This window comes from Rhineura floridana, chromosome 3, assembly GCF_030035675.1.
Source record: "Rhineura floridana isolate rRhiFlo1 chromosome 3, rRhiFlo1.hap2, whole genome shotgun sequence".
NCBI lineage: Eukaryota > Metazoa > Chordata > Lepidosauria > Squamata > Rhineuridae > Rhineura > Rhineura floridana.
Genome location: NC_084482.1, coordinates 53,881,775 through 53,952,121, shown reverse-complemented (window position 1 = coordinate 53,952,121; position 70,347 = coordinate 53,881,775). Strand labels below are relative to the sequence as shown.

General features: G+C 46.2%; 3 protein-coding genes across 7 annotated transcripts; 1 reads left to right on the top strand and 2 right to left on the bottom strand.

Moving 5' to 3' along the window:
- Positions 1 to 5,936: 5,936 nt before the first annotated feature.
- CBX8 (chromobox 8) lies at positions 5,937 to 10,402 on the bottom strand. The gene is made up of 5 exons (XM_061615820.1): positions 10,035 to 10,402; positions 9,455 to 9,498; positions 9,165 to 9,230; positions 8,971 to 9,037; positions 5,937 to 8,698 (listed from the first exon to the last, which is right to left on the bottom strand). Exons 1-5 carry the CDS (start codon positions 10,101 to 10,103, stop codon positions 7,847 to 7,849), a joined length of 1,098 nt encoding a protein of 365 aa, XP_061471804.1. The 5' UTR covers positions 10,104 to 10,402; the 3' UTR covers positions 5,937 to 7,846.
- Positions 10,403 to 35,254: 24,852 nt separating this feature from the next.
- Positions 35,255 to 44,320, top strand: LOC133379817 (uncharacterized). Of its 2 annotated transcripts, none has more exons than XM_061615808.1 (4): positions 35,255 to 35,949; positions 39,817 to 39,888; positions 42,324 to 42,386; positions 42,538 to 44,320. In XM_061615808.1, the coding sequence occupies exons 1-4, from the start codon at positions 35,907 to 35,909 to the stop codon at positions 43,380 to 43,382; spliced, it is 1,023 nt and encodes a 340-aa protein (XP_061471792.1). In that variant the 5' UTR covers positions 35,255 to 35,906; the 3' UTR covers positions 43,383 to 44,320. The 2 variants fall into 2 exon arrangements, with proteins under 2 accessions (XP_061471792.1, XP_061471791.1); XM_061615807.1 differs by having other exon boundaries at positions 42,321 to 42,386.
- Positions 44,321 to 44,448: 128 nt separating this feature from the next.
- On the bottom strand, positions 44,449 to 60,584 carry LOC133379818 (uncharacterized). 4 transcript variants are annotated; one of them, XR_009761277.1, is made up of 4 exons: positions 59,187 to 60,584; positions 54,252 to 54,428; positions 44,871 to 45,029; positions 44,449 to 44,708 (listed from the first exon to the last, which is right to left on the bottom strand). XR_009761277.1 is itself a non-coding variant. In XM_061615809.1 (4 exons), exons 1-4 carry the CDS (start codon positions 59,527 to 59,529, stop codon positions 44,554 to 44,556), a joined length of 696 nt encoding a protein of 231 aa, XP_061471793.1. In that variant the 5' UTR covers positions 59,530 to 60,584; the 3' UTR covers positions 44,449 to 44,553. The 4 variants fall into 4 exon arrangements, 1 of the variants encoding a protein (XP_061471793.1); XR_009761279.1 differs by having other exon boundaries at positions 54,350 to 54,428; XR_009761278.1 differs by having other exon boundaries at positions 59,191 to 60,584.
- Positions 60,585 to 70,347: the final 9,763 nt, after the last annotated feature.

Here is a 70,347-nt window from a genome sequence, read left to right as displayed (position 1 = left end):
CTTTGGTGCTCAAACTACTTGCTCTTGAGTAATTGGCTGAAGTCCACGCCTGTAGTGGAACATTTGCTCCTGAATTAAACGTGGTAGAAAGTCGTCTCCTCCTGCCTCCCTTTAGTTAAGTGAGCAAGTTTTTGCGTGGCCGCTGAGCCCTTTCGCTTGGAGAGGGAGGAGGGTTCGTTTGCTGCTCGGAAGAACCTCTGGGGGGCGCTGTTGTGGTCCACTCACCTCCACGGAAAGGACCGCGTGGATCCTCTACCATCACCTGGGACTGCTGTGTTCCGTCTCAGAAACGGCTGCATTCAGCCTGCGCTTCCGACCACCCGCGCACACTCCCTCCGGTCACTCCTTCCTCCTTTAATTCCCACCCCAAGACCTCCTTTTTCCTCTCCCTACAGGGACTCCGCGGTTCTTTGCAGTGGAGGCTGCTCCATTAGGGGCAAGTGAGGCACTGCCCTCCCCCCACCTCAGTCTGCCCTCAGCCAGCCCCATTTGCCTGCCTTCTTACACGACCAGCCCACGGGGTGGCCCTGCTTGCCATCTTCCTCCTCCTCGGTCTCAATGTTGCCCCTTGTAGAACTCAGCAGGGAGGAGAAGAAGGAGGGGCAAAACTAGCCGGAGTTGGCTCCGGCTCCGCCTACTGCGGGTCGCCCAGTCTTCCGCCCAGCCTCGTTCCAATGGCCTAGTTAGGTCTCGTGTAACTCCGACTGGAAGGGCGATTCTGCTCCTAGTCAACACAGAAAGAGGAAAGCGCCCGGAGCCCCCTGGGCACACACCTCTCGCTCCTGATTTTCTATGCGCAGATGGACATACAATAAAAGGGACTTCGTCCGATGCTGGTTTGTTTGCGCCTTTGACTCCGAGATAAAAGGGAGTCGCGGGGAGCGGTGTGTTGGATGGGGGGGGCGGGGGCGTGTTTATGAGAGCACAGATATGAAGAAAGGCAAGCCTTTTGTCTGGTTACAGGTGATTCCTGCTCGCCCACTGCTGGACTGAAAAGGTCAAAGGGGGGGGGAACCCTGCACGGCGGAGAGAATTATTGGTTACCGGTTCCTGCAGTGTTGGGGAAGTCCGAAACGAGAAAGCTTGAATAAAGAACCTGGGTTAGTTCACACGTTCATTCTTATCCCTCAGCCATTCATTTACTCATAGGACGCCACACGTGTGTTCGAAGCTGTTTACAAGGGATAAAAAAGTCCATTATATAAAATTAAATTAAAAGCTAAACAGCTCAGATCAAGGAAGAAAACAAATCAGCAGTTAAAAACACAGTTCATTACACGTTCTAAACAGAAAAGTCGTAAACCCAGTGAAATAACAAAAAACAAGTCTTGCTCCCCTTCTTAAAAACAGCCAGGGAGACGCCTCATTCCTTAGGTATTTTTAGGAAAGGCTGCGAGACCTCTAGTAACTGCATCCCACGTCGAAGGAACAGGAAGCAAGGTTTAAAGCTCAGCGCGCAACTGGTGCGGGGACCGACACTGGGAGAGGCGGCCCCCGAGGGGTGACGAGCGTTTGTGAGCGAACTGCATCAGAGGCAGGAGTTTGCCATCAGCTCGCGTCAACGCAAACCTCGGGACACCTGGTGCCAACATCAACTCAATGGAGACACTGACAAGCATTGGGTGGAAGTCCTGGGGAGACGAGAAAAGTGCCGTATATCACATGCGCTTACTGGAGGAAGAGCTTGTGTGCAGATCGCTCCGTGTGGAGAATGTTGTGACGCGGCTCTCCTCTTAAGTTCAAGATGACCCAGCGGCAACAGTCTGACATGCCTTAAATAGCGAAGGACGTCGCCCAACTCTTTGACACCACCCTTGGCTGTTCTGCGACCACCATCCCCGGATGATGCGGAATAAAAATACTCCTGGGCAAGAGGAGAGGGGCTTTAGGGTTGCTTCTTCCAAAGTCCTGAGTTGAGCTAGAAAGTGCCCGGCTCACCTTTTTAATCAATTTCAGGAGCTTCGCCACAGCAAGCGCTTACCTGGGAAATGGCTGGATTTGGGAGGATTGCTGCTAATGCCCCGGATCCTGTTTTCTGTGCCAAAGCTCAGCCATGAATGATATAAACTAACAGAAGAAAGGCTGGTGCCGCTTACCAAGAAGGACAGACTGCATTTTCCTCACCAACACGTCTGCTCACCCTCCACACTTTGGGATTCGGGGACCTTAAGGGGTTTTGTCTTAGGTTTTGGTCAGGGGTATAGCCATGTGGGGTCTCAGGGGTCTTAGACCCTTCACTTTTTTGGGAGCAGGGTCCCAGTGTCTCCAGCATCCTACAAGCCAATCAGCATGAAAGAGGAGTGTGTTAGCCACTGAGAAGAGTTTCCTAACATGCTTCCCTGTCCTTTCCTGTTGATGGGAGCCAATCAGAGTGAAAGGAGGTGAGTCAAACAATGAGAAGACTCTTTCTCAGGGCTAACACTCTCCTCTTTCCTGCTTATTGGTTCCTAGGCATTAACAAGGATCTCATTCTCAACTTCACAGCAAAAAAAACAAAAATGGGGAGGGGGCATGGTTGTGATTAACATGAGGGGACCCTGCACTTCTGAATTGGCCACTACACTACTGATTTGGGTTAAGGTTTGTTTGAGCTCCAGCACCTGTCTTCATAGAAATTACCCACGGAGGAGGCAAAGCTATGGCAGTAAGCAGCCTTGAACACAATGGGAACAGAGGATGCTGCCATTAGCCCATCTAGCTCAGTATTACCTACACCGACTGGCAGCAGCTCTCCAGGATTTCATACAGGGGACCTTCCCAGTCTCACCCGGACACGCCCGGGATTGCAGCTTGGCCCTTCGGTATGCAAGACAGATACTCTGTCCCTCAGCTACGGCCCTTACTCAGAAGTGTGACTTGCTTCTGAGTAAATCGAGTGCTCTACCAGTCTACCGCCTGGCTCTCCTTTTGGGCAAAGAGGGAAAACCTTTTTTTTTTCTTTTAAGGAATGCAGGACTAGTACCCCTTCTCAGTAAGTGCGCAGGTGTTTCCCTTCGCCCCTCACCCTCCTCGTATTCGCAGCGACCGATCCTTCCAGGAGCACGTAAGTCCAGAGAAGCCGCACGGAGGCTGGTCTTTCAGAGCGTGGGGCTGCTAGAAGCGGGGCAACCGCGTTCAATTCGCTATGCCCCTAGGGCCGGCCTCTCTCTCGGCATAACATCGTTGTTGTACGGCTGGCCACCCCGGCGCTTCCTTGGAGGAAGGAGTGGAGAAGAACGTGATGAATAAATACGGGTAAGAGCTGCGTCCCAATCGGGAACCTGCGAGGTGTGTGCTTGAGGAGACCTGGGATGCTTCCTTTGCAGCCCAGCCAGTGTTTCTGGACTTGCTAATTGCTGGGTTGATGAGACGCGGCGTAATGACAACACGCCATCACAAACAGTAATTAAAGGAGCGCAGCGTCTGGGAAAGGGAAAATGCGCCCAACCGAAACGCGGCTTCCCCCGAGAGGTTTAAGGCAGAAGTTGGTCCAAGATGGTTGGGACACAAGACTGGGTGGGGGGAAATCATAAACGCTTTGCTTCTCCAGGGAAATCCTGCCCTTCAGTGGGAAGGCCAGTTCACAGCCACACCGCCTCTGGGGTGGTCTCCTCTCGTCCTTGTAACGCAGGCGTTTCTTCATGAAACGCAACCGATGTTCCTACTGCGGATACAGAAGCCTATTTCTTTGCGAAGGCTGCTGCTGTTACTCGACCGTCCTGACGGCCGGCACTAAAGTAGCTGTAGTCGAATCTGCTCGTGAGAGGAAGGCAACTGGCTTCATGGACTTCGCCTCCAGTCGAAGGGTGTTGATTGGGATGGTGGCGATGCCTACTCTGAGAGGGGGTGGTGGTGGGTAGGGCCGTGTTTTAATAGGAAACCGCGGGAACGGTCGACGGCCTGGATTGTTCGCGGAAGTCGAGGCTGAGAGTATCCCACCCATGAAACTCACGGGGTGACCTTGGACCAGTGACTAACTTTCAGTCTATTCTGCCTCATAGGGCGAGTGGGAAAATATAGCAAGTCGGATTGGGGGACACACATGCAGTTCACTTTCCAGACCAAAGGTGGGGGGTTGTTTTTTCTTTAGGGAGGGCCGCCCTTTACTCTCCCTCCCCCCACCCGCAATGAGTGCAGCGCGTAGTTATATATCAACTGCCCCTCGATATTGCCTTTGGATTCTCCGTAGTCTTCACAGAACTCCTGTGCATCCCGCCGAAGGGGTACAGAGCAGATCATTATTGGCCCGGGCTGCGAGAAGTTTATGCTCCTAACCGTGTCAAGGCTAGAGATGGAGTATCTTGGAAGGCAAGGAGCACTCTAGCTTCGGAGAAATATAACACGTGTTAACTCGACCGCTAACCTTGGGCTTCTTACTACTAAGGCGTTTCTAATCCTTAACAAAAAGTAGCGTGATCACAGGGCCCATCCCGACAAGCCAAGCGTGTGCTGCTCTGTTTGCTGCGCTGAAATCTGAGTGCTTTTCCTTACTGTGGGACAGTACCTTCGCTCTATCAGAGCCTGTTTCTGACCAAGGCAACACTCCAAGCAAGTGTAAGATAGGGGCCTTCTTTCCCAGTATCTGTTGAGTTTAGAGTACCACTTCTTCCGGCTGTGATGCCAACCCAGCTCCATGAGCAAGAAGGACAGCTTTGCATACTGCACACATTTTATCCCATTGTGAGTTAGAACCATCCTGAGGACTATCTGCTTAAACCCTTGATTCAGTTGGCAGCTATGACAACCCTCCCTCCCCTCTGCCTCCACATAGAAATCCCTTAGAACCAATTAGCAATCTGGAGCGAAGACATCCAAGATTGATCCCTGCATTTCAATGTTCACTATAGGAAGCCTCCACTGACTGGTGCATATAATAAACTGACCATATAACCAAAAAGAGGATTTCACTGTCATTTTTAACCTCCAGTTTCTTCAGGCCTCTTTTGATCCTAGTGCCTTGTAAAGGGCAGGGGGTGGAAGAGAAGACTTGCACTGGAGATAATGTGGCAATAGGGAAAAACAGGCCAATATGGGTAGAGAGCCCAAAGCAAATAATTGGGAGAATCCCCCATTGCAGTTAGTTTCTAGTCGGGTACGACATTCTCTCATCTGACTACTCTACAGTCCAGTCTACCTATTGTGAACCTACATATGTCTCTTAAGGGGCTTACACAGGGGCATCTAAAGCAGTTACACTTTGAGAGACTTGCTCCAGCAAGCCAGTATCTCCCACAGGAAATGGTACCCAACACATACACACCCCATGGTTACTGCAGCAGCAGAACTGCTGAGTCAGCAAGAGTAGTGACCCCCCCCAACAAGCCTTTCTAGCAGGGAAATGCATGGTTACCCTCTGTATTGCAAACAGGGAGGAGCCTCTCTTGCACCTCACAGAGCAACAAACACAACAAAGCCAAGTCTCTATTTACAAAGTAGGATATATATTTCAATTCACATAAAAAGCAGGTATTGTATTAGACATTCAACACTGGCAGAAGACACCTACTTAAGCTTCACTTCTGAGACTGTTAGGCCAGATCAATGATTATATATATATATATATATATATTTTACAAATCTTAAAGAGAATTAAATAACTCACACTCACATACATTCAATATATGTAACTATGTACATACACTTATACACCCACATGTATGTTTAGTTTTTATATACCCATGTGTGTGTGTGTGTCTAGAAACACACATCATAGCTGGCATATACCACCCTTGACACCTGAGGAGGTAGGGGCAGCACTTATGATCTATTTATGTCAACCAAAGAGATATTCCTCCTGGCCACCCCCCTTTTCCCACCCCACCCCCCTCCAGCCTCTGTTAAAAGGACTACAGAACCCTTTTTGTCAACATACCAAAGCTGACATACATATCCCCCACGTACCCACTTAGGAGAACTGAAAGCATCTGCAGTTTGTTACATAAACTATTTGAACTGACTGAAGTTTACCATATTGGCTTTATTTTAAAAGGAGAGGGAGACCAGAAAACAAGAACCTGACTTATTTCCTCAGTACAGTGTAAACAAAATCCCCACATTTTATTTTGTTGGAGACACCCAAAATAATAAACAGAAGGTGGCTTAAGAAGCAAAACATTTCTAGTTGATCCCAGGAAAGGCAAAGACCCTCCTCCTGGTTCTTCCAACACCCACCTGCTTCCCTCCTCCTCCTCACATCTTATTATGCCACATGTGCTCTCATCCCCAGTGCAGTCCCCAAATTAGAACATGTTTTAAAAGGATCCAGCCAGCAGGCCAATTCAGAAAAAGATGGAGAAGGCTACTCGTCCCCCTGCCAGGTCCTTAGAGACCACTAGGCAGATTTGTGCTTTTTGAACCAAGAAGAGATGCTTAAATCAATATCTATTGGGACACCACAACACCTGCTAAACATAAGTGAAAACAACAGCAAGCCTCCCATTCTGCACATCCCTTCTTAATGCAGGAGGCTACAGCAGGGTTAGGAAACAAATTTGCATTCTCACAAAATGCAACAGAGTTGAACAACATGTTTTTAAAAAATCTTCAAATGTCAGGGTACATTATGCAAGGGAATAGGAAAAGGGTTTATATTCTGCCTAAAACTAGCAGGTGAAGAGAACTATTGGACTTTTAACCACAGACAGAATAATTTCATGTGGGATGAGGAGGGGAGAGAAAAAAACAAAAACATTTTTTTCAGAAAGTACAAGAGAAAGTCACATAAAAAAGCAGCTCGCTTTGTATTGTCCCACTAGTTAACTCTTTTGAAAGGGACTATAAGGGGAATCTTAACATTTCTGAGGAAGATGCAGATTTTATACAACACTTTTTAAAAACTCATCCAACCTGGAAAGAATCGCAGTCTGTCTATCTGTCTGGTTCACTTTCAACATAACAGCAAGAGCACCTAAGATATGAGCAGTGAGATACTTTCCTCCCCAACTTTTCTGGCATGTAAGGAATGTAAACAAATATTCTTTTTGGAGTGAGTAAATAAGGACTAAAGAAAGAAGAAACAGACAAAGTTAAACTAAACTATCAGCTCAGTTCCCTCTCCGCACCCCCAGCTCCTTTCTCCGCATGACAGTCATATTAAAGTGCATGACAGCAGCTTCACTTTTTCAGAATCTTAAAACATACAAACCCTCTTTTCCCTTGCAAGAAAACGTCATTCAAGTTAATACTTTTTTGCTAAAACACCTTTCAATTGTTTTTAATGGACGCTTTTTAAACCAACAAGTCTTTTTTAAAAACTGGAGCAAAACAAAAGACAGACAATACTGTAGAGTCAAGTGCTTACTTCAGCTGTCCAGACAGAACAGTTGTGTATATAGCACACTTGATTGTACAAAGCAACATCTTATAATATAACAATCAAGAAACTGGAGCCTTTTTTTGTCCCCAGATGAATATAATATCCCCTATTTGCTCTCAACGTCTTTGGGGGGAAAGGGGTGGGGGTACAACTGAAGAAAAAACCCAACAAAACACAAAATCAAAATGTTATAATTAGCTAATAGGATCATTTAGTATCTACACCTGCTCTTGCAACTGAGGCAAGAGATACATCAGTACTCTGTTTACTGTCCTTCTCCAAGAGCCTTAAATAAAAAACCAACAACTTAGAGTTGAAATATATATGTATATAGATATATATATGTATTTTTCTTTAAATAACATATTTACATCTAATAGAAAATATAACTCTAGAGATAATTTTTCCAACCAAAATTGAAATTGGTGGGGAGGGAAGAAAAGAATGAGTTAAGGACAGATTTTTCAATCCTGTCCAAGAAAACAAAAATCCAGAACTAGACAACAACCTCTACCCCAAACCCTCTAAATGCTTCCTCTTCTCCAGGGGAATTCATCGCTTTTCCTTAAAAAACCCTTGGTCTGTGCTGCTCTCCTTAATGGTAACTGTCAAGAAATTTGATGTCACATCAGTCACTACCACTTTCTCCAAGTTGTTGAGAGAGGGGCTCCAAGCTTCTTCTTCTGGGTCGCCAAGGATCCTGGAGACAGGGATGCGGGCAATGAGGGAAGGCCTGCCAGCCTGGGTCCCTATACCATCCCGGTATAAGCTGCCTTGGTTTGCAGAGCTGTGCAAGATCTTAGGGGCACCCAAGTCCAAACTACTTTGCCCTTTCGGATCCAGGAAATCTGCCCTGTGCTTAGTTAGCCTGGGAGGATAAGTCTCAGGTGCACACAGCTTAATGCCAGCTTCTGCTCTGGAGCTGGAAACAGCACTGGGTAACTCAGGCTCCCGTCTCCGGGCTAACTGGATCACACTGTGTCCTGAACTGAATTTGGCTGCACCTGGGTTAGCTGCCTCTTCCAGTTTTCTGGCTTTTAAGTAATCCACCACCATCTTGTCCCCTGGTTCCACTGGCTTCCGCTTAGAGACAACATCAGCAGTTTCAGGCAGGTCTTTGTAGAGCTCTTTCCTGGGCTTTGGGCCTCGCTTTTTAAAGGCTCCTTCAGATCGGTCTTCCTCTGTCCCAACCCTGTTTTCCTGGATCATCTCCACTCGGGAGGTGTTGGTAGTAGCAGCAGCAGTGGAGCTGCTTTGAGGAGGCAATGGAATTTGTCTCAGTCCTTCTCTAGCACGGGAAGTAGAGCCCAAGTCCTGAGGGGATCTTCCAGGGTATGGCACCCGGATTCCCCTAGCAGAGTCACTACGGAATTCATAGGTTTTAGCTTTGGCTTTTGCCTGGGCCTGCAAACACACACACACACACACACACACAGAGAGAGAGAGAGAGAGAGATAACAATAACTGGACTGATTTAATACCTTGCCCTGGCAGTTTCATAAATGCAGCTTACAAGGCAACCATCGTGTTTGTTTCTCTCTCACACACAGAGATATAAACACAGCAATAAAAGAATCCACCCTTAGCAATGCTCCCTTTTTGAAAGCAATTTCTGTTAAAAGTAGCAACATACCAGCAGCACAGAAGACATTCTCTCTCTCTCTCTCCCCTCTTACCTTTAGTAGAAATGTTTTGGGTTTGGGGCCTCGTTTCTTAGGACCATAAAGTTCCATTTCTCTTTCCCTAAGTGAGCATTTTTAAGGATAAAAAAAACCCACATTAAAAAACAGAAGAACATAGCATCAGTTTACCACTACTCTAAAACACTGTGATATGGCTAAAAAAATTGTATTTTCCCCAAACAGTGTACCTTTCCTCAAAAGCTGCAAGCAGACGGGCATCTAGAATGTTTTCTTCGGGTTCCCAGGTGCTGTATCTAGCAAAAGGCGGAGGAAGAAAACAAAACAAGAAGATATGAGCTTTTAAAAAAAACATATTTTTATTTTTCAGAATAGGATGAGTGCAAAGTAACTTAATAGATAATCTAGTCAGTCCCTCTTTTCAGGAAAGCACTATACCCAATTTTACTACTTAAAAAAACACCCCAAGACCAAAACGAGATACATACTAAGCTGCAAGTATTCTTTTACTGTTACTTACTTCTGAGACCAGCCCTTCCATTTCACAAGATATTCCATTCGACCCTGCAGATGTCAAGAAAAGACAAATTAGCATGCATTTCAGAAAAAAAAGAGGAGATTCAAGAAGAATGCAATAAAACAATATGCCAACTGAAACATGCTTGCAATAAAACCAAAGGTACACTCAAAAGCCATGTGTCAAAAAAGATATGCTACTGGCCAAAAGCGTGCCACAAAAATGCACATGCAAGCTGCAGGGCAGAAAAAAAATTCCATCCTTGAAAAAGGGGGCGTGCTGCAAAACGTGATAAAATATGCATGCACCAAATGCGTGCAGCAAATATACATGCAGCCCAAACGTGCATGCATTTAAAGAAGGTGGCGAAGAAGACGTTTTCGGTGGTGGCAATCTGTGCAGCGCAAGCAGCAGAAAGGGGGAGCGGCAGGGCTCCCGGAGTGTTGCTGCAGAAAGGGGGGAGCTAAACCAAAGCAGAAACGAAGCGCCGCTCGTCTGTCTGCGGCCTCGCGCGGGCCTGACGGCTCGAGGGCGGCATGCACAAAGCCGGAGCGGCGCTGCCAGGCAGGGCGAGGGCACCTACTTTTCGGATGCGTCTCTTGAGCAAGGCCTCGGCCGCGAACACCCTCTCTCCCACGGCGGAGAGCTCCATGTTTACTCGGCCGCTGGCAGCAGAAAAGCAGCGGCGGCGGCCAGCACAGCCCAGACCATAATACTCCGCTCGCTGACGTCAGCGCTCGCTCGCTCGTTAGCCCTCCCTCGCCTCGCCTGCCTCCGCACTTGTTGCTGGCTGAGCCTGCCTGCCTGTCCGTCCACCCGCTGGTTCGCTTGCTTTCTCGGAGTATCAGAGAGTGAGACGGAGAGAGGCCGCTAATGCCGAAGCTCTGGCTGGGCCCGGCTCTTCCCTCCAACTGCACCCGCCTCCCTGCGACGTGATCCGCGTTTCAATCACAAAGGGGTGGAGCCAATGAAGCAGGGAGACGGGAGTGGGGGCGGGAGGCTGCATCCCGAGGTGGAGAGCTGGGAGGGGGCTTCCTGCACGATTGGGGAGGGGGGTGTTCTCAGCTGTCTGGTTGTGGAGACGGACGGGGGGAGGGGTGCAAATCTCTGCAACCCTTCCCCCTTCGGATCCGCTACAGCCTTGATCACGGCAGCTCTCCAGTCCGTTCCGGCCACCTCGATCCCTCTACCGTCCACTGGGGAGGGGGGAGGAGAAATAAATTCGAAGGCATTTATAGACTCCTGCGATACTATAACGCTTTTATGTATTTGTTTTAAACATCTACTTCCTTACTCCCGCAAAATAAACCTCCTCAATAAACCTGCAAAGAAATCCCCCTCCGATGACGGGGAGGGCGGGGGTGGTGGAATAATCGGGGATTTGGAAGGGGAGGCGTCCACGCCCGAAGAAGGGAATGCCAAGTTTTCGCAGGCCTCTCAGAATGATGGCTTACATTATTTACAGGTTTGGAAAATTGATTATGTATCAGTTCTCTCGCAGGGACGGTTTTGTTGCAAGCTCGCATGTATAACAACAACAACAACAATAATAATAATAATATCCTATCCGTCCATACACCTTCGCCCCCCCTTTCGCCCATCGTTTAAAGTTTATTTTAGTAGCGATAGAAGGGGGACCAGAATGGGTTGGTGCCACCAAGCCGCCCCCGGGCTTCATGCACCCAGCTTAGGCAGACGCTGCATTTTCTGAAAAGCAGCAGCAACGTTTGTGCAGAGAAAGGGTTTTTTAAAAAAAAACAACCACGCACATGCACACAATGAGCAGAAAAAAAGTTGAATCGGCAACAGAGTCCCCCTGTCGTTCTCAGTGGCACCGGAGGACGAGGATTCCTCCTCGTCGTTCTCTTGGGACTGAACTGGATCCCATTTCCAAGATCCAGATGGAGCCGGACCACCTTTTAAAGCAGCCCCCGGTCGCCACAAACGCCCAAGGAAGAGCCGCATCTTAGCCTCGGCGAGTTTTTTTTCCTACCTCTGCTGAAAAGAGGGAGCTCCTGCGCTTTTTTAGCTAGGAAGGAGTTTGCCTTCATCTGGAGTTCTGTCTGGGTAGAAAAGTTAAAGCGCAGCAGCCGTTCCGTTTTATTACAACATATTGAGCAAAACTCGGTGAACTTTGACATAGGCATATTTTCTGCATGAGACACATACAGATAGATGCGGATATGTGGATTGTGTGCCTGTGTGAGAAAGATGCAGAAATATATAAGAACCATAAACGTACCATTTGGGGCGGGGGGGGGAGTCTCTGTTACTTATTACCGATCTTTATTGACCTTTCTGTCCTATATGGTAAGGTATCTGAGCAGCAATAAAGCTAGAAGATCCTAACTCTGAGGTCTACTTATTTGGGAGTAACTTTCAGGACATCGGTAATTTTCACATCAGGGTAAGCATGTGTGGGCTCGGATCGGGGAAACCTGTAAAGCTGCGATCTTAAGTACACTTTCTTGGAAGCAACCTTCTTTGAAATCAGTGGGATTTTCCAATGAAAAAGTGTCCTATGAAGCATGGAAATGCTAGCCGGGAAGGAAATTAGTTTTTTTTTAAAAAAAGAACAAAAATTAAAGTCACATGCCCAATCCAGAGTATGCCGGAGTATTTTGATTTGAACCCTAAATTAGTTTTAAAGAGAAAATATTTCTTATTCAACATTTTGAAGGTTGGAGCCAAAAATATCTCTTCACAGAGAGAGACAGCCTTACTGTTGGAGTATACAGATTTTCTCTTCCTGACGATTCGGTGCGCTTGTGGTGACAGGCTGGGACAAAGAGTTAATATAAACATTGGTGTTTAGATCAATAGAGTAGCCAGTGGGAGTTTTAGAAAGGTACCCTGATATTCCAACCACCTCCCCGATATACCTACCTTCCCGAGCATGGGGGCATTAGTAACATTAAATATGAATCCATGAAGAGTTATATTATGGGTTAATAAAGCGTATGAGGTTATTACACTTGTGGGGGGGGGTGAAGGGAAGACGACTACACGAGGTTGTTTACAGATTACGTAATCATGTCATCGGACAATAGCAGCCAAAACTTTCGTCCTTTTTAGAGAAGCCAGTCCTGGACTACAAAGTCTTTCTCCGCAGCAAGAAAGAGCGGTGCGAGCAATACAGCTGTTTCTGCTTAAGTTTAAATACTTTCCAACAGTTTGGGTAGTGAAAATAAAGCCGACCTCAAGAGCCTATAATGCGAGCTCTGGTTTCCTCACTTCGAGTACCCCCGAGTGTAGCTATTTGCAAGTTTGCTCAAGCAACAGAGAGAATTTTTTATATAAAAATGTGAGGATGGGGTGTTGGAAAGAGGAAAACGAGGGGCTGGTCACATCCCACAAGGGGCGACAAGTGCCTTGGGGGGTATAGCAAGACTGTCTGTAACCAAAGTACACCCTATGTGCGTGTGTGTGTGTGTGAAGCAATCAAGGAGTTTCCATTGAGAGATAATGACTTTCTCTCCCTCCCCCCCCTTGCATTTCGGGACCCGTTTTACTGAATCATCCCGCAAAATCCCCCTTAAACCGCTTCCCCCGCCAACCCCCTTAAATCACTAATGGCTCTTTAAGAGTCCAGTTATTTGCTTTGAGATAGTATTTCTCTGTATTTCATCCCCCAGTGACTTTACTGCCTCTTTACTCCAGTTAACTATGTTTACTTTTTAGACGCTTTGAAAGGACTCAGGAGTTCAGGCGCTGTGACAAGAGCGGAGGGAGATAAGCCCCCCCCGTTTCAGGAACGCGGGTGGAATCTCCTCTCTTTCTGGGTTCCGACATCATCTGAACAAAAAGAATGGGCTCCACGCGAGTGGTGGTATGACTCAGAACTAAGTTGCACCCTGGTGGGTTTTGCCACGGTCGAGGCTGCTGGGGGAGGGGAATTTGTTAAAAAAAGAGCAAAGAGCTTTGTGCAGCTCCTTCCAATACTAGCACAGTACTTGAGCTAAACAAATTAGATAGCGGAAACTTTGAGCGACCACTTTATTAGGTACCCCCGTGATATCAGTGCAAGAAGGGTGTCCTCTCTATTCAAGAAGAAACCCAACCGGGAAAAGGTCTTTAAACCATTGCTCTCCACGATCCTAAGTATTCACCTTTGCAGGTTCAGCAAAATAAATAAATGAGCAAATCTCTGCATCAGCAGTTCCACGGCCTGATGGTAAACTGCAGCAAAGGTAGAGACGTAGCAATATTTAAAGTGCCTCCAAACATTCTGGGGATGGGGGCAGTGTCTTACTGTATTTTCCCCAAAATGAAATATCAGCGTTAGAGTTGGTATCAGAATTATAGTACAAGAGCTTACAGAAGAGAGATTAGGGGCGTGTGTTATGTGTGACGTTTGCCTTGCATAACACTCTCTCCGATCCCTATTTTCTTTTACAACCATACAAGCAGGCCGCTTTTTTAGTAACCCCCAAGCCAATTCCATGCACCCCATTAATTCTCCATCATTTGTCCCCCACTCCTCCCCTCCCTTCCCCAAGCACAATATAGGCTAGAAAAGATTGTAGCCTCAGGTACAGAACATCTGTTCAATTTCCAGTCGCCTTGGGCAAAAAAAATGTTGCTGGAACAACTGAGCTTTAATGTTTATGCGCCTCCGCTCGGATAAATAAGGTAAAAGCTTTCTCTTCCACCTAGGTTGCCTCCATCTGGCTGCAATTTTGACTGTCTCGGAGTGAGTGCGTGCGCCTGTGCGAAAGTGGAAATAAAATGGTTTAGTATTGCGATTTTATGAAGAAAAAATGCCAGCAGTTCCATTTAGGATCGTTAGCAGCGTGATAAATTAGCTTCCTCCCCCGCTCGCCTTCACCCTCCCTCTCCACTCTCTCCCTCTCTTTGTGTGCGTGTGTTTATTTAATGAAATACGGGCTGCGAAACACCTGTTTCCTACCACCAGGACTCATGGCTTTTGTCTCTGCGGTCTTAGAGCTGGGATCATGGCCTGGGAGGGCCTTAATGCTTGCAGGGGGAGCCTGCGGCCTTGGCCTATGTTTTCCCCATTAGATCTTAGCGGTGCGAAGGAGGGAAGGAGCGGGAAGAGAATTGCCCAGGGATGCAAAGGAGGAAACCAGAGGAGGACCGGCTCTGCATTCCAAATGGGAATTTCCCCTTGGCTGCCGGCCCACTACCCTCCCTACCCAAAACCCCACCACCACCACGCCTGGGGATATATATCACACTATGGAATGCCGAGCCTGTATCGGAAACAGCCCCGAGGCGGGAGGTAGGGAGGAATCATCCAATCCCACGCTTGGAATGGAAGGGGGCGGAGTATTCATCCTCCTGAGAGGGTATTTGCAACCTCGCTTGCCTTTTGGATTCGGTGACGGGCGCTTCGCTCGTGCCTGCGGCGATCGGTTCGGTGCGCCTGCGCGGTGTTTGGAGGGAATGCAAGGCAGGTGGCTGGGCTGCCTTGTGCGTGTGTCCCAATGGACCGGGAGAGCCGGAAGGTGACTAGGAAGCGAGTATATTATTGGACGTCTCTGTGAGGCTGCCTGATTTATACCGGCCCATGTCCCCCAAGGAGCTCCCGGCAAGGAGCTGCCGGGTCGCGTGGAAGCTACAACACAAAACGCAGACACAACACTCATAGTGATGACGCTGTGCAACTTCCCAAACAGTTGATTAAAAAAAAACCTAACCCGAGGACGCGTGTAACTTCAGAGTTTACACACATACCCTCACAGCAGCAGGAGAAAAGATTAAAAAGTTGTTATTTTTTGAGCTTCTGGTTCTAACGATATCAGCATGGTACGTTGTTGCTTGCCACAAAATCAGGACTGGGATGGGCTTGAACGCCTTTCCGGCACAAGACATAGTTATCTCAGGCTCTTTCATCACTTGCTTCCATTTTTTAAAAAATGGTGAAGGACCATATCTCAGCGGAGAGCATCTGCTGAGAAAGGTCCCAGGTTCAATCCCCAATGGCATCTCCAGGTAGGGCTGGGAAAGACTCCCTGCATGAAACCCTAGAGAGCAGCTGCCAGTCAGTGCAGATAATACTGAGATAGATAGAGCAAGGGTCTGACTTGCTAGAAGACAGCTTCCTGTGCTCCTCATCCCTACAGCAACATCTTCCTTCTTTGTAGACGCTCCCCGTCCCCTCTGCATCTTTCCTATGCATTTGATGCATCTTCCTGGCTGGGAGTCCAGAGCCTGTGAGTTCAAATCCCCGCTCGTGTCTCCTAGGTGTCAAGGGCCAGCTAAAATTCACCCCCACAGTGAGTGGCTCAGGGGTTACGTGCCCTGCCACCTGTGCAGCCGTGGGCAAGCTGCATAGTCCCAAGGAGCCCAGTTGCCCCCCAACTGGCAGTTGTGGACAAGGAAGGGGCTGGCTTGTGCAGCTGTGGCAAGCTGAGCAGGCCCTAGCCAGCTAGGGAGGACTAACCTCAGAGGGAGGCAATGGTAAACCCCCTCTGAATAAGCTTACCATGAAATCCCTATTCATAGGGTCGCCATAAATCGGGATCGACTTGAAGGCAGTCTATTTCCATTTCCTGTTGTGCCAATAAAGGCAATCAGGTAGCTCGGAAAGACAACTGAAGCTCCGTGGTGAGCGGGTGTGGAAACGAAGGCGTGCAGATAGTGACGTCTGTCTGTGCCTCTGTGAATGAGTTTGAGGCAGGTAGGCGTCTAAATTACTCTGTCTCAAATAACTTGTGTGAGAGGCGCTTCTCCGTACAGGAGCATGCCTTTGTTATGCTTTGCAGCTATAGGAAGGCAAGCATGTTTAGAACGTGGTGTGTGTGTGTTGGTGTGTGTTTGTATAGGGCACGTGCCACTGTCCTCCAGCGTTGTTGCGTTTTTTAACAAGAGCACCAGGAGAATCCACTCATTCCAAAGAAACGGACTTCTAGGGTAAGTGGAGCCGGATCCTAAGGGTGCCAACTGGAAGTAAGTCTAAGTGAGTGCAAAGAGCATTTTTAATCCAAGTAAATGTGCACAAAATTGCAGCCTTAGGACCTCACCTGTGGCATGATGCTCAGCGTTCGCTGTGCAAGAGCCTATGGGCGCCTCCATGTGTTTAGCTAACTCTGCTTAATTTATTTCTGTTGTGTTTACTCATTCCTTTTGACCTTGAAGGTTAATTTGTGTAACGTCAGAATGGCCATATTGGTGAATGGGTGTGGGCGAGACGTGAGATGAATCCGTGCAGCACGATAAGACTGCCCACTGAAATCAGTTGGATCCCGATTTGTTACGGCAAACCCTCCTTTCCCGGGCGTCTTAAGGGCACTTCAGATGGTTCACCACCCCCTCTCACAGCGCCTGAGAATGGATCGAGGGAGATTAATCATGTTATTCATGTGAGTATGAGTCAGGGGTAGTAGTTATTGTTGGAATATGTGGTACACACACAAAGCTCACTCAGGTGCTTTTTGCTACTCTGTAATAGTTATTACTGATGGGAATTCACTAAAATATAGCATGACTTAATCTGTACCTTCCAAAAGAACAGAATCGTGGCATGGCAGTCTTGTTTGTAAGAGATGATGCTCGGTAAGTAGTAAGTATAGGGCAGGAGTAGTCAAGGTGGCGCCCTCCAAACGTTGAACTGCATGTCCCGTTGTCCATGACGATTGTTTATTTTGGCTGAGGCTTTTGGAAGTTTTAGTCCGACATGTTCTGGAGTGCACCACGTTGGTTACCTCTGGTGTGGAGGAGGGGCGGTGTATGTAAGAGGAGGTCGTGAGTGGGTGAGTGCTTTGGTATACAGCTTATGGGCTCAAAGGGCGCGACTAACCCAATAAATACGGTGAGTGTCTCTCCTCCTGTCAGCCGCTCTGTCTCTGCGAGTGCGGCGGGGAGGAGGGGGGAAAGGGGTGTTTTGCAAGTGACAGGGAGGCGACACGTGTACAAGGCAGCCGCGGCTTCCTGCCTGGAGCAAAGGTGCCCCGCACTGGTGTCACTTTAGCATGTGCCACCCCTCCGCCGCGATCAAAAGGCCCTGGGACCATGGGGAAAGAGCCCAATGCAAGGTGCTCTGTAGCTGGAGGAATCAACGCACTACCTAGTCAATGGCAGCCTCCGAGGCACACCTGACGCTCCATCAGATAATCTGTTGCTCATCCTAATAACAATAACAGTGGCTGTTTTTATATCCTGTGGAATTCGCTGCCTTAGGATGAAGAGATGGCCACCAACGGACGGCTTTAAAGGAGAAGGGTTAGTCAAATTCATGGAGCATAAGGCTATCAATGGCTACTAGCCACTTTGGTTACGTTGTGTCTCCACTGCTGGAGGCAAAACGCCTGGGGAACCACAGGGAGGTAGAGCTATTGTCCTCACAGGAATCTGGGTGGCCCCTGTGAGAACAGGTTGCTGAACTAGATGGACTTTTGGTCTGGGCTTTTTATGTTCTTCTGTATGGGCGTGCCAGGAAATATCTCCGGCCCTTAGGGATGGGGAGCCCGTGGTCTTCCAAATGTCCTTGGACTCCAATCCATCATCCCTGACCATTAGCCATGCTGGCTGGAACTGATGGGAGTTGGATTCCAGCAACATCTGGGGAGGGGGGGCACAGGCTTCCCACCCCAACTTTTAGGGGGAACCTCTCCAGCGCTGACCACTAATTACTTACCCATGGAGCTTAGGCAAAGCTGCATCCTGCTTATCTTTGCCCCAGTTTCCCGGACTGGATCTTTTTAGAGCAGCCGAAGGACATTTACTACCCCAGTTATGCGCCGTTCTCGATTTTTAAAATGTCTCAGCGCGGGGGGGGTGGGGGGAGGCGGAGAAGTCACTCTGAGCAAAGTACAAAACAAAGAGGGCGAAAATGCTGTTAGGAGTCAGAACAGCAGGGATCATAGCTGGGAAGGGAAGGCTCTGGGGATCAGCAAATTTCTCCCAGCGAAAGCAATAAAATATCCTCATGAAGCTTCCATTCGCCCCGCCTTTCGGTTTCTTAATCTGAGCCCGACTAGTAGTGGGGGTTTTTTCCCGCTAGCGGAAATTTTAGATTTATAAATCATTGCTTTTCTTGGAATGTTTGTTCTGTTGGACATATATGTATGTTCTGTTGGACATATATGTATGTTCTGTTGGACATATATGTATCCCATTTGTAACAACTATTTTTGTTAAAATATCAAATTCTAAAGCCCACCTAAACGTCTCAGTATCACCATTTTATTAAAATATCATTTTTAAAAGAAAAGTGTGTGACACACACTTTTCTTTGTATGTGGTATGTGTGTGTGTGTGTAATTTCTGATATACATAATTTCTGGAGTTGAAGACCAATATTGTTTTCCCCCTTCCCTTTTCACACCACTCTGGGACCTTTCGGTAGCAAATCAGCTCTCGGTCTTTCCCTGGAACTAGTTGTGCAATCCTAATTCCCTCTAGGTGGGGCACATCAGGATTGCGCCCTGCATTCTCTTAAATCGCCGCCTTGCGTCCAAGTGAAAGTGCTGGGACGTAAGGCAGCACAGCCCGCTTAAGTAACCCATTTGGTTGAAACACTGGATCGGAAAGGCCAAAACAGAGCCAAGGCCTGCGCCTTGAGTGTTTGGTCTTTAAGGGGAAGAAATATCATGACACTTCATAGGAAAATCCTAAACATCATGAACTCTCTCTTTCTCTCTCTTTCCCTCCCCCCTCAGGAATTAGAATCTTGTCAATTTCAAAGGACGTTTCTTCTCGGCAAGTGTGCTTAACTGAAGTCAGTGTTGACAGCAGACGGGAACGAAGAGGTCTGAAAGAAGTGCAGGCTAAAGATCCCTCCCCATCCCCCGTTCATCACTCATCCTTAGGGTTGTCCCGTGCTCTTTCCTTCATCTGTGCTGCGGATCGTAGCTTGAGCAGGGCAGTCAGCAGGCTTAGCAGGTGGTGTCCATGGCCAGCTGGAAGCGCTGCCGGTTCCGGGCAGACCAAATACAGGCCGGCCTGCCTCTGAGCTAGGGCTATCCTGTTGGAAGTGGGGCAAGAGCAACTCCTGTTTTGTTCTTTTGTTTATGTTCCAAAAGGGAGATAGAGCTAGAACCCTCCAGATGGATAGGCTTACCTTTACCTGTGATACTCTGACTGACTTCCTTCTGTCGCTAGACTGTTACGTCTTTAGGGAAGCTTACCTGCCCCTCCTCCTTCCACCCTTTCCACTCCTCCCTTCTCCGACTGTCCTAGCATGGGGCTAACTCCCGCACCTGGGTGTTACGCCTCCAACTTAGTTAGTTATTTAGAACTAGGTATGCCTTTCTATCTACTATGTATCTCTATAAATAAACTAGCTTTTCTTATTTTAGTAAATCTTCAGTCTCAGTGATGCTGATGCAGGGTAAAAGCCTTCTTTCTTAGGCAAATCCACACACACGCTGGCACACTCGCATTTCAACATCCGCTCTTACTCTCTGCTGCTGTTGTGTTGTTTTAAACTAAATTTAGCAACACAATTACACACAGCAACACATCCTCTGCTTTGCGGCAGTCCAGGCAAGAATCAGAGGGGGCCTGTTCAATCCCATCAGCGCGCTTGGCTGCCCCTGAGGGGGAAGAATGAAGCGGAAAGGAGGGAGACCCCAGCAGCAGGGACCTGGAAAGGGGAACTTGAGGGAGAGGTGACTGAGGTCAAGGAGGACTGACCCTCCGTTGGCTGCGGCCAATCAGGCCCTTCTCCGCATCTTTGGGGCAGTGGGATCCAACCCCACTGCGGAAACAGAGGCTGTCCCGCTGACCAGAGAATTTAGAAACTCGAGGCCAGCTACATGGAGATCACATTGACACAGTGTAGGAAGCTGAAGGGGTGCCGACTGTCAGAGAGTCCCAATGCTGGGAACGGAGAGTTCTGAGCAAGCTTATGTGTGTGTGTGTGAATCCTTGCTAAATATTATACCTTCCCTGCAAATTAGTGAGAGACTTTAAGCTTTAAAATAAGAAATAACTACTTTATTCTGGAAGTACATGCTTGACAGGAAAGAGTCCTATATCTAGCTAACTAGCTAAGTTGGAGACTCAAACACTGAGCCCAGTGCTTGCCCTCATGCTTGGAGGAGAGGGAGAGACAAAGGAATATGTCTGCGCTCCCTCATGAGAGAAAGAAGTAAGAAGGAGGGAAGGAACTGTGATCAACATCCTTTGCATATCAGTCTAGCAGGAAGGAAGAGACAGCAGGAGATCAAAGGACAGGTATAGCCTAGCAACCAAGAAGGTCTCCTCTCTAGCTACCCTTTTTAACCCCATGCAGCCTCAACCCACAAGTTGAACCACACATATTCCAACACCCCTTCTCAACGAGAACTTGGTTCATTCTACAAGGTGCATCTTGCCTCGTAGTTTCTGGTGTTGGACTTTGCCCAATGGTTTGGTCAAAGCATCAGCTGTCATTTCTTCTGTTGGACAGTAGGTCATCTCTAGAAGTCCTTTCTCCCTTATGTCCTTTAGGTAGTGGAACTTCACATCAATGTGATTCATGCGAGAACTTTGCCCTTCTGATTCTGCGAGTCTTATGCAAGCTTGATTGTCCTCAAGTATTCTGATAGGCTCTGGTTCAGATATGCCCAAGTCTCCTAGAAGCTTGCGTAGCCACAGCATTTCCTTGCATGCCTCATCAGCTGATATGTACTCTGCCTCAGTAGATGAATGTGCTACAGTCTTGCTTAAAACTTGTCCAGCAGATAAGTGACTGCCCATAGTAGAACAAGTTTCCACTGGTTGACTTGCGATCTTTGGTGTCTCCAGCCCAGTCAGCATCAGCATATCCTAGAAGTTTAGGATCTTGAGTAGCTGATAGCTTTAGTTTTAGGTTTGCAGTGCCTTTCAGATATCTTGCCACTCTCTTGACTGCTTCCCAGTCTTTCTTGTTTAGCAAGCTGGTTTTTCTGCAAAGGTATCCCACTGCTACTGCCACGTCTGGTCTGGTTATTGTTCTGATGTATAGGAGTTTTCCTATAGCTTGTCTGTGCCTTTTGTTGTCTTCCCAGGGTTGATTGTTCTGGTCTGGTTTCAAGTATCCTACTTCCATTGGTGTAGGTGCTGGATGTGCATCCTTCAGTCCTAGACTCTCAAGTAGGTCTTGAATCTTTTGTTTTTGATTCAGAAGACAGGATCCATCTTCCTCTCTTTCAATTTGTATTCCAAAGTAGTATGTGATGTTGCCTAGACATTTCACTTCAACTTCCTTGCTTAGATTATTTACTAACTCTTGCTTGTCTTGTGGATTCTCATAAGCCAGTAGTAAATCATCTACATAAATCAAAATATAAGTCCATTTGTTGTTCTTGAATCTGCTATACAGGCATTGGTCTGCTTCGCCTCTTTTATAGCCTTGTTTCAAGAGCATTTGGTTCAGTTTGTCATTCCATGCTCTTGCAGCTTGTTTCAGTCCATTGATGCTCTTTTGCAGTTTGCACTAGGGTTTCCTTTCCTTGTATTTCAAAGCCTGGTGGTTGTTGCATGTAGATTTCCTCTTCTATTTCCCCATGCAAGAACGCTGTTTTTATGTCCATGTGTTCCACCTGCATTTTCTTGTTAGCAGCAACACTTAGAAGAGTTCTGATTGTTGTATGTTTGACTACAGGAGCAAATGTTTCATAGTAGTCTTGTCCATACTTTTGAGAGTATCCTTTGGCCACTAGTCTTGCCTTGTATCTCTCAATGTTCCCTTCAGCATTTGGCTTTTTCTTGAATATCCACTTACAACCTATAGCTTTCCTATAGTTTTTAATAACTTTCGCCCAATTTCGAATTTACCATTCTTGGGCAAGGTCATTGAGCGAGTGGTGGCCAATCAGTTGTCAACACACTTGGATGAAATGGATTACTTAGATCCATACCAATCGGGCTTCAGGACTGGTCACGGAACTGAAACAGCCTTGGTCGCTCTGGTAGATGATATGAGGAGGGCATTAGATAGGGGAGAATTTACCTTCCTTGTCCTCCTCAATCTCTCAGCGGCTTTTGATACTGTCGACCACAGTATCCTTTTATATCACCTAGAGGGATTGGGAATAGGAGGCACTGTATTACGGTGGTTCCGCTCCTTTCTCTCTGATAGGTACCAACAGGTGGCATTGGGGGAGGAGGTTTCAGACCCTTGGCCTCTCAATTGTGGTGTGCCACAGGGCTCTATCCTCTCTCCCAAGCTATTTAACATCTATATGAAGCCGCTGGGGGCAATCATCAGGAGATTTGGGCTGCAGTGTCACCAATATGCGGATGACACTCAGCTCTATCTCTCATTTAAATCTTCACCAGAGTTGGCTGTGGAGACCTTCTGCAAGTGCCTGGAGTCCGTGAGTGGATGGATGGGAAGGAATAGGCTGAAACTGAACCCCAACAAGACCGAGGTACTGCTCGTGGGGGACAAGAGAAGGTTGGGAACCGTTGACCTGAAGTTCAATGGGGTGAGTTTACCCCTAAAGGACCAGGTCCGCAGCCTCGGGGTTGTACTTGATTCCAAACTGTCCATGGAGGCTCAGATTTCGCCTGTGAGCCGGGCAGCTTGGTACCAACTACACCTTATACGTAGGCTGCAACCCTACCTTCCTGTTCATCAGCTCCCACTGGTAGTACATGCCCTGGTCACCTCTCAATTAGATTACTGTAATGCGATCTACGTGGGGTTACCCTTGAAAACAGTCCGGAAACTACAACTTATTCAGAATGCGGCGGCTCGATTACTCACAAACAGTCGTCGCCGGGACCACATCACGCCAGTGTTGTTCGATCTACACTGGCTTCCAGTTGTTTTCCGGGCCCAATTCAAGGTGTTGGTATTAACCTTTAAATCCCTACACGGTCTCGGCCCAGTTTATCTAAAGGAGCGCCTACAACGCCACCAATCATGCCGCCTGACAAGATCGGCCACACAAGGCCTTCTCTCAGTCCCGCCAACCAAAGCAGCTAGGTTGGCAGGCACTAGAGAGAAGGCCTTTTCAGTGGCGGCCCCCACCCTCTGGAACTCCCTCCCACAAGATCTTCGGCACATCTCTTCCCTGAATATGTTCCGCAAGGCCTTAAAGACCTGGCTTTTTCAGCAGGCTTTCAGGACTTTTGGGGAGGCTTAATATCTTTCTGTTTTAAATGCCTCCTATTATGTATTGCTTGCTTTTATAATTTATATTATTTCACTGTATTTTGTACTGTATTCTGCTATATTTATTGTATGTACGTCGCCTAGAGTGGCCATTGGCCAGATAGGCGACACATAAATTAAATTTATTATTATTATTATTATTATTATTATTCCTTCCTTGAGGAAGCTCAGTAAGTTTCCAAGTTTTGTTCTTGTGTAGAGCTTCCAGCTCTTCCTTGGCTGCCTGCCTCCACCTCTCAGCTTCAGCTTTGGGTAAGGCCTCAATATCTTTCCAGGTCTCTGGCTCTGGAAGTTTGTCAGCTCTTGCCAGGTAGGACAGTCTCAGTGGAGGTACACCTCTGTTGGTGCAGTTAGAGTGTCTTGGTACAGGATTCTCTGCTGCCCCTTCTGGCTGTGCAGGTTCCCCTTCTTGCTCTGATTCCTCACTGTCCTCCAGTGCTGGCATGTTGCTGTAATCTGTAGTACTGTATGGTATTTCTACTTTATCTTCTTCACTGTTGTGGTCTTGGGATGGTGCCCCTTCTGGTTGGAATGCACCTTGACCTTCATCAAAGTAGACAGCTCTTTGGATTTCAATCTTTTCTGTTTTGGGATTTAGGATTCTGTATCCTTTTTGCTTTGTAGAATATCCAACAAAGATTCCTTCTTTTGTAGTGTTGTCCAATTTGGTTCTCTTCTGGTGTGGAATGTGACCATACACTTTTGATCCAAACACCTTTACATGAGCCAAACTGGGTATGCGTCCATACCATAATTCTAATGGAGTCTTGTTGCCATTCACCTTTGTTGGTAAACGATTCTGTAGATAGGTGGCAGTACACACTGCCTCTCCCCAATGTTTCTGTGGGAGATTGGCATCTTCTAGCATTGATCTCACCATCTCAATAAGGGTTCCGAATTTTCTCTCTGAGACTCCATTCTGTTCTGGGTTGTGGGGTACAGTGGTCTGATGCTCAATCCCATGTTCACGCAGAAACTGCTGGGTAGCATGAGACATGTATTCCTCTCCATTATCAGAAAGTAGAATTTGTGGCTTTCTCTGAAATTTAGTGGTCACCATTGCAACATATTCTTTAAGTTTCTGAAGCATTTCCCCCTTCTCCTTCAACATATAGATTATAGTGAATCTTGAATAGTCATCAATAAAACTAACAATGTATCTATTTCCACCATTTGAAGGAATTGGCATTTCACAAATGTCACTGTGAATCAACTCTAGGGGGCACTTAGTTTTCCTTTCACTCTGCTTAGGAAAACTGGGTCTTGTCCCTTTAGCCTTCACACAGCATGTACATCTCCCCTTTTCTTGGCAGGGTTCAATTTTCATGCCTCTTACTAAATTATTCCTTTGAAGGGTATTAATCTTTGCAATCTCTTTGTGCCCAAGCTTCTGTGCCATATGTGCAAACATGACTTGTTACAGCAGTCCTTCACAACATTAGCTTCTGGACTTTGCTGATCAGTTCCATACATTCCCTTTCTCTTAGTAGCTGTGCATATAATTACACCATCTTGAGAAATTGCGCAGGAATCTTGTTCAAATAGCAGTGAACATTCTTTATTGGTTGCCTCACTGACTGAGATCAAATTATTAGAAATTCCTGGGGTCCAGAGCGCATTCCTAAGGTAAATTTCTTTAATACCGCTTGGCGTCTGGCAGACCAGCTTTGCATCTCCTTCCCCCCTTATGGGCACTTCCAGTGAGTCAGCGACCTTGACAGATCCTCCACATGGGGTTAGAGTTTCAAACAGGGTCTTTGCATTTATCAGATGAGCACTTGCTCCTGAATCTACATAGACTGTATTATTATAACATTTTTCAACATGAGTTACTTGTACACTCTTGGCATCTTTCTTGTCTGTCTTTTTAAATCCTTTATTTTGTCCCTCAGGCTTCCCTTTCTGGTCGCACTGGCTTTTAAGGTGAGTTTTTGAACCATATATAAAGCAGCGTTTAGATCTAGCATCTCTTCATTGCCTTCTTTGTTCTCTAAATCTGCATGTGACTGGCAGTTGGCCAGAAGTTTGTTTACTTAGGAACGAGGAGATGCTGTCTCCTCCTGCATCAGTGTTTCTTTCGCTCTCCTGAAAGAACTGTTCCCTGACTTCTGATATAATTTCATTTAAAGTCTTTTTCTGTTGTTGCATTATGAGGCAAAACGTATCCATTGTTTTTGGGAGGGAATCGAGAAACAAAGCAATCTGTACGGGCTGGTCCAGCCTCATCCCGACTTCCTCTATTCCCTGGGTTAACACCATAAATTTAGTGAGGTGTTCTTCAAATGAATCATCCCTCATTTGCAAGTTAATAAGAATTTGTAACATTGAAATTAAATGCCCTTGGCCTTTTGGCTTGTAGTTAGATTCCAGTGCATTCCACATTTCTCTGGCATTCTTACAGTTAATGATCAAAGGGATTTGCGAGTTACTAACGCATTTGATAATGAGGTCCTGAGCTTTTTCATCTTTCTCCGTCCAAACTCTCTATTTCTTGAGAGGCATCTGGTCCTGGTTCCGCATCTCTGATCACTTCCATCAGATTCTGTTGCTTTAACTGACTTCTCATTCGAAATGACCATAACTTCCAGTTTCCAGGTGAGAGTTTGTCGAGGCTTAGCTGTTGTGCCATGGTAGCCATCCTTAAGAAAAAGGCTTAACTCTTCACTGACTAAACTCCGAAGGTCTCTACTAGCTTCTTTGATTCGCAACACAAAAGCTCCTTTAATTACTCAGATCTCCTTTTCGCATGCCTGGGCCCATAACCTGTCGGAGAGTTGTGATGCTGGGAACGGAGAGTTCTGAGCAAGCTTATGTGTGTGTGTGAATCCTTGCTAAAGATTATACCTTCCCTGCAAATTAGTCAGATAGAGACTTTAAGCTTTAAAATAAGAAACAACTACTTTATTCTGGAAGTACATGCTTGATAGGAAAGAGTCCTATATCTAGCTAACTAGCTAAGTTGGAGCTGCAAACACTGAGCCCAGTGCTTGCCCTCATGCTTGGTGGAGAGGGAGAGACAAAGGAATATGTCTGCTCTCCCTCATGAGAGAAAGAAGTAAGAAGGAGGGAAGGAACTGTGATCAACATCCTTTGCATATCAGTCTAGCAGGAAGGAAGAGACAGCAGGAGATCAAAGGACAGGTATAGCCTAGCAACCAAGAAGGTCTCCTCTCTAGCTACCCTTTTTAACCCCATGCAGCCTCAACCCACAAGTTGGAGTTCAACCACATATATTCCAACACCGACGGCCTTCAGTTGTGATTTGCTGTGGCTGTTGTTCAAGATAAATTAACACGGATTAGTTATCACTTAACTCAACATGGTTCTCTTCAGAGGTTTTGGATCACAATTCCCACCCTCCATCAAATCAATGACCATGCCGGCTGGGGCTGATGGGAATTGTAATCCAGGTTGGTGAAGGTTGATTTAACCTGTCATAGCACTCAGTATCAGGAGAGTTAAAGGAGTGGGGAGAAGGCTCTCTTCTTTCATTGTGCATGGTTATTGGTTATGGTTGAGATTCTAAACCCCGTTTGGAATGTTGTTGCTGGTGATAAATTTGTTAACCAGCACAGCAGAGAGTAACAGCAGTCTGAAATGCAAGTGTGCCAGTGTGTGCGTGCATTTACCTAAGAAAGCAGGCTTTTACCCTGCATCAGCATCACTGAGACTGGAGACTTAGTAAAATAAGAAAAGTTACTTTATTTATAGAAATACATAGTAGATAGAAAGGCATACCTAGTTCTAACTAACTAACTAAGTTGGAGGTGCAACGGCCAGGTGTGGGAGTTGACCTCATGGCTAGGAGAGAGAGAGAGAGCAGGAAAAAAGGGTGTCTCCTCTTTCCCGGACAGTCGGAGAAGAGAAGAAAGGGTGGAAGGAGGAGGAGCAGGTAAGCTTCCGTAAAGACATATCAGTCTAGTAGCCAGAAGGAAGTCAGTCAGAACATTACAGTAAAAGGTAAACAAGCCTATCCATCTGGAGGACCCTAGCTCTATCTCCTATCTGGAACATAAACATAAGAACAAAACAGGAGTTGCTCTTGCCCCACTTCCAACACCCCTTCTCAACGAGTGCTTGGTTCAGCCCATGAGGTTCATCTTGTCTGGCAGCTTGCAATGTTTGACTTTTCCCAAGGCCTTTGTGAGAGCGTCTGCAGTCATGTCTTCTGTTGAACAATACTCCATCTTGAGTAGTCCTCTGCGGTAGGTATCTCTAATGAAATGGTGCTTCACGTCTATGTGCTTGGTCCATGAACTCACCCCTTCTGACTCCATGAGTCTGATGCATCCTTGGTTGTCCTCATGCATCACAACAGGCCCAGGTATAGAGATGCCTAAATCTTTGAACAGTTCAAGCAGCCACATCAACTGTCTGCTTGCTTCAGAAGCTGACACATACTCTGCTTCTGTGGAAGAGAGTGCTACAGTCTCTTGTTTCTTGCTTGCCCAGCTAATCACTGAATTTCCATAGTAGAAGATGTTTCCACTTGTGGATTTTCGATCTGTAGTGTCTTGAGCCCAATCAGCATCTGCATATCTCACTAGTTTGGGATTTCAGGTAGCTGCTAACTTCAGTTTCATTGTTGCAGTGCCCTTTAGATATCTCGCCGCTCTCTTTTTTGCTTCCCAGTCCTTTTGGGTTGGTGAGCTGGTTTTTCTGCACAAGTATCCCATGGTTACTACCACATCTGGCCTGCTAACAGTGCTGATATACAGAAGTTTTCTGATGGCTTGCCTGTAGCTCTTGTCGGAGAGTTGCGATGCTGGGAATGGAGAGTTCTGAGCGAGCTTGTGTGTGTGTGTTTGAATCCTTGCTGAAGATTATACCTTCCCTGTAAATTAGTCAGACAGAGACTTTAAGCTTTAAAATAAGAAATAACTACTTTATTCTGGAAATACATACCTGATAGGAAAGAGTCCTATATCTAGCTAACTAGCTAAGTTGGAGATGCAAACACTGAGCCCAGTGCTTGCCCTCATGCTTGGAGGAGAGTGAGAGACAAAGGAATATGTCTGCTCTCCCTCAGAAGAGAAAGAAAAAAGAAGGAAGGAGGGAAGGAACTGTGATCAACATCCTATGCATATTGGTCTAGCACAGCCTTTCCCAACCAGTGTGCCTCCAGATGTTGTTGGACCACAACTCCCATCAGCTTCAGCCAGCATTGCCTAAGAAAGCAGGCTTTTACCCTGCATCAGGATCACTGAGACTTAAGACTTAGTAAAATAAGAAAAGCTACTTTATTTATAGAAATACATAGTAGATAGAAAGGCATACCTAGTTCTAACTAACTAGCTAAGTTGGAGGTGCAATGTCCAGGCGTGGGAGTTATCCTCATGACTCGGGGGGGGGGGGGAGAGAGAGAGAGAGCAGAGACAAAGGGTGTTTCCTGTCTCCTGGACCATCAGAGAAGAGAAGAAAGGGCGGAAGGAGGAGGGGCAGGTAAGCTTCCCTAAAGATTTATCAGTCTAGTAGCCAGAAGGAAGTCAGTCAGAGCATCACAGGAAAAGGTAAACAAACCTATCCATCTGGAGGACCCTAACTCTATCTCCCTTCTGGAACATAAACATAAGAACAAAACAGGAGTTGCTCTTGCCCCACTTCCAACAAATGGAAACAAGGGGTGGTAGTTATTCTGGAATGAGTCCAGGCCTAAAATGATGTCATTTTGAATCTGCTGCAAGTTGCAACCAGCCACACTTCCATTTCTTTGTTTCATGTGGGGCTTGAGCTTCTCTGTGCACTTTTCTAGGAGTTAGAAGACCTGTTGGATTCTCTGGGTTTGACTTCAGAATAAAGATGCACAGGGTCTTGCCACTTTCAAATGCAGCTGCTTAGGGCTGCAGCTGCAATCTTATACTAACTTAACCAGGATTAATTTCCATTGATCTCAATAGGGCTAACTTTTGAGAATAAGATTTCACTGTAAATCGATCATGCTTTTACAGCATGGATGGGGAACCTGTGGCCTTCCAGATGTTGTTTAATTACAAATCCCATCATCCCTAACCATTAGCCACATGGACTGGGGCTGATGGAAGTTGGAGTTCAATAAGATAGGTAAGGCCACAGGTTCCCTACTCCTGCTTACAGTTCAAATCATGAACATGGGGCTTCTCCTCCCCTCTCTGTCTGTCACACACTCACGCTTGAACTGGTTTTCTGTGAGATTAATCAGCAATGAGTCAAGCCATAAAGTGCCTGACATATTAAACAGTGTGAGTCAAATCGCTATCTCTCTGCCTCATATGTTAAATGGAAATATTAAAGTCAAATCACATCCATGGTATAGGAAGAACAGTATAAGAATTATAGAGAACAGAACAAACCAACAATAAAGGGGTAAATATGAGAGGGAGGGAGATTCACACGTGCATAACCTCTATTTCACCAGATGACTCTCACATGTGTGAACAGCTTCCATTTGAAAGCATTGTGATCAAACTGATGTGATGTGATAATGTGTGGTGGCTCAGTCATTGCATGATCTCGCAGTCACCCAAAGCTGAATGTGTATGTTGTGAATTCCCTTGAATCAGCCTTTTATACCACATCCTGAAAAAATGGAAATACTGCCTTCAAGTTGATCCTCAGAGGAGGTTTACCATTGCCTCCCTCTGAGAGGCAGTGACTGGCCCAAGGTCATCCAGTGAGCTTCATGGCTATGTGGGGATTTGAACCCTGGTCTCCCAGGTCATAGTCCAGCACCTTAACCACTACACCACACTGGCTCTCTACACCACATCCTAAACAGGCCAATTTCAGTGGACTTTACTTCCAAGCAAGCTGCTCGGGCTCTCATCTCAGCTCGGAAAGAAAGGTTTCCTGTCTGCAGCGATATGAACAATGCAATATACCTCCTTGGTCCTACAGATGCTGCTTGACTACAAATCGCACCATTCCTGACCATTGACTATACTGGTTGGGGCTTTGTTGAAATGTGTTTTATATATTATGCCTCCTCTTTTTTTGTTTTTATCATTTTGTAATCACTTAGGTACTTTTTTGTAGTAAGCGACAAATAAATAAATAAATAAATAAATAAATAAAGCTTTCTCAGAAGTAAGTTCCATTGAATTCAGTGAGGCTTATTCCCAAGAAAGCGAGATTGCAGCCTAGGCATACTTTCACACAGTTTTACATTCAAATTAATCCACTTTAGTCCAAGCAATTTAAGATTGGGGTGTCATAAATATTCAAGGAGAGAACAAAATTATTTTTCTTCTATTACATTTTGATCACACTGCCTCTCCAGGAAGTTCAGGGCCTGAACTCAGGATTCCTCCCCCCCTCCGCTGCCCATTTTAACGTAAAAACAAACCCTGTGAGGCAAATCAAGCTAAGAGATGGTAACAGAATGCCCCAACATCACAAGTATATTTAGCCGCTGAGCAGAGATTTGAAACACGAATGTCCCCAAATTCAAGCTCTAGACAGTGATGGTTGTCGGTAAAAAGTAAGTTTCCAACAAATCATTTGTAATTTACACCTCTTCACTTGTTGGGCAATTGATATTTAAAAGGCTTCATTTCTAAAAGACAGATACACCATCACTTAACCCCCACATCCTATTTTCAGTGCATGATGATGTTCAGTGTTCAGTGCATGATGATGACAACAGGGGGTCTTGTTAATCCTCAATTTTGCTCCGGATTAATTAATCTAGCATGCTTTGGGGGTGCTAACTGCATTAGACTCTTCACACTTCAACCTTCAGTCAAATGCAGGGGAGGGAACCTTTTCTGTAAAACTACCTGATTAGTGGGAAGGGCCATAGGGCTCAGCGGTAGGGTTCATGTGATGGCTTACATTCAAAAGGCCTGGGGTTCAATTCCCGGCATCTGCGCAATCATGAAACCTTGACTAGGGAAAGGCCCATATATCACTGGTACAGCATTTGCTTTCTATTCAAAGGGTCCCACCTTCAATCTCTGGTATCTCCAGGTACGGCTGGGTAGGACTTCTACCTGAAAACCTGGAGAGCCGCTGACAGTCAAGGCAGTACAATATTGAGTTAGACGAAGCCAGTGGCCTCACTCGTTGTGAGGCAGTGCCATGTCACCATATGCTGTGTGGACAAAAGCCAAAGCTATTATGTATGTGTGACTTGACACTGAATCCAAAAACAAGGCTCTCTGTAGCCCCAGTTTTTTCCCCCCCAAGAGAAACACAGTGAAAGTGTGTCTGCCTATCTCTCATAGGGATGGGGGGGATGGGGGCAAACCCCATGGAACTGAAAAAAATAGTGCATGGGGGCGGGGGTGGGGGCGGGAGAAGGAGAATCTAGTAATCAAACATCACCTCCCTACACACACACACACACACCTTTTTTTGATAAAGGAGAAACGTTCCTAGTCTCAAACAGGTTAAATCAGTCCATCCTCTCCCGCCCCTTTTTCCTTTTTGAGCACTTCTGTTCCATACTCAGAGGGTGTCAGAGAGTGGTGAAACTGGGAATGGAGAGACTGTGAGCCTTTACGTGTGTTTGAATCTTTGCTAAAGATTACACCTTCCCTGCAAATTAGTGAGACAGAGACTTTAAGCTTTAAGAAATAACTACTTTATTCTGGAAATACATACTTGATAGGAAAGAGTTCTACATCTAGCTAACTAGCTAAATTGGAGATGCAGACACTAAGCCTAGTGTTTGCCCTCATGCTTGGAGGAGAGGGAGAGACAAAGAGAAGATGTCTGCTCTCCCTCTCAAGAGAAAGAAGAAGAAGGAAGGAGGGAAGGAGATGTGGTCAACATCCTCTGCATATCAGTCTAGCAGGAAGGGAGAGACAGCAGGAGATCAAAGGATAGGTATTAGCCTAGCAATCAGGAGGTGTCCTCTCTAGCTACCCTTTTTAACCCCATGCAGCCTCAACCCACAAGTTGGAGTTGAACCACATATTCCAACAGTGGGAAGGGTCAGTTCTTGCAGCCTACAAGATCATTCTGTTCAGCACAATTGATGCAATGGCTTGTACCTGGCTGAGGAATCTGTTCGAACTGCTTCCTGTTTTAACTGCTGGGGTGTGGATTCAGTTAGTCTTTGAAGGAACTGCCCCCCAATGGCCAATCACGATTAACAAACAGGATTTTTTTGGGGGGGGGAGGGATATCTGGACAGCTTTTATTTCCGATTATAAATTAATCCATGCGTCCTTTCATGCTGCTATTGCCTTTGGGTTACCAATTTTATTTTAATTTATTTAAATGCGTGCAGTGTGTTAGATATGGACAATACGATGTGCACAATATATTCTGCGTATTATTTAGTGCCATATGTAAAAGCGAAGAAAAATCTCTTGGACAGCTTGGGGGAATGGCAGTTCTCAAACATGTTCTGCTTCCCGTGCCAGTATTAGAAGTTGCAAGCAATTCTACGTTTCCTCAAAACAAACGCCTAAAGGAGCCTTGCCCACAAAACCACCTATTCTTGGCCATTTTAATTCTCTTGATCTCAGAGCTCTAACATTTAAGTGCTTCATTTGAACTGCCTTTTGGACAGTAGTGTAGTGGCAAATTCAGAAATGCAGGGTCCCTTCATGACAGCACAGCTGCACCCCTCACAGCTATGCTCCCTTCACAACCATACCCCTTCTAAGATTGTAGAATAATCTGGCCAGGCTTGAATACAGCTTTCTACTTCTCTATCCATTGTTACGATTTGGCTGGTCTTTCTCTCTGTCAGATATATTGCTTGAATTACTGAATTCAGTGTCTACAGGTTTAGCTCCTACTGCTACCAAATTGCTTAATGATGTAGAGGGAATGCTATCATCAGGATTCATTGTCTCTTCTTCTGCAATTACAGAATTCTCTCTCTCTACAACTTGACTTTTTGAAGTTGGAACAAATAGGAATTCCTTTCACTCTGCTCCAATCAGTGACAAGGAAGCAAGTTATAAGACTCTTCTCAGTGGCGAATCATTCCCCTTTCATGCTGATTGGCTCATAGGAAACTGGAGGCATAAGGACCCTGCTGGGACTTGGCTTCCCAAAAAGTCTAACACCTCCAAGACCCTGAATGACTACATCCCTGCCCTACTTATGGATCCCAGTCTTGCCTGAACGTCTTGGACTGCCATTTGTTTTCCTCGTCTATAATATGTATGGAATCTGTGGTTTTCAGGTACTTCTCTGGATCTCCAATGACAAATAGTCCAGCTGCTGATGTATAGAAAGAAGGACAAGAGGGGAAAAGGGAGACAATGATTAAATCTGTTTCACTCTTCCCTCTGCCCTCTCCCACTTTTTCATATTCTGTCACTCTGCCTACGTGTCTGATTGGCAGAGACAGTGACATACAGTGCCATGCAAAAGTAATCAGACCCCTGACCAATACTCTCATATTACTGAATTACAAATGGTACATTGTAATTTTGTTCTGTATGATATTTTATTTTGAGACACTGAAACTCAAAATCAATTTTGTAAAGTGACATTGTTTTTATGTTGGGAAATGTTGGTAAGAAACATAAGAACAGAAACATGTTGCTTGCATAAGTATTCAACCCCCACACATTAATATTTGGTAGAGCCACCTTTCGCTGCAATAACAGCTTTAAGTCTTTGAGGATAGGTATGTACCAGCTTTGCACATAGTGTCAGAGGGATTTTGGCCCATTTTTCTTGGCAGATTCGCTCCAGGTCATTCAGGTTGGTTGGACATCGCTTGTGGACCACAATTTTCAAAGAGCACCACAGATTCTCAATGGGACTGAGATAGGGTTGCCAGGCTCAGGGCCTGAGACTGAACCTGTATCTTTAGGAGAAGAGAAAGACAGCCAAGTGCAGGTGTTCTTGCAACACTGTAATGGGAAAAAACACAAGGTGGAATTCTCCCTTCCCCCTGCACAGCTTTTAAAGATACAGAAGACCTCTTGGAGGCCAGGCCTGGCAACCAAGAGGTCTTCTGTGTCTTTAAAAGTTGTGCAGGGGTAAGGGAGAATTTCACCTTGTGGTTTTTCCCATTACAGTGTTGCAAGAAAACCTGCACTTGGTTGAAATTTTCTCTTCTCTTCAAGATACAGAATCATTCTCAGGCTCTTAGCCTGGCAACCCTAGTGGTGTGATGCAGCTTCCACTTCCTGATTATTGATCCAAGTGTGCTCATTGAGATATCCAAACACTTGGATATTAGTTTGTACCCTTCTCCCAATTAATATGTTTGTATTACATTATCTCTCACTTCCATAGAATGCTCTTTGGTCTTCATTTTCCTTCAGATCCACAGCCTGAGCAATGATCTTTCAACAGTAGGGTTTTTATCCTGACAAGGTGATAGCAACTTTAATGGTGCACAGGTGGAGGCCAATGGTAAGGTAACTGTCTCCTCGATAGGGCAATTTCTTTCATCTGTGTAAAGTGGGAGCTTCCACAGCACAGGGATTGAATACTTATGCAAGGAACATGTTTCAGTTTTTTATGTTTCCTACAAACATTTCTCAACATGAAACCAATGGCACCTTACAATAATTGATTTTGAGTTTCAGTGTTTCAAAATAAAATACCATACAGAACGCAATTACAATGTAACATTTGTAATTCAGTAATAAGAGAACATTGGTCAGGGGTCTGACTACTTTTACAAGGCATTGTATCTACAGGCATTAACAAGGCTGTGGGCTCTTACCCATGAAAGTTTTAAGACTGATACAGGACTCTTGTGTTTAGTTGATCTTTGGCCATTGTTAGTCCTATCAGCAATCTAATGAGCACAGCTGTAGCCGATTTCCTTCTCCCCCTTCCCAAGCTTTCTGAGATGTAGCCCAGAAACCCCCTTTGAGGTGTGCCCTTCCTTAAACCATTGTATCTGCTCCCTGGTTTTCTTTTTCTGTTAAAAAGGAAACCACCAACGGCTGTGGGGTTAGGGTTCCTTTCTTGCTTTGAAAGAGGAAGACAGGGGCGCAAGACATAGGAGGTGGGGAAGGGACACTCTGAAAGCACAAACTTAAAGCTACTTAATGTGGACTAGTTACTGCTGAACACCTTTTTAACACCCTACCCAAACCACAAATTAGGATGGTGGAAATTTCCTACAGATACAAGGCAAACTGATTATTTGCAGTTGGATTCTAATCCTCACTAGTGACTGTGAGAAGCAGGGTAACCATCATTATTCTGATTAACTGACAAAGAGTAGATCCTCTGTAGATCCTGTTAGAACAGCCCCAGTGACTTATCCCTAAAAAAGAAAGGTGCAGGGGCGCCAGCTGCCCTGGTAGTCAGGCCCTCTGCTCTGGTTCTGGTCCTCCCCACCCCCACCCCCACTACACACACACACACACCACATATAGAACTTAACCAGTGGCTGTGGCTGCCTGCACACTAATTCCTTCAAAAGCAGCAAGACCATTTTGTCTTGGTGTGGTTTGAAATAAATCTGTACCCAGGTGTACACATCTTTATTGTTTGATGGAAGCTGGTGCAGAATTCAGCTGCCAGATTATTGACCAAGGTAAGTCGGTCCACACATATAACACTAATTCTGGTATACCTGCACTGGCTACCAATTAGTTTCCAGGCTCAATTCAATGTGCTGGTTTTGATATATAAAGCCTTATACTGCTCAGGACCTCAGTATCTCAAGGACTGCCTCTCCCCATGTGAACTGCCCGGGACTCTGTGTTCATCATCAGAGGCCCTTCTTCATGTGCTCTTTCCACAGCAGGCTTGGAGGGTGGCAACACAAAAACAGGCCTTTTTGTGTGTGTATATACAGAGTGTACAGCATTCTGAGCTATGTGCCTGCCTGCATGTGTGCAGTTACCTGAAGAAGTAGGCTTTTACCCTATGCTTAAATCAGTGAGACATAAGCCTTTGTAAAAATAAGAACAGCTACTTTACTTATAGAAATGCATACTAGTTGGAAAGTACTCTAGTTCTAGCTAAGTTGGAGGCGCAATACCCAAGCTTGGACATTGCCCTCATGCTTCAAGAGAGAAAACAAAGACAAAGATGTCTTCTCTCTCCTTGGACAGTCAGAGAAAAAAGTGAACAAGAAGGAGGGTCAGAAGTGAGGTCAGCTTCTCTGAGAGTATATCAGTTAACACAGAAGGTAGAGAAGAGCTTAGGTAAAGATAGGCAATCCTAGCCAGCTGAAGGACCCTCTCTCTATCTCTCCTCAAGTATGTGAAGAGAACAAACATGAGTTGTTCTTGCCACACTTCCAACACTTTTCAGTAGCCTCCCAGCTGTGGAATGGTCTCCCCAGTGAAGGCATGCCTGTTGCCTTCTCTATCAGTCTTTAGGTGCCAGGCAAAGGCCTTCCTTTTCATTCAGGCCTTTGGGCCTTGATGTGTGCTGTCCTAGTTATTACTTTTTGTTATTTGATGGGTTTTAACTCTTTATTGATTATTATGTATGGTGTTTAATTGTGTGTGTTTTTTACTCTGTGGTTTTTGTTTTAAATTTGTGTTCATTTTTAAATCTGTTGTAAGTCGCCTCAAGACCATTTGGTATTAGAGATTAACAAATGAAAGAAAGAAAGAAAGAAAGAAAGAAAGAAACCACCACCACCACCACAACAGCAGGAATACACCCAGCCCTGTTGCTGATGTCAGATCTTTTAGAACTGCCCACAGCAAAGTGTTTCCATTGGACACACTTCAGAGTCAAAACAGGTTGATTGACAAACAGTTTTGAAGTTGGTATGAAGTTGGCTTGAAGTGAAAATGTATCCAATCTCAAAAATCCCATATTTGAGTAAAAAGGGGTGAAGTTTAACTGATGTTGTGTGTCCCTGGATTCACAACACAGAGGTGGAGATGCACTGAAACCAGTATAACTGCAAGTTTGTCCATAGCCTACCTCTGAATGCCTAGAAGCTTTCCTTGTTGAATATCTATGTCCCACAGCTATAAATTGGCATGGAAGACCTGTCAGGAGGGAAGAAATGGCAACCCTGACAAAATGGCTGCTTTTCTCACTTATCCCATATATGGGACTCTTTGTGAGTCTCCAGAGCCCCAGGAAAGGAACTTGGGACAGCTCATGGGAACTCAGTTCTCATGGGTGCCATTTAGACATGAGGCTAATTTGAGGGGATGGCTCAGCCATGCACACCAGGAGTGATCTCCCTCTCCACAGACTGTGTATGATTAGATGGTAGGAATTCCTCTATATTTGCATTGTACTGGTTCTGCATTAGGAAGGGCTAAATGTGCCCCTCCCTCTATGATTATTCTGTTAACTTCTGGTCTGAAGGCACATAAGGCCAGCTCCCTGCTGAAGCTAAGCAGGGTCAGGTCTGGTCAGTGCCTGGATGGGAGAGCACCTGGGAATCATATGTAAGCTGCCTTGGGTTTCTACCATGAGAAGAAAGGGGGGGTATAACTGTAATAGATAAATAAATAAACAAATAAATAATAAACTTCTAAATCCTGACACTGACAAGGTTTGAGGGCTTTGAGGAAGATCTGGAACAAAGGAATCCCTGTAGTTGCTCTGGGGGAGGGCCAATGGGAGACTGAGGCAGTGCACATTGTTCTCCACCCCAACAAACCTCTCAGTTCTCATAGGTTAAGCCCAGTTGCCCCACAGGTTACAGGCTTGGCTCCAACCATTGCGTTGCTTCATGTTTGCCTGCCATTAAACTGGTCCATGGGCTTTTTTTAAGAGACCAAGAGCTGTTAGTGTCACTGCTTCCAGGACCAAACTCTATTATACCTCCAGCCCTCTCTTACCTGTACCTCTTGGAAGGTACCCAAAATTTAATTAGGCTGGTCAATAGTTCCACTAGATTTGTGGGGGATGAATCCATGATGTCTCAGAGGAGGGAAGGGGCTGCTGCTAGAGCCTAATGCTTCAATAGATAGGTACTGGGGCTCACCTCTGCCAAAAACTCCTGCTTTCTGATCATGAAGCACTTTCTCCTAATCTCGGACATAGAAGTTAGTTCTGGTTAATCCAAAAAGGGGATCTGCATACCCTCTGCAAAGCCTCAGAGACACTCTGATTATATCCCCCCCATCTCTCCCCTCTGCAATATTTTTTCCAGAACCAAGTGGTGGCCTTGAATTGAGGCCTGGTTAACTAATATCCTATGTAGATCCCAAAAGACCTCCTGAATTTGAGAAGCGGCAGTTGGTCCTGGGGTCAGTACAGAAAATACAGTCATAGGTATGGGACAGGTTGGTAGGGAGGGGGAAATGTAAAAGATGCTACCATGTTATACTGCATCAACACAAGGCAAATTAGCTCAGCCCGACAGTGGTTTTTGTAGAGATCAGACATATCTCTAGGAGCTAACTTTTGGACAGGAAAAGCAAAGCTGCACTTACTTCCAAGAAAACAGGGCTATTGCTGTGTGGCAGGGTACATGTGTTTCATTCAAAGAGTCCCAGGTTCAATCCCTGGCATCTCCAAATAGGAATGGAAAAGACCTCTGTCTGAAACCTTTGAGAGCTGCTGCAGATCAGTATTGCAGACATTGGGAGGAACCTTTGACTCTTCAGACGTTGCTAAACAATAACTCGCATCAGCCCCAACAAACATAGCCATGGCTAGCCATGATGGGAATTGAACTTCAGCAACATCTGGATGGCCAAAAAGTTTCCTACACTTGTTATAGACAATATTGGAGTTATATGGACCAATGGTCTGTTAGCATTTGGAGTAGAATGCTGGCAGAAGGTGAACTGTAACAGGTTCTCTGTTGAAGGAGCACACATTATCCTGGGTATTATCACATGGAGATTGTGAGTACACTAGTTGCCTACAGCAAAGCATTTCTATTGGCCACACCTGGAGGGGCAACATGTTGATTGGCCAATCAGTTGCAAAATCTCTTTGAAGCTGAATTTTTTAAAAAAACGCACTTGAGATGCTCCCACCAGGTTTTACAGTAAAAAGGGATGGGTTTTGACTAGCTTTGTGTGCCCCCATTTTCAGAAAAGAGAGGTGGAGAAGCACTGGAACTAGCAGAGGGTGTAAGGGTGTCTCTCCCCTGAAACTCTGGGTTTAGGAAAACAACAAAGCTTACATTTATTATAGGAAATATAAACTGAATAAGAAAGATCCTAGTTCTAGCTAACTAAAGTTGGAGATGCAAAGAGCTGTGTGTGCTCTTTCACCTCTGCAGGAGAGAGAGAGAAGGATAGATGTTTCCCCTCCCAAGGTGGGATGAATGTTGTGGTGTAAATTTGTATATTTGTTAAGCGGAGAGTAACAGTGGTCTGAAATGTGTGTGTGCCAGTGTGTGCACGTTTACCTAAGAAAGTGGGCTTTTACCCGGCATTAGGATCATCACTGAGACTTAAGACTTTGAATGAATGTGGAAATAATATGCATGGTGACAGAAGTGGATATCACATTTGTCTTGCAGGGACAGAAACAGCAAGCAATGAAGACCCTGGATATGAGCCTAGACATGAAGACATGTGCGCTCAGCTGCAAGGTAATCCTAGTTTCATCTCATGTTTTGAAATAGTATTGGCTGGTCATTTACCTCCTCTGTGGCTGAGTGGCCTCGACTGGCAAAACGTGACACAGTCACCTTCATGTGAAGGTGCTTGTGTAACGCTGGCCACTAAACGTTTACACTGTACCACAATGCATCTTGTTTTTCACATGAATGCACAGAAATAAGCAAATGCAATGTCTTGCATGGCAGAGACTGGGGTAGTGGCTCTCCTCTATGTGTGTCCACTTTGGTTATCTTTCTTGTTTGCAGTGTAATTGGCGTGGAGCTCATTGGCATACAAATATGCAGTCCTCTGTGCTACGCATGCCTCTTCCACAATCACCACTATGTTTGCCCAGTTTTCAAAAGCTACTTTTAGAAACGCTACCCACATCAGCCCAGTGCATTCTTGGAGTTGTACTTCACAACCACAATTACCCATGCTCTGCCTGTTCTGAAAAATTCATAAAAGGGGGATGCCCATTTCTCCCTCATTGCAAGCATGTGTTGCCCAAATATTCGCCCTCTTGAAGTGCTACAACTTACAATTTCCCCAAACCATCCTGTCCTCTGAATCATTTCTTGGCGAAGCAGTGTATACCAGAGAGCACCCATACAGCATCAACAACTGTCAATCACAAGGCTGCCTCTTGGCCCCGCTTCTCTTTAATCTCTATCTAAATGAGATAGTCCCAGAACTAGCGGGCCCAGAGTTTCCCCCCCCTTCCTTGGGGAATAGGAAAGTATCGATGCTGCTTTACGCGGACAATATGATCCTATTATCCATCACACGAAAGGGCCTAAGGAGACTGTTGGCGAGTTTAAGTACTTACTGTCTAAAAGAAAAACTTCAGATAAATTACAACAAAACTAAGGTTATGGTCTTTGGGGAAAAGTCCCTCAACCTCAAATGGTCTATTGATGGACATCCAATTGAACAGTGCCGTTTGTTTAAATACCTGGGCATTTATTTCCAGGACACTCTTTCCTGGAAAAGGCAGTTTGAGCACATCAAATCTGTTGAGCTGAGATGCACTGGGGCTATCCTCAGATTCTATAGGACAGTGGGCAGCAACCTCGTTGCCCCGGCATTGAAAGTCTTCATAAATAAAGCTCATTCTCAGATCTTATATAGGGCAGCTGTTTGGGGCTGGGAGGATTCCTACCTTGCCAATCTTGAAATTATTCCAAACAACTTTTTGAAAAAGTTGCTGCGACTCCCCATCGGCACACCTGCGGCGCTGCTTCGTGCTGAGGTAGGTCTTCCCCCAGTTAGGGCCCGGGGCCATTGTGCCCTACTTACATTCTGGGAAACTATAACAAAGTCTCCAACAAAAGTAGTTGTGCAAGCCTGCTACCACTCGGCCGCTGTTGATAAGAACTGGGTTTCCAGACTTACAAACATCTACCGGCAGTACCATATATCACCCCAGAGCCTGACCCCATTTAACAGAATTAAGCTATGGGAAGCAATCTATGGACATTGTTCATGGATGGATAGACTTGTAATCACTAATACAAAATTCTCCAAGTGGTATGGTATATTCAAACACAATCATAAATGGGCGAAATACCTGACTTACCCTATACCAGCCCAGTTGAGACAAGCTTTCACCGCACTCAGATTTCAGTCGATGCTGAGTGCGGTCCTGCTAGGTCTCTACCGCCAGACACCCTGGGAGCAACGACTGTGTATCTGTGGATCACCAGTGGTGGAAGATCTACCTCACTACCTGCTGGAATGCCCTCTATATTTACATCCCAGGACCAAATTCTTAAGTGAACTGGTAATTCATCAGGGATATTTTCAACAAATACACCTCATCCTGTTTCTTTTATCAGACAATGATTTTAGGGTTACCTATAGGGTTGCCCAGTTTGCCCTAGCGGCACAAAAACTCCGAGCCAAACTCATTGCTGAATTGGAGCTCAACAAGGGGTGACAGTATACATATAAATCACTACTTAGTTACTGGATTTTATTGAATGTAGTGCAAGGCCTGTTGCCCTCGCACACGACAATCACTTACGTGTGCCGACTATTTTATTGTTTTAATGATGGCTCTTTTTAAAGATGTGTGATGTTTTTCTTTTTTCTTTTTCTCTTCTTTTGTCATTTTATGTTGCGATGGCTTATGGCTATGCAAATAAATTTCTGCTACTACTACTACTACTGTCAATCGCCCTCCAGTGACACCAACAGTGCTCTTCTAACTATGGGCATAAGCATGTTCCAAGGTGCTGCCAGTGTCATGGAGACCCAATATTCCTCTAACGAAACCACTATTCCTGTGGCAGACTGCCAATAGGTACTCATTTGTAAACCACCTGGACCACAAAAGCTGTGTGTACCCAATCACTTATGTTAGCACAGACTGCATTTTTCATTTAACTATTTTTGCCTTCTTGTCTCTCCGTGTCTCCAGAAGGTTTTGAAGCGGCTGCGGATATACCGGAACATGAGGAAACAGAACACAAGCGTGCAAATGTTGGTACGTTGTCTTGTGGGGATGGTTATAACTGTCAACTAGTGTTAGTCCTCCTATGTGAGAGAAATTATGTACCCTCTTGCTTCTGTCATTGAACAATGCTTGCTATCATTGCCGACAACACCACTAACATGTACCGTTCGTCAATTCACAGACCCAGCCATACACAACCAAACAGCGACACTGTCTCCAGCAGTGCGTCTTGCGGAACTACGACGTAAGAAGCTGAAAGGAAGCAGAACCAACATGCTACTCATGTCAATACTGGAAGAGGCCAAAGAGGACACCACTCGGAGAGAGAGAGCGGCAGCAAGTGAACATGCCAACTTCATGATGCTAATGAGGGAAAGCAACAACCTATCGCGTCAACGACTTTCCAAGATGGACGAGAGAGCTGCACAGAGCATGCTGGACAGAGACATGTACTTGGAGAGAATGGATGGCATCGTCTCGACAGTAAGTGTCCTTGCGTCCAGTCTGCAAACACTGACCCACAGTTACCTGGAACAACACAATGCTTCTGCAAGCGGTGTCAGTGTAGGTGGGAATGGTGGGAGACACACAACAGAAACCAGTAGTGTGCCACTGCAGCATCATACAGACCCGTCCTCTGCCCATAACACCAATGCTAGTGGGAAGAGGAAAAGACCAAGCAAGGCCACTGGGAAGGAAAACAAGGGGCACCCCTTAAGTCCAACAAGACCTTCTGCCCAGGCAAACACCACAAGGCAACAGTGTTTTCATTTGCCACCTTCTCCTGACAACCGCATGTATTCCAGTGCCTTGTCTGACGACGAGACAGTGATTGATGCGGAGAAATTGTCTTCAGTGTCGCAAATCAGGCAATCTCCAAGTCCCGTCAGTGGCAGTGTCAACAAACATTGCACTGAAGTGTGTGCATCGCAGTTGGTGGCCCCATCAATCGCACCACTTATGTTGACCCCACACTTTTCGCGCAGCGCAAGACGTGTAAGAAAGCCAAAGCCATACAGCCCCTAGTTTTCCTTTTTCTTAAAATGCTTGGCGACAGGAAAAGCAATGTTTTGCGGGTTTGAATTGCTGGCAGCCTCTGATCGATTGATGCAATGGTAATGGTCTTGGTTTTCTTCACGAGCTGCTCAGGACAGTTGAGGCGAATTTCCATCCAGTCAATGAAGTTCACAACACTATGGGGATATGGTGTAGTAACCTTCACTTGGTTTCTGTCAAGGGGAGCCTGGTCCATGGCCACAGACTGCTCCTGTATCTGAAGGAGATGAGAAACTCATGAAAGTGCTGGTGTTGATGAAAGATTGCATAGGGAAAGTCCAAGCGGTGTCGTTCTGACTTCCCCCTGCTGAACTTGAACAGAAACTGAAGACCTGTTCTTTGGCCTACAAGAGGTCTTTGGTATCTTTCAAGGTTGGGCAGGGGGAAGATGAAATTCCACCGTCTGGTTTCTCTGTATGCACTCTTGACAGAACACCTGCACTTGCCCAACTTTATCTTTATGTTCTCCTTCAGATACAGGATCAGTCTCAGGCCATGGAGCAGGCCACCCCACTTGTCTTACAGTTAGTCATATAACATGTGATGTGGTTCTGTAAGTGCATCATTTTCTCAGGGGAGCATTCACCCACAATATAAGCAGAACTACACCCGGCAAAGCGTTACATGTGCCACCACAGCACAATTAATACAATGATGCAATGGGCATTTTCGATGATTGGTGTATAGGGTTGGATGGTTGGTGTATTGGATGGTTGGTGTATAGTTTTTTGCACATAATAAAGGGAGTGTTCCTTTTTTCAAATGCAGTATTACTTTCACTGATTGGAATAACAGAGCACCTCAAATCACAACATTTGGGGCAGTATAATAAACAAAGGCAACATAGATGCTCTAATGAACCTTACTCGTGTTTTGGACTGATAGATACACAACATGAACTACCTGGAATGGGCATTGTGAGAGGGGTGCCAATTGGGAGTCACACCTTATCTGTTATGCGAACAGGAAAGAATGTGAGCTGGCAGGGCACAAACACCAGAAATGTAAACAACACAAAATTTCTTTATGCACAGCTGCACAGACAGAACCAGTGCAACACAAAGTTGCATGCTAACATTAACACAGAGAATACCCCCTTGAATTAAAGCAACTAAAAGTGCCCTTCCTTAACTTCAACGTTTTAACGGTGAACAGGAGCCATCCCTGCAAGTGCTTGTGCACCTTGAACTAAGTCCTCAATGGCTTTCAACCGCTGGTCCATTGCAGCAATGAAAATGTTGCGCATTTCTTTCATGAGGTCCTCCATGGCATTCAATCTGTTCTCCAAGTGCTGTGCTGTTAAAGCAATGGAAACATTAGATGTTGAAGGTATAGTAATGCAAAATGCAAACAGTTTCCCTTCATAGGGACTTTATGGAGTAGCAGTGCTTGTCCACTGTGTGAATGTTAGGAAAAGTTTGTGTAATGCACACCTTTGGTAATATAAATAAAACTCACCTTTACTGAAAAATTTGAATTCCATAACTTGGATTCTGGACATGACATCGTTAATTCCTGTGGTCTTAGACGATGTCACCTGCTCAGTTTGTGTAAACATGTCAACAAAGGTCACTGGTTGCTTCTTCGAATGGATCTGGCCTTGTGGTGGGAATTCTCCTGCAATGTAAGTAATACAGAGAGCATCATTTAATGTTCCACTCAAGCACAATCGATTCCATGCAATGCATTTTGTATTCTATGGTTTGTGGCTAGATATCCTTCACGATGATAGCAAGGTATGTCAAACCATATTTATTTTGGGTATGCATGCAATCCCAAGGTTTGTAGGGGAAGCTTAATTCTGTTTAGGTTTCACATTTCAGGGCAGTGCATCAAGTCCTCAGCCGCTTGCTATGGCCTTTAACGACTCCCACAGTTCCAAAATGTGTAGTATCCTTGTGCAGCACTGTTATTTCTGGGACAACAGTGCTCCTTCGGTCTATGCACATCTCCCCTGGACAAACTTGTGGCACGCCATATCCCCACAGATTAAAAAATTGTTTTGGGTGGGGTTTGCGTGGGCCGTGCAACCCTGCTGACTTCCACAGCCATTGAAAGCCAGTACTATAGGAGCAGTTCACCATTGCACTGTTTGGTGTATGCAATGTTTGTGTACTATAACCCCTCATTTTTTGGGATGCCATACTTTCTGAACACCCTCAGTGGTTCAATGTTTAGACATCATGACGTAAATGAAATGGCCTACCTGAAGAAGTCTCCCCCTGATGTGCATCCTGTGTTTCTTCCACCTCCTCCTCTCCCGATTGTTGGAAGTGGGGCAAGAGCAACTCCTGTTTTGTTCTTTTGTTTGTGCTCCAGAAGGGAGATAGAGCTAGGGTCCTCCAGATGGATAGGCTTGTTTACCTTTACCTGTGATGCTCTGACTGACTTCCTTCTGTCGCTAGACTGTGACGCCTTTAGGGAAGCTTACCTGCCCCTCCTCCTTCCGTCCTTTCCATTCCTTTCTTCTCTGGCTGTCCGTGAGAGAGGAGACTCCCTTTGTCTCTCTCTCTCCGAGCATGGGGCTGACTCCTACACCTGGGTGTTATGCCCCCAACTTAGCTAGTTAGTTAGAACTAGGGATGCCTTTTCTATCTACTATGTATTTCTCTAAATAAAGTAGCTTTTCTTATTTTACTAAGTCTCCAGTCTCAGTGATGCTGATGCAGGGTAAAAGCTTGCTTTCTTAGGCAAACGCATGCACACGCTGGCACACTCGCATTTCAACATCTGCTGTTACTCTTGTGGTGGATGCACTGTGGGTTGACAAGGCAATTGTTAATACACAGAAGAATAAACTCTGTCATTACATTACATACAGTGGAAGGTATATCTGCTTGTGCTTGGCATAGCAGCAGGTAACAAACCCCCAGATAAATACCTATTGCCATGGTAACAAAATCATTCACTGTGTTCCCACATATAGTTATTTGTTATTAATTGTACTTCTCACCGCATGAACATGTCAACAAACATCCAAACCAGCACAGGGATCATTATTGCAGAGTGGAACAGAAGCAGTTAAATTACCTGTTCTCTTAAAACTCTGGTAAAGCTATGTTATTGGACCTGCTGATATCACAGGTGCAGTGAAGCATATACACACCATATAGTTTTAAAAGTTAGCTTTATAAAGTTTGCTTACCAGCCGGGCGTCGATCCTCCCACGAGGGACGCCCCCTTCCTTCCACAAGCTGTAGAGCTGTTTGAAGTAAGGTGGTCTTTTCTGGGGCGGAGGGGTCCCTGGAATATCTCCAAGGCAGCAAAGAAGTCCGCTTTCAAGCGCTTGAAGCGCAAGCGCACCTGTGTGCCAGTGCGCAAATATCCGGCTTCCCCAAGCTGATGTGCCACCCCCAAAAAAATAGGTGCTGTCAGCAGGGGGAGCTCCCCATCAATCGCTCGGCTTTCCTTGAGTTCTTAATGCAAGAAAGCATAAGGAGGAGCTCCTCAGCTCTCCAATACCTCCCCTTATGCACAGCAGTGAGAGGCATTGCTGAAAGGCAGGCCAACACAAACTTTATGGAGAGAAAAATGGTGGGCATCCAGTGCAACAAACACACGTGTTTTGATAGGGTGTACAGACCAGCCAGCACCATAGAGGCTGGCGCTCTACCATCCTAGACAAGACACGTTGTTACTTTATTGCAGTTGCAACCAGTGGGATCACCTGCAGTGTGTTCCCCCGGAAACTTTTATTTGGAAAAAGGCAAAGCAGCATACATGCCTGTTTAACAATATGTCAAGACTGGTGGTTTACCTTCCTAGACATGACAAGTCATTACTGCTTTGGGGTGCATTGAGAAACATGTGGAATCACAGGGCAGGCGGTATGTGAAAAGGAAAAACCACATGCATTCAATTTTGCGATATATCGCAAATACAGGAAAAATGCAAAACTGTATTGGAGCTGAGGTCTGTGCTGGCTGGGACGGGGAGTACATATATAGAGAGAAAAACAGAGTGTGCGGGAGCACTCAAAGGAGGCTCTTGAAGGACAACCTGCAAAAGGCACAAATCAATGACCAGTTGAAGTGCAGAAGCCTCCTTCCTTCCTTCCTTCCAGCCTCACTGGCTCGCTCCCTCGAAACCGTTCAGTGTCTTGTACTGTACGGTTACAAGCAGTCAAACACACACATAGGCACAGCGGGTGTTGTGCCATCCATCCTACAGCTGGCTTGCATATCCCCCCCCACGCCTCAGACGCTGAACAATGGATCTCTTCCCCCAAGCAGGCGGACAGCCCTAGCTGCCGCTGCCATCCCAGGAATGCCTCCCCACCCTGGACACGGTTACCATCCCTCTCCCCAAAGGACGGAGGGGGGGTGTTTCACCCGTGAAGTAATCTCCAACCGTGTGTATCTCCAGATAGTTTAATATGCAGAAAAAAGGCAAAGATTCATACATTCGATTTAGCGCAATAGCGCAAATGTGAGGAAGAAGCACAACTACAGCAATTCATTGCAGATAACTGGTTTTGAGGTTTATTTTACCACAGGGAACACTTGAAAGAGGAGCAAGGGGAAAGGAGGTAAAGGAAATATAGAGAACTAACATTGATCTAACATTGAGGGTAGGACATATTACTCAGACATTCATGTAGAAGGAAGAAATCCACTTAAAAATTGTTCTCCATTATAAAGCGAGCGATAGCAGCTCTAACCGCATTCCCCCTGCACGCATTCATATTGTCATTTCTGCGGAACTGCTCCTCATATACCGGAAGTTCCAACTCATCCGACACGTCTAAGTGCTTGTGGAGAATATGTCCCCTGCTCTCGCAAATGTTGTGCAGCACCACACAGGAAGTCACAACACTTACAAAATTTTCCTCTGCGACAGGTAGGCGTGCAGTAAGATGTCTCCACCTAGACTTTAAATGCCCAAAACTTCTTTCAACCACATTTCTGTGGCGGTTAAAGATGCGGTTACAAGCCATCTGGAAGTTGTCCAGATGTCCCCCATAGGGCTTCATCAGCCAATGGTGCATTGGGTAGGCAGCATCTGCAAGGATGAGTGGAGGCACCTGAACCCCCCTGATTGTTATTGTGGGGTTACCTGGGACGAACACCCCAGCGTCCATTGCTTGAAAGATAGCTGAGTTGCGAAAAATGAAGGAGTCATGATTTTGCCCACTCCAGCCAACCTCAATATTAACAAAACGACCATATGATCACAAGTCCCTTGCAGTAAAATCGAGTAAAAACCCTTGCGGTTGATATATTCCTTGCCCTGTCCCGCGGGAGCCATTATTGGGATGTGGCAACCATCAACAACTCCAATCACCTGCAGAAATCCCATTCTCATGAAGCTGTCCATTACCTGAAAATCAACCAGAGGCACTTTATTGCAGTTGCATTTTATCGCTTTTGCGCAAACCAGACATAATAGTTACACATTTTAAATAGTTACCTCCTCAGGATTTCCAATATTGATGGTTCTTGAAAGAAGAACATGTTCTATAGCCAGGCAGACTTCCACCACAATGTCTCCAACAGTTGACTTCCCAAGTCTGAAGTTCACCGCTACCTCCCGGTAACATTCCATTGTTGCCAGCCACCAAACAGTCACAGCAACCTTCTTCTCCACTGGAATTGGGTCTTGCATATTGGTTCCCTGTCTTTCGAGATGATGTCGAAGAAGATCGACTATTTCATATGTTGCCCTCGTCATACGAAAGTTGGCAAGCCATAGATCATCATCCCAGGATTGCAGAACTTCAGACTCCCACCAGGATCTTGCACGATCTCGAACCCAAACTCTATGAGTGATAGTGCTTTTTAAGGTGCTATGGGCCAGGACAGCCAACTTCTTCCACAAAGGTGAACACCTTTTTTCCCGGTTCCGCAGGTAAACAAACCTATCCATCTGGAGGACCCTAACTCTATCTCCCTTCTGGAACATAAACAAATGAACAAAACAGGAGTTGCTCTTGCCCCACTTCCAACAATGAAGAAGAAGGGAGGAGCAGGAAATGAGGTCAGCAACCCTAAGAGTATTAGTCTAGCACCTGAAGGAAAGTCAGCACAGGTTAGGTCAGAAAGACAGCCTGGAAACCACAGAGGTTCCCCTCTCTATCTCCTCTTTCTCCATGCAAACCCCATCAAGCTGAGTTGCATCCCAACACCCTGTCTCAATGAAGCTTACTTCAGTTCATAAGATGCATCTTGTCTCACAGTTTCTGGTGTTGGATCCTGCCCAACACTTTGGTCAATACTTGGACACTACTTCAGCTCCAAGTCCTGTGTCCCACATATCTCTTAGAAAATGGAACTGTGTGGAGTCACCCCTTCTGTCTCCACAAGTCATATGCAGGCTTGATTCAAGCATTCTGATAGGCTCTGGTTCAGATTTCCTTAAGTCTTGTAGTAATCTGTGTAGCCATATCATCTGCTTACAGGCTTCAGTAGCTGATACATACTCTACTTCTATGGAAGACAATGCTACTGTTTCTTGCTTCCAGCTTGCCCAGCAGATAACTGATTCTCTGTAGTAGAATAGGATTCCACTGGTTGACATGTGATCTTTAACATCTCTGGTCCAATCAATGTCTGTGTACCCCAGTAGCTTCGGATCTAGCTTCAAATGTACAGTGCATTTCGGGTATCTTAACACTCTTGGTATCTTGTCACTCTTTTGACTACTTCCCTGACTTTCTTGGGTGCTGAGCTGGTTTTCCTGCAAAAGTATTCCACTTCTCCCACCAAGTCTGGCCTTGTTACACTGCTTATGTATAGGAATTTTCCTATAGCTTCTATGTAGCTTCCATTGTCTTGCCATGGTTGGTTGTTCTGGTCAGGTTTCAAGTATTCTGCTTCCACTGGTATAGGTGCTGAAAGGACGTCTGTCAGCCCTAGACTTTCAAGTAGGTTTTGAATACTTTGTCTTTGGTTTAGTTAGAAGGATCCACCTTCCTCTCTTTCAGCTTGGATGCCAAGGTAGTATGTAATGTATCCCAGACATTTTACCTCTACTTCCTTGTTCAGATGACTCACCAGCTCCTTGCTGTCATCTGGTTTTTTATAAGCTAGGAGTAGATCATCTACATAAATCAGGATGTAGGTCCTGAATCGACCTGTTGTTTCTGAATCTACTGTACAGACATGGGTCAGCTTTGCCTTGTTCAAAGCCTTCCTTCAAGAGCACCCGGTTCAGTTTATTGTTCCGTGCTGTTGCTGCCTGTTTCAATCCATAAATGCTGTTTTGCAGCTTGCATACTAGCATTTCCTTTCTGGGTGTTTTGAACCCTGGTGGTAGTTTCATGTAGATATATTCCTCTATTTTGCCATGCAAAAAGGCTGTCTATATGGCCAGATGCTCTACATGCATCTTTCTGTTGTCTGTAACACTTAGAAGTATTCTGATCATAGTATGCTGGATTACTGGTGCAAAGGTAGTATTCTCCATATTTTTGAGTAGCCTCTGTTTTATATCTTTGTATCTTACCTTCAACATCAAGCTTCTTCTTGAAGTTCCACTTATAGCCTAGTTTTTCTTCCTCGGGGTAATTTGGTCTGTATCCAAGTCTTGTTCTTGTGAAGAGCATCCAGTTGATCCTTAGCTGCTTTCCTCCACTTGTCACCTTCTTCTCTAGGTAAGGTTTCAGCTTCTTTACATAGTGTTGGGTTCAGAATTTCATCTTCCCTTGTAAAACAGGACAATCTCAGTGGTGGCACACCTTTGTTTGTGTGGTTTGAGCATCTTGGTGCAGGCCTCTCCACTGTCCCTTCTGGCTGTGCAGCTTCTTTTGGTTCTGCATTCTCTTCTTGCTCAGTTTCCTTGCTGTCCTCTAGCATTAGCATGTTGCTGTAGTCTGTGCTGTTGATTAACACTTCTATTTCTTCTTCTTTGCTGTCTTGTACATGAGATCACACCCCTGCTGGCTGGTGAGGGCTCTTGCCCTTGTCTAAGTAGACAGCTTGTGGATAACAATATTCTCTGTTTTGGGATTGGAAACTCTGTATCCCTGTCTTTGCAGAATATCCTATTAATATTCATTCCATTGTTATGTTGTCCAGTTTGGACTTCTTTTGGTCTAGGATGTGGATGTAGACCTTTAGCCAAACACTCTCAAATGAGCCATGCCATAGCTCATAAGGTGTCTTGTCTGTCCCCTTTGTAGATATACATTTCTGTAGGTAAATAGCTGTAGCTGTTACTTCTCCCCAATATCTTGCAGGTAGTTGTGCATCTTCAAGCATATAGTTCACCCTCTCTAACAGTATGTGGTTCTTTGCATTCTGCATCCCCATTTTGCTCTGGGTTGTGGGGCACTGTCATCTGGTGCCCTAACCCTTGTTCATGCAGGAACTGCTGTGTAACTCCAGAGATGAATTCACCCCCCTTGTCTGAATGCAGTATCTGTGACTTTCTCCAAAATGTGTTTGTCATCAATGCCACATACTCCTTCAGTTTTTTGAGCATTTGCCCTTTCTCCTTCAATAGATACTTCGCAGTGTATCTTGAATAATCATCAATAAAAGAGATAAAATATCTGTTTTTGCCTTGTGAAGGCTTTGGTATTAGACCACAAATGATGCTATGTATTTGCTCTAGAGAGTTTTTTGTTTTCCTTTCACTTTGATTTGGAAAGCTGGATTTTATTGATTGATTGATTGATTGATTGATTGCATTTGTATTCTGCCCCATAGCCGAAACTCTCTGGGCAGTTTACAACAATTAAAAACATTAAAAACATACAGTATACAAATTTAAAAACACATTTTTAAAAAAGCAATTTAAAAACACATACTAAAATGCCTGGGAGAAGAGGAAAGTCTTGACCTGGTGCCAAAAAGACAGTGTTGGAGCCAGGCACACCACGTCAGAGAGATCATTCCACAATTTGTACCCTTGGCCTGAATGAAGCATACACATCTACTCTCTGCTTTGCAAAGCACAACTTTCATTTCTCTTGCTACATTCCCTTTCTGGAGGGCATGCATCTTTGAAATGTCTTTGTGTCCAAGCCTGTAGTGCCATAGATGTATACACTCCATGTTATTACATGTTAACTGCTTTTTCATTTCTGTAATTTAGTTCATGCATCCCATCTCTCTCACTAGCAGTGCAATACAGTTAACCATCACATGCTATTACACCCTGATTTCCTTCCAATATAACCTCACAACCTTTGTCAGTAACTTGACTTACAGATAAATAAAAGTCCATTAGTCATTTCTGGTACTTACAGAACATTCTCTAGCATTATCTCTTCAGCGCCACCTGGTGTCTCACCTATCCCTGTGATTTTTAGCTGTCTAGTGTATTTTTCTCCAGTCCTGTGAAAATTCTCAAGCTGTGAACACATTAGTCACCAGAGCAAAGTTTCCATTAGCCACACCTGGAGAAGAAATGGGTTCTGCCAATCAATTGTGAAATCTCTTTGAAGATTTAAAAAATATATATACTCAAGCTACTCCCACCAAATTTAACAGTAAAAAGGGGCAGGGTTTGACTACATTGTATGCCCCTGTTTTCAGAAGAGTGAGGTGGAGACACACTGGAACTGGCAGGACACTGAATGTGCTTCTACCCTCAGTTTTGTTGCACTGTGCGTAGTTGTGTTGTTTAATTTTGTTTCAAAGTAGCAGCACAGCAGCAGAGAGTAACAGTAGATGTTGAAATGCGAGTGTGCCAGCGTGTGCATGCGTTTGCCTAAGAAAGCAGGCTTTTACCCTGCATCAGCATCACTGAGACTGGAGACTTAGTAAAATAAGAAAAGCTACTTTATTTAGAGAAATACATAGTAGATAGAAAAGGCATACCTAGTTCTAACTAACTAGCTAAGTTGGAGGCATAACGCCAAGGTGTAGGAGTTAGCCCCATGCTTGTCTCTTCTCTCCTGGACAGCCAGAGAACAAAGGAATGGAAAGGACAGAAGGAGGAGGGGCAGGTAAGCTTCCCTAAAGACCTCACAGTCTAGCGACAGAAGGAGCATCACAAGTAAAAGGTAAACAAAGCCTTTCCATCTGAAGGACACTAGCTCTATCTTCCTTCTGGAGCACAAACAAAAGAACAAAACAGGAGTTGCTCTTGCCCCACTTCCAGCACCCCTTCTCAATGAGTGTTTGGTTCAGTGCACAAGATTCATCTTGTCTCGCAGCTTGCAATGTCTTGACTTTGCCCAACGCCTTCGTGAGAGCGTCTGCAGTCATGTCTTCTGTTGGACAATACTCCATCTTGACCAGGCAGCTGCAAGGTTGTTTATACTTCACCTGGCACAACTATTCTAAGTGCAGGAATTAATGATGCTAAGTGCAGCAGCTTAACTCAGTCATGGTTACCATACAGTACTATTCAGCTCTGTACTTCTGTGCATTTTGGACACTATTGGTTGCTGTGGAAGTTTACACCTCACCATTCTTCTGATAAATTGACCACACTACACTTTGCTCACTTTCTTTGGTTCTCTGCAATAGCTTGATTTGCATTTATTTATTGCATAAGTCATAATCAACCTGAAGGCATATAAAAAATTATTTAGGCGTTGTCAGTCAGGTGTTTTCATTAGTATTTTGGCTGACTACTTCTTCCCACTTCTGTCCTAAATTTCTGCATTTACAGAAGATATTATCTCATTCAAGCTTTTATGTTGGCATTCAAGCACACAAACAATCATTTTAAGGGATTTTGGAGGAGAGGTCTGAAAAACAGCCACATTTTGAGTTTCTTTCAGCTTCTCCCCCACTTCATTCGGCTTTCAATGAGTTCCAAGTAATGATTTCAGTGGTCTTGGAATGATTCTCCTTCATTCATATTTAAGTTAAAGAGACTTCTGTATAATACGTCCCCATCAATTTCTTTCATGGATTTCTTTCAGACTTTGCCATATTTCCTTACCTGATTTGGAGGAGCAAATAAAAACAATTTGGTTGTCACTCGCTGAGGAGACAATAATATTTTGCTCTTTCATCCCATTGCTCCCAGGAGTTTCTCACCTCATGGCCAACATTTGTTGCTGTTAGATCCACTTTGATTGTCTGCAAGACTTTCTCTTGTCGCAGACCTGATTCCATCCTAAATGCCCAGAGAGAGTAATTGCTGTCTGTCAGTCTGGTAATTGGCAGCTTTATAATCTTGGCCATTCTGTCTCTTTCCTTACTTATTCTATAGCTAGTCTCTTATTTACATGTGATTGTGTGGGAAGGTGTTCAAACTTTGTTGGATTCACTTTACACCAGTTCTGTACCTGGGCCCATAACCTATTAGCATTTGGAGTTGAATGCTAGGCAGAAGTCTAACTGTAACAGGACCTTTGATGAAGGAGCACACTTTACCCTGGATATAATCACACTGAGACTCTGGCTTTAGGAAAACAATAAAGCTTACATTTATTATTGGAAATACATAATGGATAGGAAAGATCCTCAGGGTTTGACGAGTGGATCCAGAGTGTGGTCAACACATCATTGCGGGAGGCAGTGGTTCTAGGCACCTTGAAAGAGATGGTGATCTGACCACTCCTAAAAAAGCCCACCCTGGACTCATTGGTTTTTGACAACTACTGACCAGCTGCGAATACCCCCTTTTTAGGGAAGGTAATTGAGAGGGTTGTGGTGCAGCAATTGCAAATACTCTTGGATGAAACAGATTATCTTGACCCATCCCAGTGTGGGTTCAGGCCTGGTTATGGGACTGAATCGGCCTTGGTCGCCCTGATGGACGACCTTTATCGGGAGAAGGACAGGGGGAATGCGACCCTGTTATTCTTACTTGATCTCTAGGCAGCTTTTGATATCATTGACCATGGTATCCTTCTGGACCGACTTGGTGAGATGGGTATTGGAGGAACTGTTTAACAGTGGTTCTGATCTTATCTCCAAGGTTGTTCTCAGAGAATAGCATTGGGATACTGCCTTTCGGCCCTCTGTCAGTTGTGCTGTGTGGTGCCGCAGGATGCCATCTTGTCCCCCATGCTGTTTAACATCTATATGAAGCCCTTGGGAGAAGTCATCAGGAGCTTTGGGGTGAGGTGTCAGCAGTATGCTGATGATACCCAGCTCTATTTCTCTGTAACATTTGAATCGGGAGAGCCCTGCAAGCCCCAGACTGTTGCCTGGACTCAGTTGTGAGCTGGATAAGGGCCAATAAACAGAGTCTGAATCCTAGCAAGACAGAGGCACTGTGGGTTGGTGGTTCCCGAGTTCGGATAATAGGTCAGTTGCCTGCTTTGGATGGGGTCGTACTCCCTCTGAAAGAGCAGGTCAGTAGCCTGGGGATGCTCCTGGATCCATCTTTGTTGCTAGAGGCCCAGGTGACCTCTGTGGCTAGGAGTGCCTTTTACCAGCTTCGGCTGAGAAGACAGCTGCGGCCATTTCTGGACCAGGATAGCCTGACCACTGTTGTCCATGCACTGGTAACCTCCAGGCTGGATTACTGTAATGCGCTCTATGTGGGGCTGCCCTTGAGGTTGGTCCGGAAGCTGCAGCTAGTGCAAAATGTGGTGGTAAGACTGCTCACTGGGGCAGGGTATCACCAACATGTCACCCCACTGCTGAAAGAATTGCACTGGCTGCCAATTGGTTACTGGGCCAAGTTCAAGGTTCTAGTTTTGGCGTACAAAGCCCTATACAGCTTGGGACCAGGATACCTAAAAGACCGTCTTACCCCTTATATACCCAGTCGATCACTGCGCTCTGCAGGTGAGAGCCTCCTGCAGATACCATCTTATCAGGAGGTTCGTTCTGCACAATATAGGAAATGGACCTTTAGTGTAGTGGCACCTACCCTGTGGAATTCCCTCCCCTTAAATATTAGTCAGGCGCCATCTCTGTTATCTTTTCGGTGCCTTTTGAAGACTTTCCTCTTCAAACAAGCCTTTTAAGTTGAGAGCTATCCCAGTCTGCGTCTGTGTTAGAATTGCTTTTAATATGTTTTCTTTAATAATGTGTTTGTAACCCTTTTTAAAAAGATGTTTTTAAAGCTTTTTCAAAAGTTTTTAACATTGCTTTGTTTTAATGTATTTTAAGGTCTTTTTATGATGTTTTAAAGTGTTTTTAGCATTTCTGTTTGCCGCCCTGGGTTCTGCTGGGAGGAAGGCAGGATATAAATCAAATAATAAATAATGATAATAAATAGTTCTAAGCCAAGCTGGAGATACAAAGCGCTATACTTGCTTTTTGCTCTTTACAAGAGAGAAAGATAAAGGAAATAGATCTCCTTTCCCAAGGTAGGATGAAGAAGAATAGAGGATCAGGAAATGAGGTCAGCAATCCTAAGAGTATGTAACACCTGAAGGAAGGTTGGCACCGGTTAGGTCAGAAGAATAGCCTAGGAAGCATGGAGGTTCCCCTCTCTATTTACCCTTTCCCATGCTGAGCTGCATCCCAACCCTTCCAACACTAACAAGGGAGTAAGTTTCCTTGAACTCTGTATGGTTTAGGGAGAGGATATTGCTCAGTGGTAGAGTACCTGCTTTCATGCAGAAGGTCCTAGGTTCAATCCCTGGCATCTCCAAGCAGGGCTGGGAAAGACCCCTGCCTGAAACTCTGGAAAGTCTCAGAAGGTCACTGTAGACAATATTGGTGTGATCTGACGCAGTCTAAGGTAGCTTCCTCTGCTCCAATTTACTTCTCAGCAAACAGGCATAGGATCCTCCAGTACCATGAAAAACCCAGAGTTCTTGTCCTCCTATTGAATCTGGAAGAGCCAATATCATTGACTGCAAACATTCAAAATTGTGTTAGTTCACTGGGTGGTATTCAGTGCTAGTCCTACTGAGAGTAAACCCATCAAAGTTAATAGATATGACTAACTTAGGTTCATTAATTTCAATGGGTCTGGTTTGAGTAGGACTTGAATACAAGCCATTCTCCTTTCCTATGTTGTGTGCATCTGATTGTTGACTATGTAGCATTTATCTAGCTAATTTCTAGTGTTCAAAGCACCTCACCAGTATGATCTCAATAATCCTCATAATAACTCTGTAAAGTAGACCAATATGATTGTTCCCATATTCCAGAAAAGAAAGGGGGCTTGCCTAAGGCCACATGTGGATCCGATTCATATAGTAAATCCCACCACATTCAGTGGGGTATATTAATGTGTAACCATGGAAACTTGTGAGTTCAAGTCTAAAATGAGATATCAACCATGGATTAACCAGTTCCTCTCACCCATTAGGAATAACAAATCACATTGAAGTGAGCATGCTTAGCGTGATAGGGATTAACCTATCCCTATCCAATCCAACTCCACTGATCATACAAACAAAGTAAGTGGGGGGAGGGGGTGTTCCGTTTCCAGAGTGAATGGCCAATCAAGACCTTTCTCTGGCTACCTAACATTCAGAACCCATTTCTGATTATATCAGTTGAGCTGACGTCCTCTGCCTACTTTGTGCATCTAGTAAGGTGGGAACATAAGAAGCTGCTATACACTGTCAGACTCCATCTAGCTCAGTACTGACCACGCTGACTAGCAGCGGCTCTCCAGGGTTTCAGACTGGGGTCTCTCCCCCTATCTGGATATGAATGGGATTGAAGTTGGGACCTTCTGCATTCAGGGCAGATGCTCCACCACTGAGCTATGGCACTTCCCTGGGCTGACGACATCCATCCACTGACGTGCCACAGATGTCCCTGTCTGTCGCTAAGTTATGTGTTTTAACATGGAAGCGCCTTGTCGGAAGTGAAAAGCAAGTGCTGCTTTAGAATGAATTGTCTTCTTGCTGTTTGGGTGTGTGTGTGTGGATGCTCCTCTAAAACAAACCCCTGTCTGTCTCCACTCTCCAGCAGCCTCTCAATGCCATATATGTGTTGGAAGTGGGGCAAGAGCAACTCCTGTTTTGTTCTTCTGTTTGTGCTCCAGAAGGGAGCTAGTGTCCTCCAGATGGATAGGCTTGTTTACCTTTACCTGTGATGCTCTGACTGACTTCCTTCTGTCGCTAGACTGTGACGTTTTTAGGAAAGCTTACCTGCCCCTCCTCCTTCCGTTCTTTCCACTTCTTTCTTCTCTGACTGTCCGGGAGAGAGGAGACATCCCTTTGACTCTGGTCTCTCCAAGCCATGAGGCTAACTCCTACACCTTGGCGTTATGCCTCCAGTTAGTTAGTTAGAACTAGGTTTGCTTTTCTGTCTACTATGTATTTCTATAAATAAAGTAGCTTTTCTTATTTTACTAAGTCTCCAGTCTCAGTGATCCTGAAGCAGGGTAAAAGCCTTCTTTCTTAGGCAAACGCACGCACACGCTGGCACACTCTCATTTCAACATCTGCTGCTACTCTGCTGCTGTGGTGCGGCTTTAAACGAAATTAAGCAACACAAATTACACACAGCGCAACAATATGTTCCTCTAGCACCTATAGGAACATCAGAAAGAAAGGTAACTTGGCAAGCAAAAGGTATACATTGCTAAGTAAAATCCCCACCTCCCTAATTCTGAAGTCTGGCTTCTCCTTCAAAAACAACTTTAGATTGGTGAGTTTAGCGTTGATCCTTTTCTTTATATAAAGATGGCGCAATCCGCCTCAAACCGGTCTCATCCGTGATGGCTTTGCAGTAGTGGAAAGCGATTGTTCTCCTGCAAGTCCCTGCAGCCCCTCCGCCTCCCCACATACCGCAAAGATCCACCTGGGAATTCTCCCGAACAGGATGGGGCATAGCGCAGAGGGCTCCAATAAGTGGTGGTGGCGGCTGCTGCGAAATCGGATAATTTGATGCGGATAATTCCCGCCAGTGCAAAGTCACCATCGGATGCAACCATTTAACTCAATGGGACCTACTTCTGAATAGGCACGCACACCATTGCACTGCCAGGCTGCAATCCTATACTCACTTACTGGGGAGTAACTCCCATTCAACTCAACGGGGATTACTTTCTGTCTAGACCGGTATAGGATTTCAGTGTGGAGTCCAGGAATACAGGCGCCCGGCGTGCTTTCCTTAAGGCGGCTATACCGGACAGGTTGCCTACGCAGCAAAAAAAAAGGACGTGCCAGGGATTCTTTCTGACGCTCTGATGAAAGAGGGCGTTTCCTGGACCTTGCCCGAACTTCCGCTGTTGTTCTGGACTTTGATCTCTTGCAGACTCTCCTTCGGAAATAGCCTGTGCCACAACAAAGCCAAGCTTGGAAGATTGGTGTATTGAGTTGTGCGTCAGGCGGAAAAAAAATACACATAAAAGAGTATTCTATTGAGCTTTAATATTCATAAAACCTTCAGAAAACCGTGACAAAGACAGATGAGAGAGATTTGAGTTTGCCTCTCTCTCTCTCTCTCTCTCTCTCTCTCTCTCTCTCTCGGCCTGTGTCTGCAAGCCGCCGGGAAGTGTGAGGCAAGGATAGGACCAACTTTCTAATGAATTTTAAGAAGCAATTTCCAGTGAAGTGACTAAGGAACCTAAACAGGTTCCCCGAGGCACTAAGGTTCTCGTATTTTGCACACTTTCCTGTGCTAAATCCCGCTCAACACGATGGCACTTTCTTCCGAATAAACACATTTAAGATAAATGCGGGGGAGAGCTGGAGGACAGAAAATTGCTGGAATGGCACAAGATTTCCTCCCAGAAGACCCATAATCAGGAGGTAGATGGAAGAAGGTGGGATCTCTCTTTCAGTCGTGTCTGTCCTGGATCGGGGCGAGTCCACTTGGGTAGTCCAATCTTTCCCTGTAGGGTTACTGTCGCTGGATTCCCGAAAGAGCCCGACGCTCTCGGTGGGAAACCGCCCTTGCGGTTTGCAAGCTTCTGGCCGCTCCAAGCATTCCAGTCCCACTGGCTTTACCTCCCACGGCTGATAGGCATGAAGGTGTGTGCGCGTCACGCAGCTGGGGCTGTCCTCGCTTGTTCCAAGAGGGAATGGATTCGGTTAGGGCAACGCGATTCGCACGCTGCCCAAGGAGCTGCCCTGCCCCGACGGAAAAAGACCCCAGACTCGAAATGAATTTTAAAAAAATCGGAGGTCGTATGGTTAGGGAAGGGAGAGGTTTTAGAACTCTACCCGAAGCCCCAGAGAATTTTAACAAACGTCCTGGGCACAGTTCCCCTTCAGGTACTGGTCGGGTTATCGCGCATCTCAAGAGAGATGTGCTTGCTAAAACGCCTGACTGGAAGCCCCACGATCTACCTTGAAAGCCTTGTTCATTCAGCTCAAGCGGACAGGTGGTCCTTGACGCTGCGCCATCTCAGCGGTGAAGGAAAGGCCGTCTGAGCAAATGCTCGGAGACACCCTTCTTTCCGGTTTCGCACAGGCCAGGGCTCCAATACCAGCTTTGACTTCAGGACCAGCCTTGGTACTGAAAGCAGATTTTCGGACCGCATTATTTAAACAAATTTCACCTTCTTTCAAGACACAATATTATTTTAACATGCTACAAGAGGCGTGGGCCTTCTGAAGTACTGCACAAGCTTCGATGTAAGGTTTGTTTCAGCCTGTATATATTTTTAATGCGTTTAAGATTGCACTATCAAAGACAAATGCTTATCTAAACAATCCAAGCCCTTCCTATTGTTTTTAAATCCATTATTAGGGCAATCCAAAATGTCACAAAATAAAATGCAAGCTTTCGAGTTCTCCAGGTCTCTTCAGCAGCTTGCACACTATTTGGTGACAGTTTGATTAGCCTAATAAAGGTATTGGTCTGATATAAATTTTGGTGTTTTTCTTAAGGGCCAACACTTTTTTTGTTAACCCTTCTTGTTGTTCTTTAGCAGGCTGTTCTTTTTGTGACAGCCACAGATTCCCAAGACCATCTCCCTCCAGGCGTAGGTATTTCCAAAATGGGGAAGGAGGATCTCTGTGTTGTCTGTGCTGTGTGGTAAAGAATAATTCCAGGTACATTCCATAGGTGGCATCGTGCTACTAGAAATGGTCTCTGCGTACGAAGCAAAGAGCCGCCGAACAGGGCGCAGGAGCTGCTTCGTATTCCGCTTGCCTTGAAGAATGAAGTGGCACCTACTTAAAATCCACATCTTAAAGTGTGTTGGGCTGTCTTCTTAGTGTGACGTGCCTGTGCAAAAGGCCTGTATCAGTGACCACCCAGTTAAACCTACGGGACTTTTCGTGCCATTCGCAGCAACCTAAACCCACAATATGTGCCAATCTGACAGCCAGATCCAGTAGCGTAGTGGCAAATTTAGAAGTGCAGGGTCCATTCATGTTAATCACAGCCATGCCCCCTCTCCGCTTTATTTACCGTGGGGTTGAAAATGAGATCCTTGTTAATGCCGAAGAACCAATAAGCATGAAATGGGAGTGTATTAGCCACTGAAAAGCGTCTTCTCAATGTTTAACTCACCTCCTTTCACTCAGATTGACTCTAATCACCAGGAAAGGACAATAAAGCATGTTAGAAGACTCTTCTCAGTGGCTAATACACTCCCCTTTCATGCTGATTGGCTTGTAGATGCTGGAGACATAGGGATCCTACTGTGACCCTGTTCCCTAAAAAGGGTCTAAGATCCCAGAGACCCCACAAGACTACACCCCTGGCCTGATCCTATGCACTTTTATTCAGATTCAGTGAGATAAGTGAAATTTACACCCAAGTAAGTATGTGCATTCTTGGAAATAAATCTCATTTATTTAAAGGGGAGTCTCTTTCACGCAGGAGGGAATTATGCCATGTCAATAAAGTGATTCAAGTCTGCTTACAGGGCAATCTTTGAATGTTTACTCAGAAGTAAGTCTCATTGTGTTGGGGGGCTTACTTCCTTGGAAATATGCAACCGATTGCATCTTGCACCTGAATGCGCTTTTACACCAAGCACCCCCTGATTCTGGACATCCTTGTGAACGACAGGTTTCAATTAGACTTTTCCTCTAAATGTAGAGGTATTCTGAGCCCATTTATTTGGGTTTAACTAACACGCTGTGCTATGTCTGCCAGTTTTTGCCCAGATCTTAAAATTAAATTTGGAGGGGAAAGTTCTTTTTTTTTAAGTACTTTATGTATTCTGAGTCTGCGCAGTCCAAAACGTGTTGTATGTGTGAGTGTATACATATGATATACACACATACACATATTCATACATATATGCACACACATAGACATATTCTTGACCTACAATTTCGTGTGTGGGTGATCAAAGAGACACCTCAGGGGCAAAGAGGCTCAGGGATCAGGAGCTAGAATAAAGAGCAGGGTCAGTCCTCTGTTTTGACCGGGGTCTTCTCCTGAGCCCCTCCTATTTGCCTGGAATCGATCAGAAGACCCACTGGCCAGGACTCCCAACTCTCTTTATTTTCTTGCCCCAGAGAAAACCAGGACAAGAGAGATTTGGCAGAACAGGTTGGGTTGCTCCAGGTTCCAAGATGCTTGTGCCTGAAGCAGCCGCTCCCTGGGCAGAATTATGACGGGGATTAGGGAAACTGGTCGTCCGGAAGAAGTTTGGGCGTGTCCTGAGTTGTGTGTGGTGGTGGGAGCACTTCGGAATGAATGGTCGCGTCTGTGCACTGGCGCTGGGTCCAGGGACCCAAGCCAATGGAGACAGATGGCCATGTGGCAACGGGAAGGGGGACCCTGAAGCCGGGTCCGATGCTGTGGGTCTGATGCAGGGGTGCTGATGCCCCTCAGCCCAAACCAGGCGTCATACTGCAGCTCCAAAGACTATCATGACCGGAGCCGAGCCAAAATGGATCACTATCTTAGCGCCAAGCGTGTGTCAGGAGCAGCACTGAATTGAATTGAACTGAAACTTTATTTTTACCCCAACCTTTTTCCGAACTGGAACTCAGGGCGGCTTACATCCGCTGTCCGAGAGGAAATCCAGAGCCCAGGGCTGGAGAAATGCTTCACAAGGCGATCCTGTGGGAATTGACTCAGAGATCAGCCCCACTACTACAGTAGGGCTTATTCCCTAGTAAATGACTTCAGGATCGCAGCCTAAGCCACTCCTTACAAGCACGAAGCAGGAGCCACTCCCCCGAAGTAAGGGGAGGGCTGAAAGCCAAGGATCGGAAGCAATCTTTGCAGACACCAAGCCAGAGGATTACACCCACCTCGTCCATCAGTTCATTATAAATATATCTATATAATATACGCACACCCCAGACTCTTCCAGGTCTCATCTCCCTCCTCCTAGGAAAGGGGCGCTGCTATTTCAGCCGTGGGACCCGCAAACCCACACAGAAAAATCCTTGTGAGATAAAATTGCTCTATTCGGAGGAGGCGGGGGTGTAGAATGGCTTTATCTGACACTCTCAGTATTGCAAGGACGTTTCACACAAAACGCCTTTTGTTCCCGGTGACGACGGCAACCCCAACCCAATTTGCTGATTATGCCTCGAAATACAAACATGCGTGTTCTTCGCAAACCGGGTCCACTCCCCAGTCCCGCGACAGCCAATGAAAGGTCGCCGTGGCAGGCAGACGATCGCCCTCCATCCCACCTCCCCGGTCTGGTCTGGATCCATTTTGTCTGAGCTACGCTGAGCCATATTCGTTGGGGGAGTTGTTTATCTTCCCCGCAGGGTTCTGGAAACTGCAGGCAAAATCCAGTTGTGCATGAGTAAGGGAGGGGGTGGGAGAGGGGGGGTCCCGAAATGGACCAGAATAATCTCTCTCTCTCTCTCTCTCTCTCTCTCACACACACACACACGCGCGCGCGCGCGCGCGCGCGCACACACACACGTTTGCCTCCTTAGTTCCTCGGCTAGTGTGAAACAGCCCTGTTGTGAGGCGGGAGGGAGCGTCCTGCATGTGAAAGAAAGCGCCCCCACCACCACCCGTGGCATATCGGGTCGCTGACGTCAAGGAAAGGGGGAGGAGGAGGTATAAATTGGAATCTGACAGCTGTAAGGAGGTGTGACGGCAACTCCTCCACATCGGTTAAGACGAGTCCGCACATTAGTCCCCTTTTCAGGCCGTCCTATAATCTAGACCCATCCGTGCTCCGTTCTTTAATTTTGGGCTTAATTTGAACCAGGCGGGGGGGGGTCACCAGGATTTAACCCTTGAAGCAGTTTTCATCATCAAACCTGGAACTTGAAACAAAACCAAAACAAAGCCAAGTGTTCCGGAGCACGTGCAGAGTGTCTTTCTCTGAAGCGTTTGAGCAATCATCACATCTATCCCACAAACATATGCCACGAACGGAAAAGAGCTTCCGAGCAGGATAGAACCTTGGCATGCCTCCTTTTTGGGGGGAGGCACCCTCCCTATATCCTTTAGATGGGGCAGGCACGCCTCACTGTACCCCTTCCTCTTCCTCTCTGAATGTCACGCAGTGGCCACAGCGCCGTTGGTGAGCCAGTAGAAGGAAAAGCTCGGTTTTTTGCACATGACTTGCACATGATTGACTGCAGTGAGATGGAGGGAGGAGGCTGTGTCAGCACCCCCTTCCTCTCAAATATAGGGATTCCCTCTTTCCCCCCCACGCAGGGCTCTTAAGGGGTGCCCAGGTGACTGCGGCAGGAAGAAGCCCGCAGAAGCTGCAGCGCCTCTTTCTTGCTCCCTCCCCCTTCCTCTCCCCCTCCCCCTCCCCCTTCTCGTTTTGGCAGCAGCGCCCGGAACTGTGCTTTAACAAAAGCCATTACTGCATGCAAAAGTATCTCCCGTTCATTTGCATTTCGCCATTAATAAGCAAGAGGAGAATTTGCAGGAGCCTGCGCTAAAAAATTAAAAATGGCAACAACATCTGTATCTGGCTCCGTCTGCTCGGCCTTACACAGGCAGCAGCTACCGCAACCCTGCAACCCTGCCCCCTCTCCCTCCCTCCCTCCCTCCCTCCCTCCGCCCGGGCACCGCGCTTCCCGCGGCCTCTGGCGGCGGCTGTCCTTCGCTCTGGCATCGATCGCCTTTTAACTCATCTTGGGGTAGGGAAGGAAAGGGAGGGGGGAGGCGAAAGCGCCGAGAGAACAAGGTAGATACTGTATTTAGGTTCATGCCCTTATATGGTGATGAACGCGGCGCCCTGCAGACTAGCTGCACCATAAAAGGAAGCGGCGCGAGAGCCTTGGGTGAGCTGTTGAGTGCTGATTGGTGCGCTCGTATCTCGGCAACCAGACTTCAGTGGTAGAAACGGGCTTGCTATTCCCCCCCTTCTCCTCCCCTCCCTCTCTTTCCTCTCTTCCTCCCCCCCCCCCGTCAGCAAAGGCAAATATGGTGGCCCCCTGTGGGAAGGCAGGGGAAGCTCTGGGTAGACCTCCGTGCCCGCCTTTCCTCTCTCCCACCCCTCCCTGCCCTCCTCTGATGTACCGCCTGCGGCAGCTGAAATTACCGCACCAGGGGCCAATTTGGCCCCGAGTGGATAATGGTTTCCTCCCTCCCCACCACCACCACCAGTACCAATTTTATTTCGCTCTCTCGCTCTCTCCCCCCCCTTTCCTCGCAGCTCTCTGGCCTGTAAGTCAGAAACAGCGAAATAATAATTACAATTAGCTGCGAAAAGAGATGGCTTCCACTGGAGTGGCTGGGCTTGAAGCAAAGAGACTTGGGGAACTGTGTGTGAGAGAGAGACAGAAGAATAGGCGGGTGGGATGGATGAATGCATAGATGAATAGATATAGGTGTACATGACTGATGGACATGTATGTCTGAATGATGGATGGCTGTATGAATACCCTGAATTGATGGATGGGTTGAACAGAAAGAGAAGATGCAGGGATGGATGTTCCCGGTGGTTAGAGGGAATTCGTGGGTTGATAGATAGAGGAAGGGGGCACAGACAAAAGGGGTGGATGGACGGACCGACGGATATAGCATGGAATAGGAGAAGGGCATTCTCTCGGTCTCAGATACGGACAATAAGGGGCATTTCGCCCATTACGTAGGGACAAACTGGCCGGCCCTCAACAGGGATACAATCCCAGGTATTATACCGGCGTTTACAAACACCGTCTTATCGCGTACACGCATTTTTACGTGTAGACTTAAACCGTCTTACAAATATACAGGGCCATCCCATGCATGTTCAATGGGAAGGAAGGCCCAGTGGGTTCAGAAGGGGGATTATTTCCATGTAGGAACCGCCGCCGTGACATGTGGCAAGATTTTGCCTGGACTCCTCTCATTTTTAAAGAGAGTCACAATCAGGGATAGGATGATCCAGTTCCCAAATCTATTTTGCTATACAGTACTGGTCCCAAGAGGCCACGCTGCTTTATGGAGAGCTGCCGATAAAACAAGGCTTCTCTTTGGATGACCTGGGAGTTCGTAGAAGTCAGGAAGTCTGTTCCAGGGAACCTTTCGTGTCAGGGATGTAAGTTCTGTGGAATGCTATGGCATAAGACCATTTAATGCTCTTCCCTGGGAATGACCAGAGCGTCTAAGGAATATGGAGACGTTTATCCCACCCATTCACTTGGCAGGCACAGCAGTAGCTACTACCAGCAGCGAAGATTGGCAGGCGAGTCGATCCAGTAGTAGATCGTGGCTGCCAAAGACTGCAAGAGGGCTAAGTTCAGGGATCGTGGGTACTTTCTCCTCGAAGGGAGAGATCATGGGAGCCACACCCCTAAATATCTGCGGAGTGGCAATGTAGGTGGACAGTTCCCCTTGGTTAATAACTATGGCTTGAAAGGCGTGTAAAGAACAAGAAATAAACTATGGGAAGAGTGGGGGAAAGAGCCCGGGCCCTTCTAAAATTAGTTTCTTGTGGTATGAGCTCCTACTTGATCAGCGGCGTGTTATGTACTGAGAAGGAGAGGATAGGTATACACAACATGGGCGGAGCTGCCGAGAGTGGAAGGGAAAACCAGTTTTGCAAGGTGAAACAAAAAGACAAGAGGATACATCCTGATAACAATAAATAAATGCATTCGAGTGTTTAATTTTTCAGAGGCCGGGAGGCTTTTCTGTCTTTTGCGCCGCGGCAGACGAGGAAGAGAATCTCTGCAGGAATCTCTTGCCTGTGCCTGAAATGGCTGCGGTAACCATAGGGGCCTGACGCAGCAGTGGCTCGTCGGCTGCAGGAAAGGCAGCATGGCAGATCAGCCAGTTAACCTCTCGTGTGCCACCTCGGTTCTGGGGTGGGGGGTGGGAAAGGCACCCGTAGCCCCACTCCTCCCTCATTTTATTGCATTCAGGCTCATCGAGGCCCCAGAGGTTTCCAGGGCTCGTAGGAACCGTCTTCAGTCAATCCAGGTATTACCGCTCCACCGGCCGATGGATCGGGCTCACTAGTAGCTCGCTGGTGGCTTTATCTGACCACCTCCCCCATATTAGGGCTAGAGAAGGCAGTGAAGTCCGAAATGCCCGCTGCGGGATTCCCTTGCTGAGAGGTAAGTCGGTGCCCGGCCTCCTAGCCCGGCGTCGCTTCCTCTTTGGCAGCTCACAATGTAGGTCGCTGCGTGAGATTTGCAGGCTGGGATTGAAAGAACTTGCCTGGCAGGCCGGAGCTCCGGGCTTACCTCCCGACCAGCTCTGCACCCCACAGCTCCGTGGGGCACAAGATCGCTGCTCTTCGGAAGACACCAGCCACGATGCCTTTTCAAGTCTCAGGAGGAGGCAAGCTGGAGCTTCCGACCCCCAAGTTGTGCCAGCTGCCCAGCGCCCGCTCCCAGGCCCACTTTGGCAGGCGGCCGCAGCTAGGAGCAGGTGCGGCCGGCGAGAGTAGAAGCATGTCTTGCTGGAGCCCAGTGATTAGGAAGTAATTCAGATTTGGTGGCCCCATTGGGAGAGGAGCGGACAGCACCACAAGGGACGGTCTGCAATGTCGTCTCTCTCTCTCTCTCTCTCTCTCTCTCTCTCTCTCTCTCTGTGTGAGTGAGTGAGTGAGTGAGAGAGAGAGAGAGAGAGAGAGAGAGAGAGATCCCTGGGTCTGGCATGGAAATTTAGGACCACCCAAGATGAGTGGCCTGATTACCCTCGTGGCCTGATCGCCACAAAGAGTTCCCCAAATTATATTGGGGTACCCTCTCCATGAATAATTTCCGTGTTGGGAGGGAACGAAAACGTTGGCTCCGTTCCTCGAAAATCGACAGAACAGGCAGCATTTTCAGGTGTTCAGGATGATGTGTGATAGCAATTTCGTAACTCCCCGTCAGCTCATGTCGCCGGATCCCAGCTTCATCGCTGGTTTCCACTCTGTACGCCTTCCAAGAATTGCCGGCATTCGTGTCTAACTCGGCCATAGATTGTTGGCGACCAAACGAGGAAAGCTTTAGGCCCCTCAAGCTATCTTAATTCTTTCTCGGAAGTGCCTGATCCGGAGGAAACGCGACTCGTTGCAGACCATCCCTGTTTCATTCAAGAAACACTGACTAGGGGAAGGCCTTTGCTCAGTGAGAGAGCACACGATATCCCTGCAGAGGAGCCCAGGTTTAGTCTCTGGCATCTCCAGGTCGACAATACTGAGCTAGAAGGACCGATGGTCTAACTTAGCACCTCCCTATATTCCTTGACTCCCATCAACACCCAGGTTCTTCTATCAAAGGTGAGTCCCATCCACTGCAAAGATTCACCTTTCCCAAAAAGTACAGAGCAAGCAATTTTAAAAAAAACCTCGTTTGTGAGCTGAATAGATAGATCGATCTTGGTACTGATCCTGATCTTAATATTGGCCTTCCTCTTGGCATCAGCAATAACTCATCTCCAGTTATTGCTTTGGTCAATATGAAGGTCAATATGAAGGTCAGGTTCAATTTCAAGAGCTCGTTAACAATATCATCCCAAACTAAAACACAGAGTAAATAGACAAGACAAGGGGTGAGTAATGTGTCAAAACATATACTGGTACTGGCAGCAACCCTCCGACAAAATTTTGCCTCCCCTCTCCACATCTAGCTACCTATCTGCTTGCCTGCCTGCCATGAAACATTTCTCCTGGGTCACCCAGGACACATTATTTGGAAGCTTCATTGATTTCAGCGTTTAGAATCAGGGCTAAAGGCTGGAGATAGCAATGCACACGCTGCAATTCACTAACCGCTTACTCTGGAGTTGTACATTTCAGGAAGACGCCGGTAAAACTATTCCGGTGGTTTGCAGAGGGCAATCTGAACATGCAACAGGTTAAGGCTGCAGTCCTTTGCCCACTCGCGAGGGAGCAAGTCCCATTGAACTCTGTGAGTCTTCCTTTAGACGAGTACATGTTCTTTTAGGATCGTGCCGGCTACTCACGTATTCATAAATAGCGGATAGGCGCCTCCTTGGCACGTAAATGGATTTGGAAATGTTAGTGCGCCTGTGTGTGAATCTGGGAGATGGACCAATGCGGAAGAAACAGATCCCACACCTATCGAAAGTATTCAAAATGCGGGCAGTAATGCACTTTCGATATTTGCTTTCTGTCTCTGTGCGTATCTACGTCGACACTCATTCGGCTACGTTGACAGGCTTTGACACGTTTATTCGGCCCTCAACCCTAAACGTGCTCTAACCAGGCTGCGAAAGGCGTGTACCAAGTTCTGCCGGCCTCGCAGTGTCGATCCCGTCCCTGTTCTATCCTCACGCTTGTACCCGCCATTGCGGCAAGCGTTCACCAGCCTCCCAGCGCTTCCTTATACGGTTGGCGATCAAGCGCTCGCCTCTTTTTATACCCTTGACATCAGCGCTTGTAGCCTAAACTCGGCGCGCCTCCCGAGAAGTCGCCCAGCGCCGGTCTCCTCCTCTTGACCTGTTTAATCGCGGGTGAAATACCAGTCCCTAAAAAGGCTTTCGAGGGTTTATTTGGTTTCTGTCTGAGATATGATTACAATATATACACTGACTCCTCGAAGGACTCATTCCATGGAACTTTTGCAGCCCAAGTCCTAACCATGTTTACTCGGAAGCTTCCCATTTCTTTCCATAGTTTTACTCTCAAGTAAGAGTTCGAAGGATTGCTGCCTCGATATTTTCTATATTTTACACGCCCTAGTTCAATCATGGGGCTTACTTCCGCCCAGTTATGGTTCGAATCGGGGCACCACCCATTCTTCCTGGCAGCATCCCTATGAGGTAGGACAGTTTACAGATGAGAATGAACTGAAGCTAAGAGACAGCGATCTTCCCATAGCTACTGGGATTTATTCGAAGCCAGGTCATAGCCCAGGAGAGTAGTCACTCGGTTTTACAAT

Excerpts from the sequence above, each read along its gene's own strand:
- LOC133379817 (XM_061615807.1), top strand. The coding sequence starts at position 35,907 with ATGGAAGCTGGTGCAGAATTCAGCTGCCAGATTATTGACCAAG. Across the intron at positions 39,889-42,320 it reads CATGTGCGCTCAGCTGCAAG|AAGGTTTTGAAGCGGCTGCG; the intron begins GTAATCCTAGTT and ends CCGTGTCTCCAG. Across the intron at positions 42,387-42,537 it reads ACACAAGCGTGCAAATGTTG|ACCCAGCCATACACAACCAA; the intron begins GTACGTTGTCTT and ends GTCAATTCACAG.
- LOC133379818 (XM_061615809.1), bottom strand. The coding sequence starts at position 59,529 with ATGTGTATTTTTTTTCCGCCTGACGCACAACTCAATACACCAATCTTC. Across the intron at positions 45,030-58,326 it reads AACGGAAGGAGGAGGGGCAG|GAGAATTCCCACCACAAGGC; the intron begins GTAAGCTTTCCT and ends CTTACATTGCAG. Across the intron at positions 44,709-44,870 it reads ATTCAAATTTTTCAGTAAAG|CACAGCACTTGGAGAACAGA; the intron begins GTGAGTTTTATT and ends TTGCTTTAACAG.
- CBX8 (XM_061615820.1), bottom strand. The coding sequence starts at position 10,103 with ATGGAGCTCTCCGCCGTGGGAGAGAGGGTGTTCGCGGCCGAGGCCTTG. Across the intron at positions 9,231-9,454 it reads TGGAAGGGCTGGTCTCAGAA|ATACAGCACCTGGGAACCCG; the intron begins GTAAGTAACAGT and ends GCCTTTTGCTAG. Across the intron at positions 8,699-8,970 it reads CCAAAACATTTCTACTAAAG|GCCCAGGCAAAAGCCAAAGC; the intron begins GTAAGAGGGGAG and ends GTGTGTTTGCAG.